At 43.8% G+C, this 72089-nt stretch overlaps 1 protein-coding gene across 4 annotated transcripts; it reads right to left on the reverse strand.

The window, feature by feature from the left end:
- Positions 1–22081: 22081 nt before the first annotated feature.
- OPA1 (OPA1 mitochondrial dynamin like GTPase) lies at positions 22082–52786 on the reverse strand. 4 transcript variants are annotated; one of them, XM_078607779.1, is made up of 30 exons: positions 52561–52786; positions 49210–49594; positions 48641–48737; positions 48050–48157; positions 46621–46674; positions 45684–45769; positions 43784–43894; positions 42407–42460; positions 41851–41955; positions 41642–41728; positions 40102–40215; positions 39729–39809; positions 39445–39519; positions 39048–39119; positions 38462–38561; positions 37612–37742; positions 36727–36799; positions 36525–36597; positions 35279–35394; positions 34659–34723; positions 33944–34020; positions 32875–33040; positions 31588–31740; positions 30305–30413; positions 29078–29157; positions 28000–28140; positions 26656–26772; positions 25636–25729; positions 24734–24844; positions 22082–24414 (listed from the first exon to the last, which is right to left on the reverse strand). In XM_078607779.1, the coding sequence occupies exons 1-30, from the start codon at positions 52590–52592 to the stop codon at positions 24350–24352; spliced, it is 3132 nt and encodes a 1043-aa protein (XP_078463905.1). In that variant the 5' UTR covers positions 52593–52786; the 3' UTR covers positions 22082–24349. The 4 variants fall into 4 exon arrangements, with proteins under 4 accessions (XP_078463905.1, XP_078463907.1, XP_078463906.1 ...); XM_078607781.1 differs by lacking the exon at positions 43784–43894; XM_078607780.1 differs by lacking the exon at positions 46621–46674 and having other exon boundaries at positions 52561–52745.
- Positions 52787–72089: the final 19303 nt, after the last annotated feature.

Genomic DNA, 72089 nt, shown 5'->3' on the forward strand with positions numbered 1-72089 from the left:
AAAAAGTGTCACGTTGACAAAAGACAAATAGTTCACTGCTTTAGCCCACCGGTGTGTTGAAGCGCGAAACCACAACATTTACAATTTTTGAGTAGCACGACGTTTCGCTGGTAATTGCATCCAGCATCATCGGGCAATTCGCCAGAATGGTGAGGCTCTGCTGTGTCTCCCGTTCTTATTGTGGTCGTGGGGCGAGTCAAAATAAAGGCATGGTTTGGGCTGAGCGTGAGCGGTAGTGCATAGGAAGACGTTTACAAGGAAAAATAAAAACCCGTATCAGAATAAACACTTTTAAAGAATGTAATAAAGTACACGACCAAAATTAATAGCTGGATGGACGAGGAGATGTGTATGCAGATAGGATTAAAGCTTTGCATGGAGATGGCTTTTTGAAGGGGAGATCTTGAACTTAATATCTCCCACATTTCCATTGTTTTTACTGCACAGTATTTTATATTGTGCAGCGTGCAAATACAATTTAAATAAATAAACTGTATTCTTGATTTATAATGTATTGCCTTTTTGCACAATGGGTTATATAACATAGACCTAGATATGTTTTTCTTTAATTTACTTGATTTGTGAAATAAAATCCATGAGATGAAAAACAATATCCCACGTGAATTATGTCTTTGGCAAACGTTAATAATGCTAGCGTCATGATAAAATTGTTAAACAAAACATAGATTAAATATGTACTATCCCAGTCGAATGTCTTTCTTAATAACGAACACCACACTGGCAAAACATGGCCTTATGTAAGTTAATTCTCTCTGGACGTACACTCCTTTTACATGTGTTTGTATCATTATCTAAAACGTATGTGTGTCAGCATGTATCTCCTTCCAGCATGTGTCTACCATATATTTGTTTTATGTACTCAACTGGCGAGCAGTTATTATCAGGCCACTGAAATTGTACCAGGAAGATAAAAGCATTTTTTGAGAAGGGTTTTTTATTTAAGTCTTTATCAGTACCAAATGGCCAATGATGGCGTGACTATAATATTATTATCATACTTATTTTTCCCAGGAAATCCCCACTGAGTCTCAAGGCTCTTATTCTAAGAGGGTCCTGTCAAATGTATGCAGTGGTGGGGGGGCAATGTTGGTGCCATGTGGAATTCCAGGAAGTTTTTAGGTATTGTGATGTTTTCGACAATACCTATTACGATATAGGGGTTTTGTTTTTTTGGAATCTACAGGAGGAAACTAGGCGAGAAAACGTACAAGCGTCACGCGGAAAGGTGCCCCGATCGGGAATCGAACGCACAGCTCTCTTTCTGTGAGCGACCAAGTGTCACCACGACACCACGTGGCTGCCCTGAATTGCTTTTGTGCAAATGTGAAAGTGTATATTTATTTTTAAAGTGAATTCAGAATTTAAGCGAGGCACTCAGTGGCGTTGTAAACTACATATTCAGCTTGGCGGGGTTGTGGCAATCGTTCACGTGGGAGCCCCCAATATTTGATTTACGCAATTTGCGTAATCTAAACGTTACTGCTCTAATTAAATTAAAATAAAACGTGGAACTGCAATGAAGGCATTTTTCATTTTAAAAATATTCAAACCGCGTTTTTTTGTTCTTTTACACTCCATAATAGAAGTTGTTGGGTTAGATCGCGTAAATACACTGTTGTTGAATACATATTTCATGGTGCTTGTCAAGGGGAGGCACACAACTCGTAGATTTGGCCACCAGTGGCGGGGGGGGGGGGAAGGCACCCCCTGCCCCCCCTGAGTGATGCTACTGAAGGCACGCCAACTGGCCGGAGAGCCGACCAACTACTTGGTGATCCCTGTCATCTCAGTGACCTGTCTCATCGGGCAGCTGGAGGTGACGAAATGCGATGGCAAGAAAAGCGCAAAGGACCGAGGAACGACGGAGGCGCGGCGTCGAATTCGCTTGGGCTTAACAAGGCAGCTCGTGCAAGCCGCAAATCAAGTGCTGGTGCGTTGCCTGGAAATGCTGGCCATTACCGCACCGTTCAGAGCTCAAAATAATTGTCAAGATGTTATTGCTCGGAGAACGGCATAAGCCTGCTAAACGCGCACAGCTTAAGCCAATCCCACCCATCACTGTCTGGGCTCCCCAGAAACCCGCACCCAAAGGAAATGATCGAATTTACTCCGAGCTTGTGTTTATTTTTATTTTTTTAATTGAAAAGTGAGAACATGCATCTACAGTATTTCAAACACCGCTGGATGTCTCTTTATATATAAAAAATTAGTTTTTTTCCCCGTTAGGGTTTTGGACAAGGGTCTTCATCACACCAGTATCCCAGTGGGGGGGGGACGTTTTCCTACGAACAAGTTGGCGAGAGAGTCCGTTAAGCGAGCCTCCGCTCTGGCAGGGCATTCAACGTCGCAGAGAAACGCGCTCGCGAGCGCGCAAACACTCGCAAACGCACACACAGAGGGACACACGCGTTAGGTACTGGCAGCAGCACAACGAGTTATATTAGACGATAACTAATTCACTTTTTGTCGGGTCCAAAATTCCCTCGTTGATCTCGAGCAGGAACGCTCCAAGGCTGGACATTGACTGTAAATTTCATGGTGAGTGGTTTACGAGCTTTGCAAAAGATAAAGGTGCAGCCCAGCAACTGCCTCCGTCACTGCTGGTGGAAGGGCCTCCACTTAGAGCCGTGCTCTTCACTGATTTTCAGAGGGGGTTGGAGGGGGGTGGGGGCGGTGCACTTTCCCTAATAAGACAGCATCAGTGTGAGAGCTGCCACACATTTAAAACCATTGGGGTTTAACAGCAGCATAAAGTGGGGCGTTTTCACACATTTGGATATTGCCTGAGGGGGGGGGGGGCGCATTAAAGGCCACCAGGGGCCGGGCCGTCAGTATCCCGAGGGCCTTGCAATGAAGAACGCTGGTTTAGAGGGAGTTGAAGAGGTCGCTTCTGGGAGATATAGTTGACCTTCTCTTGCACGCTGTTTCCCGCTTCAGCTTTATTTCGTTTGAACCAGTTGAGAACTCAGGACACCTGCGTGGAGTCTCATTTGCAAGAGTGACGACTGTCCAGACATCTTGGAGGGAGGTCGGCGTGCCCACACTTTAACCCACCACCCAACCACCTGCAGCTTCACACAACTACCTGTTTATGCTGGAACACGGACGGAGGCGGTGGGTTTATATTTATTTATGTATTAAACTTGCCCCATTCTTTAAACCGCCGCTCCGGCGAGATGGGAATCGAACCGGCGACACCGGATTGCAGGTCCAGTGAAGGAAACCATTACCACTAAATTAAAGTGTTTTCATTTTGCCACGTTAGGCCCACTGAGCTATATCGCTTTTTTTTTCAGAAGCGATCTGACCACAAATGCCCGTTGATTCTAATTGTGGAAGGAAAAACCGGAGGACCCAGGAAATAAATCCACGCAACCTCCAAATATACAGGCGTCACGGTCGGAATTGAACCCATGCACTGGTGGGGGGGGGTGGCACGTGCCCCCCCAGATCAAAATCCCGAATATCGATCGAATCAGTGGGGTTTATTAGTAATATATCGGCATTTTGCGACCCCCACTGCCACTGTGTAGCATATTATTACGTGCCAGGGACTCTGAGATGATAGGACAATAGTCCATAATTGGCAATAAGTAACGGCAAAGCAGTTATAAGTGACTCAGAATGGTGCGCAGTGGCGTATACAGTGCACGACTTCCCTGAAGTCAAACACCTTCAGCGAGCGCGATGCCGATCACACACGGTTCGAATTCGACCCTCGATCGATGGCTGTGCCATCGCCGCACACGCGTCGAATAAAAAGCAAGGGACAAGACCTAACTTACTAACAACTCCTCTATCATTTTTCATTGCTGGAGGTGTTGCCCCCCCCCCCTGTTTGAAAATCCTGGCTCCGCCATTGAACCCATGCACCTCCTGCATACGAGGCGAGGTAGTTAACATCTCGCCATCCGTGGCGCCCCTGTGGCAGGCATCAGGAGTCGTTTTTCTAGCTTCCCTGACGGAAACGTGAAGTCTGCTCGGACGGGGGGAAGCGAAGACGACTGAAGACGGACGTTGACGTTTCCTGCTCATATCAGTCAGTGTCCCATCATCTCCCCGTGGCTCGTGGCCTGGCTCCTGTGGCACACTGGCCGTTATCGGTTTCCGAGGAATGCGAAGGCAGAGATTTTGTTGCAAGTGAAGGCGTAGGCGAAAAGGGGGGGGGAGTGGGTAGGGGGGGTTAAGGCAATATGACAGGAATTCGCCAACGCACAGGGCAGCAGTTTGTTCTCCCTGACTCCGGATTGCCACGCAGCAGCCCGCTCTGTCAATGCAACTGTGGCAATGAACTTTCATTCCCGAGCACAGAATGCGAGGAAAACAACGTCGTTTCCCGGTGCCATTAAATGCGTACGCGCTGTCAGGTCGCGCGTCGCGATAAGTTGACGAGAAATAAGATCAGGAAACACACACACACGCACACACTCTCACATAGACAGAGAATTCCCCGTACAGCCCCCGTCGGTTTGTCGGGACAAGTGGTGTTTTTTTTGCGAGCACCGCTTAGTGACGGTGGCGTGAGCAGCAACCCACGCCCGTCCGCCGACGTCTCCCCCAGTGGCGCTGGTCACGAGTCGACGAAGGGGGCGAACCCGCCTTCTGGTTCGGATCGATGTCGCTGGCGTTCGTCGCGGAGCGGGAATTGAACTCGGGCGGGCAGGTTTGTGGCGAGGCGAGCTCGCCGCTGCGTTTCCGCTTCCTCGTCACTGACACGCGCGCGCGCGCGCACACGCCGGCGACACACTGGCACACATTTATAAAGACAAAAAAAACAAAGATCCCCCGTACAGCCTTCACATACCGTTGGGGCAAGTGTTGTTAGCGAGCACCCTATGAAGGCCAGAACGGCACACGAGGGGGGTGGGTGGCCAACACCACGCCCAGCCGCCAATGTTTTTACGCACCGCACCAGGTAGTCATTTGAGGCTGAGTCGACCTAGGGGAGGCCCAGGACCGGTTCAGATAATCGTCACTGATGTTGGCCGTGAGCGGGATGCGAACTAGCTTCGCCAGGTTCGTAGCGCAGCGTGCTAGCCGCTACACTACCACTCCACACTGTCACACACAGACACACACCAGCACACAGAACGACAAACACAAAGACAAATATCCCCATTAGCCTTAACAGGCTGTTGGGGCAAGTGTAATTATCACAAACACACACCAGCATATACACAGAGACACGTACACACAGACAAAAATAATAACACAGACCTCCCCCGTCGTGTTGTTCGCAAGCAGAGACACATACCAGTAACGCATTGCCACACAGATACACACGGACATTGGCAAAGAGCCCCCGTATAGCCTTTACTAGATTGTTGGGGCAAGTGCTGTTAGCGAGCACCTATGAAGCCCAGCACGGCACACGAGGGAGTGGGTGGCCAGCACCACGCCCGGACACAAAGACACACACACACACACGCGCACAGGTATTGGATGACTTTGGTATTTGCTACGAAATTTCTCGGCGCTGATCACGAGCTTTATGCTCGACATTAACGGTGGTTCCCGGCTGAGCAAATCTGCCAGTGTTTGCTGGCAAACACGGGGGGCTGTCTGGACAATGCGATCCCTTAATAGCAACCTTGCCCCAGGTGAGACATCTGGTTCCGTCGGGGAGGGCTCCTCTCTACCTCCCCAGACGGCATCCTCCACAGCCGGATGTGTTACTCAGCAGTACGATCATTTACACTCTCAAAAAATTCCAAAACCGGGGGGGTGGGTGGGTGGGTGGGGGAAGATGTTAAGCAGCCTTTTGTCTCGTTGGATGGTGAAGTGTGTTGTTCTTTGTCTTCATCCCCCCCGCCGCTCCACCACCACCATCCCCGCCTCGAGGTCTCCTTGCGGTGGTATGCCTCTCGTGCTCAGGTGTGCAGCTAGAGTCGAATTGCAAAATGCCTTCCTCCTTCTTTGGCCTCGGGAGAAACACTTGGCGGCGGGACAAGAATGAGGGGCTGTTTTTTGGGGTGGTTTTTTTTTTTGCGGTAGGAATCGTGTTTTCTCTGCGCCGCGCTGATGGGGGTACGGCTCTTCTTGTCTGGCTGCGAGGGATGCAGCTTGCGTCTTGGAATCTCTGTGCGTGGTTGATTATACACGTGCATTGAGATCTGTTTTGATGATTTTGCTGCGACAAATGTCCACGCGATGAGCCGCTTTGTTGAGCTATTATTTGTGATCGCCAGGTCGCTTCAGAAAGATACGTTAATACCTCAGTGCGCTTTACCCGGTAAGATAAAAAAAACATTATTTCGTTTTCGATTTAAAGCTTTCGTGACTGCAGGGATTCATCTTCTTGGTTCTTTCGGTAAAGTCACGTAGAAGGGAAGTAATAAAATAATACAAATAAAACATAATGAGAATTATTTTATTATGTTTTATTTTTATTATTTTATTACTTCCCTTCTATGTGACTTTACCGAAAGAACCAGGAAGAGTATTTCTTTTATTTGTACATTTAACTGATTTGTTCACTTTTCCTATATTGTGCACCCCTATCACGTGTTTGTATTGTTTGTTGTTGCAACGTTCTGACCCGTCCCTAACTGGACATCTGTGATAAAGAGTTTTATAGCTCATCGGATTCCTGCTGCAGTATAAATACATATTCTGATTCGGATTTTGAAAAAAAAGGAATGAATGAGCATTTTTCGATTTTCGATATATTTTGTCGTCTTTCCCCCACAATGTTGTTTGTTTAACACGCGATTAGGAATTCGCAGTCGATGTTACGATTCGTGATCGATTTTTTTCGGTTAGGCAACGGACGTCGTATGGTCTGGCACAAAACAAATATAGTTCAACCAAAATTCAACCACATCGTTTATGCGGTCTAGCCCAATACTTGAATACGTTTGACATCGATTGTACTATTGGTGTAGTTTTAAAAAAAGGTTAATGAACACAGCTGCAGCGCTAATGTTCCCCAGCTACCTGGCCACCTCGATAATTTGATTTAAATACGTAAAACAAATAAACATCATGTGTCTTCCAATATTCTCCAAATTGTAAGATTCCGTGAAAAGTAAAACACACACCCCCAAAAAAAAAAAATGGTGCTCGGTGTCAACAAAGTGATACAGATCTGGTCACAGACGCAGACACCGATTGGATGTTAAGATGCTCCCCCTAAACGTTGTCTTTATAACGCAGCAAGGGTGGGCAGGGAGGGGGAGACGTGATTCGTATAATCCAGATAATACAACAAATGGCGCGTGGGCATTATCGTTCGCAAATGTTGTTTTCTTTTGATTAAATAAACAGAGGTGTATCGATTGTATGGAGGGTCGATTCTTTTTGGCTTTGGGATCCAAAATATGTTTTGTCCCTGGGTGACATTTGTCATGGCTGACTTCAGTGGCTCCTCTTTTAAATTTTGTAATAAATAAAAACAACTACTTTCCACGGTGAAGAATGAAACCTGGTTTATGTCACAACCCCACAGAGGGAACAATGTTCGCTGGGTGGGCATGCAACAATGCGTGAGTTTATCGATTTCAATTTGATTTCTACTCTCGATAAGGTGCCACAATGTTGCATTGTGGCACCTTGTAGCGCTTAAAGTGGCTGCAAGGGGGTCGCGTGAAACTATTGCAAACAACGAGTACATTGAAAACATAATCGATTCCTACACCGTTCGATTTCTGAGGTGTACGTGAGCTTAGATACCATTTAGGAATCGATGCATCGTTGTATTCCACGGGTGTCTTTGTGTTTGACGTGTCCAAGGCGTAAGAGTATTCCCAGCCAAGAGGACGTCACTCATCGAGGACACATTCTGCACAACAGCACACAAAGCCCTTGAGGTGGCCACCAGCTCGCACTCGTCACTTTATAATGTTGTCATTCGGGCGGCACGAGCGCAACGAGGCAGGGTTTTTTTTAAATCTTCGTCAGGAATCATTAGCACGGTGTGGCAAGCGGAAAAAACCCCGTAGGCGACGTGTTTATCAATGTTCCAAAAACGATTTGTCTACCCTCTGCATGTTTTCTCGTGCCCACTATATCATCCATCCAAACATTTTAAATGGCATTGACGTGCGCTGCGATGTTTTGAAACTCCCATGGGCGCTTGTGTGTGTGTGTGTGGGACTCTTGAGCAAAGCCGTTACCGCAAGTTTAGCATTCACCGCAATGAATTACAGATGCTGACGCGTATTAGAAGCGGCGAGTGGAGGCGAAGCGTTAAGCGAAGCAGTGTGCCAGCTCCTCGCCTCGCTCTCCCATCCGTGGATTAGCGTTGAAGAATCCCGCGTGCCCTTCCCTAGCAGCGTGCGGGGGGGGGTGAGGAAGTGGGGTGGGAATGAGGGGGGTGGGCGAGAGAGGGGGGATGAGGGAGGGAGTGGACGAGGAAGGGGGGTGAGGACGAGGGGGGGGTGCTGAGGGAGGGGGGTGCGGTGAGGGAGGGGGTGGGGATGAGGGAGATGAGGAAGGGGGGTGGGGACGAGGGGGGGGACGAGGGGGGGGACGAGGGAGGGGGGGACGAGGGGGGGGCGTTGGGGGGGCGAGGGGGGGTGAGGGAGGGGGTGGGGATGAGGGAGATGAGGAAGGGGGGTGGGGACGAGAGGGGGGGACGAAAGGGGGGGACGAGGGAGGGGGGGGGGGCGAGGGGGGGTGCTGGTCTCCGACCAAAATCTCCTGGAATGTGCCCCATCCCGCTGGATTTTGGAAGCTCAGCAGGTTACGAGCCTGGCTATTGCTGGATATCGCCTATACAGACAGGTGCCTTCCAGCAGGCGTTGTGGGCAGTCAAAGCAAGAACAACAACAACAGTAATCGCAGCAATACAACGAAAAAGAACAACCCGATACTCCATGGCAAGTAATTGCTTAACATTGTGTGCGCTGAACACACACGCACCTTTGTGTGTGTGTGATGCCTTATCGCTCTCTGGAGATCTCTGCGTGAACGGCAGGGCTCGTCTGACTCAAGTTCCTTTCCCACCCTCTATGATATTGCACGGGGAAGGCGTGAAGCCTTCGGGGGATTTAAAATCAATTGTGCTTAAGGTAGTAGTTTTTTTTTTTATAAACCATTGAAGTGTAGAAGAAACTTCACCCCGTCCCCGTAGGACGGTCTGATTCCAATCTGCTAACCCCTACCTTGACCGAGTACGCAGCCGACCGCGCTAATCGGAGGCGCGGAGGGAAAGACAAGACGTATTCTTAGGTTTTTTCGGTAAAGTCACGTAGGTAAAAAAATAAAATTAATAAAAATAATTTTATTTTACACTATGGGAACCTCATTTGCCAGTAAAAAATATGATAATTGGTTCTTTACCCTTCTATCTGGCAACAAAACTGACACCTTTTTACAAGGAGTCATGTTTGCATAGACCGCAATACCTGCAGTCATAATACAAACAAAGAACATAACTCTGATAATGTGCACTGTCCTTAAAGTTGATTGAAGCTGTCTCGGGTGTGGATCAATCAACTTTAAGGACAGTGCACATTATCAGAGTTATGTTCTTTGTTTGTATTATGACTGCAGGTATTGCGGTCTATGCAAACATGACTCCTTGTAAAAAGGTGTCAGTTTTGTTGCCAGATAGAAGGGTAAAGAACCAATTATCATTTTTTTATTTATTTATTTTTTATTTCATTATTTTTTTACCTACGTGACTTTACCCAAAAAAAACCTAAGAATATGAATCCTTGCAGTCACGAAAGCTTCAAATCTAGAAAGACAAGACGCTCCAATGGCTTCCTAACATGGGAAGGGAAGAGCGTTCCAGACGGCCGCAGAAGCGCGTCTGAAAGCGCCGCGCGATGCGGTGACCGCCGTCTTTGCTCGGTGGCGAGCAGCCAAACGCCGCCGCTGCTGCTGCTGCTGCTGAGACCACTATCGGAGATCGCGCGATGATTTACGTTCCTTGACGAGGTCAGCAAGGTAATCGCCAGCTCACACCCTGCTCTTCTTGATTTGCCTCGGAGTTGACTCTTGATAAAAGTTTCCCACCACCGTCTCCAATCTTGAGTTTCGTGTTAATTGCATCGTACGACGGGACCTGCTGCTTTCTTGAAGTCACCACGCAGCTTCCTGTAGTTCTACTTCGTGGCAATTTCCCCCAACATCCATCCTTGTGTAGCAAGCCCTCATCCCTCTGACAATATGCCCACGACAGATCTCTCCCTGCATTCTCTGAATTAGTCCAATTAGACGTCTCTCCTTGTCAACCCACTCTATATTCCGTCCACTCTGTATTCTCTCCTCGTGAACCCACTCCATATTCTTTGAACTTTCCTCATTCTCTTTTTTTTACGATCAGAGGAAACAAGAATATGCTCGGTGTAGTCGACACTTCGCTTCGTTCATCATTTCGTTTTTTTTATGCTTTGCTTTATGTAAACCCCCCCCCCCCCTTCTTTTTAAATGAATGATTTCACGAAAGATTTCACGCTCTGCTCTCCTTAGCCCTTCCCTCTCTCTCTACCCCCCCTCTCTCTCTACCCCCTCTCTCCCTACTCCATGTCTATGTTCCCGCTATGTTTTCTATGTAATATTTGTAATATTAATATTCTCTAATACGTTCTGTCCACTTGGTTTTCTCCATTGTTGTTGACTCCGTGCCCACGTCTCGACTATTTTCAGTCTTCTCTTCATTTCTGAGCATCCACGTCTCCGCCGATTTGTAAAACTCTACCAGGCTCCACTCCGGGGCCTTTACGAGTATTCTTATGAATTCCCCGCTTGTCTGCCTTATTGGGGGGCTGTCCTGCTTGCGGAGTGTGTGCGTGTTTGCATTTTTTTGCGCGTGTGACTGATGCGCATGCATATACGATATATCTGAGTGTGTGTGTGTGCAATGCGAGGGAGTGTGTGCGTGTGTATGTGTGTATGTTTGAACGTATGTGTATGTACGTGGAGAGCGGTAGTGTAGCGGTTAGCGAGCCGCGCTACGAATCCGGCGAACCAAGGTCGATTCCCGCTCACGGACAACACCCAGTGACGATTATTTGAATCGGTCCTGGGCCTCCTCTAGGTCGACTCAATTGAGTACGCGGTGTGGTGTGTAAACATCACCACTGGGGAGACAAAGGCGGCCGGGCGTGGTGTTGGCCAGCCACCCTCTCGTGTGCTGTTCCGGCCATCATAGGTGCTCGCTAACAGCACTTGCCCCAAACGTATGTGAATGCTATATGGAGGATATTCTTAGGGTTTTTCGGTAAAGTCACGTAGGTAAAAAATTTAAATTAATAAAAGTATTTTACTTTTCTTAAATTTTGTTTTTATTTAAATTAATAAAAGTATTTTACTTTTATTAATTTAACATTTTTACCTACGTGACATTAATAAAAGTAAAATACTTTTATTAATTTAAAATACTTTTAAATTAATAAAAGTCAAATACTTTTATTAATTTATTTTTTTTACCTACGTGACTTTACCGAAAAAACCTAAGAATATGAATCCTTGCAGTCGCGAAAGCTTCAAATCTAGAATTATATGGAGGATATTTGTCTGTGCATATGAATGGCCGTGGTTCTGGCCACATACTCCCCCCGCCCCCCCCCCCCTGTGTCCCGCGCCGGCCGTAATGAATGTTTGCTCACCGAACTTGCCCCGACATTCTGTTGAAGGCTAAGTAGGCAGGGATGTGGGGGGGGGGGTCTTTGCCTTTGTATGTGGGAATGCCACTTCCCCCCAGAGCAATCCTGATCTGCTTTCAGCAATCTGCCCTCCTCTGTCAGAATACCCCACATATGATTGATTCCTCTCACCTGCTTTAGCTGTTGGCTATTCAGATTTTTTTTATCTGCTTCCACCTCTGCTCGTGATGATCGCGACTTGCATTGTTTTATCTTTGCGTGTTAAAGCACTGCAGGAGCAATTCGTTTCTCTTAGCCGCTATGAATCGGGGGAGGGGGGGAGAACCGATTTCACGGATTTCTAAATATTCCGCGAGATTTATCCGCGAATTTATTTCACTCATCCGTGGGAGCAATTCGCGACAATCGCGGATAATTGGAGAAGTTTGCCTGCTCCACTCCAAATCGCTCGCAAACTAAAAATCACGTGGCCAGGTGGAAGCCGTTCCGGATTGATTTATGGGATAAGTCGCGGGTGACGGTGGATAAGTGGAACTTTAGGGCCGCAGTTAAAACGAATTTTCACGGATCCTAAAGGTCTGACAGATAAAAGAGGTCGGAGGGGGGGTAATAGGATAATGAAAAATAATACTAATACTTTCCTTTTAGAAAGCGTCATTCATGCCAATAACATACCATAACTCTGTAAATGAATTATACATACGGAATAAATCCTGTATACAGCCACTACCAAGCAAATTAAAACCCTGCTATCAAGCAAAATCTAAAATGAATACACACCTTCTATGGCACCAAAACAAAAAGGCACGTGCAACAAAACAAGTTATAACAATAACAAAAAACAAACAAAAAAAATCCATTGGATAGGAGGAGTTGCGTATGGAACATTCGCGACAAATGTTGGGTTGTGGAGAAGGGAACGGTGTGGTTGGCAAATCGGTCATTTGTTTAACCGGTGGAACAATTTCCCAAGATGCCGTCAGCCACGTTGGAGGCTTCGCACGTGACACTCCGTCACGGAACAGATAAACCCACGTTTAGTTTTTTTTGCGCGGCATTATCGGAACAGGCTGGCGCATTTCATTTCAGACTGCCAGACGCGGCCGCTTGCGTACACTCGGTCACTACACGACTAACCCCCTTCCCTCCCCACTACGCACATCACAGGTCCTGCAGTGTGTCTTGATGTGCACCGGGGGATGAAAAGAACAGTGGAATGTCAGTGCAAAAGATGAGTGTGTGCAGCATTGAAAGAGTACAGGTAGGATGAGCCTTTTTGCAATGGTCATCATTTTCAGCCCGTTCTGGAGCAGTTATTTTTGTACTGATATATTTATATATTTGATTCGTTGCTCTGTCGTAACATCGGTCTCTTGAGTTCTCGGTCGAACAAAATAAGCGTGGAAACTTACGACAAGCGGGCGGAATAACACTTCTGACGCCACTGAAGCGGCCGGTTTTTCGGCGAGCGATTTCTAGATTTCTATCTTCTTCTGCCGTACGGCACGCTATTGCCGCGGGGGCTCTAAAGGACACCCTAGGAGCGAGAGTTGAAAAATTCCAGAAAATTACTACGCGAAATAATACACAGATGAACGTCGGTCTCCACGTGCCCTGCAGGTCCTGGGGGTTTATGCGGGCAACATGCTTCCCCATGGCGGTCAGCGAGCGTGCTTGAGGAGGGTCATGGGACCAGTTAACATATCACGTTCGTTGTTTGGACCTGAACCAGGGGCTGTTGGCGTGAGTTGTTGTTTTGTTGAGCTGGAGACCGGGAGATCGATGAACGATCGATGTTTGGTCGCCGCGTTGATGGCATTCGTCGTTTTGAAGCTTTCGTGACTGCAGGGATTCATCTTCTTGGTTCTTTCGGTAAAGTCACGTAGAATGGAAATAATAAAATAATAAAAATAAAACATATTTTATTATTTCCATTCTACGTAAAGTCACGTAGAATGGAAATAATAAAATAATAAAAATAAAACATATTTTATCGTTTTATTTTTATAATAAAAATAAAACATATTTTATAATGTTTTATTTTTATTATTTTATTATTTCCATTCTACGTGACTTTACCGAAAGAACCAAGAAGAGACATTCGTCGTGTTTTCCTCGACCTCAGAGAGTGGGAAGGCTGCCGTCATATTCCGCACTCCGCTGTTGCTGGCTTGAGCACCCGAATGTGTCATCGTAGCTGTTGCTCTGAATCTCCGTCAACCGTACGACAGAGGGAGATATCAATTGCCATCGATGGTCAGAACTGCTGTTTGTGTTTAGTTTGTTGTATTTCCCCCACACCTCCTCATCGCACGGTTGGCTACTTACGGTGCGAAACAGTTCACCCATACATGGCATGGGGGGTCCTTCGCCCATTAGCGAATTGACAAAGGGCAGTAAAGTATGATCATTACTACTACTGTATTTAAAAAGTGAAAATAATATTAGTGTTATTATTCATATTTTCTATTCTTATTTGAAGGCTATATAATTGTCTATTATCATCAACATTAAACAAAATATTTGTTGATTCTGCACTGATCGTTGTGCACAAAGTACAGCCAATACATTCGTCAATAACACTTTGGCATTAATAGACCCTTGCGATATGATATGAAGAAGAGCAATTGCTGAAAACAACGCTATTTTTATATTGTTTTCTTTTAAGTCCACAGTGTTCTTGACGAATGTGTTCAGATTTTTTATTATTATCACAAACATGTCGTTATAAAACGCCGTTGTTAGAGCACTGGGTATTCACATTTGTGGCGCGTGCTTTAGTCCAGCAGGGCCAATGTAATGGGATGCAATCCGCCTTTCCCAACAGAGTAAAACTTTCTGCTGCAACTTCACATTTGTTGACAGTTTGTTGGCTTTCGCGAGCGGATGGTCCCTTCTTAATCCGCGTGCGCTTGCATGGCCCGTCAAACTCCCACCCGCCCGCCCGCCCCTTGCTTCTTCTCCCTGGAGTTTATTCAGTCTGCCATCGCTCCGGTTCCACGGAAAATATTTTTTTTTTTTAATCCACAAGCAAGTGGCGAGCGTCCTTAAAAGATCCACACGCGCGCGCGGGATGCAGCGTGGGGAGTTCGCGTACGCATTTGTGCGTGCGAGCGAGCGGTGTGTGTGTGTTGGACTTTTTCGCACCGTACGCAAAGCTCAATCGTGCTAATCGGATGTGCGGAGCTCGGCTAGCCCACCTCATTTGCCTCGTGCTCCCCATTGCCCCCCCCCCCCCCCCCACTGGAACATGAGACCTTCTAGAATTCCTAACTTCCAAGCGCCATCATCATCACCACCGCCAGAGATCGTGCAGTGCCGTGATGGTCGGCAACGGTGGAGTTCGCAATCCCAGAAGTCGCCGGCTCGATTCGATCTCGACTCTAAGGAAACAGCGGTGCCACGTTTCTTAAACCCCCTCGCTGCCAGCTCTATCCACCCCAGCAGAGTAACGTCCAGGGCACGGCTAGGAGTTGAGGCAGATCTCGTGTGGGGCTACCTGCTACGTCGATGGGCAATATTGTCTCCCCCCACACACATCACCTATCATATATTATTGTGTTCTTTGGAGGCCGCCAGTGTTATTGAGGAATACGTGTTTGTGTGTGTGTGCGTGTTACCGGCAATATATTTTCATCGGTTGCGTAACGCTGTGTGGAAGCTACCTGGTCTGTCGCTCCGCACAAAGCTTCAGGTCTTCTCAGACACGGTCATTCCCTCCCTTCTCTACGCTTGCGAAACGTGGACCCCCCCCCTAATGGAGCATCTTCGCCGGTTGGAAACATTTAGGCTGGCCTGCCTACGATCCATCTTGGGTTTAACCAGGCTGGATTGTGTGAGGAGGAGCGACGCTCACAACAACGAGGGGAGCGCTGGGTGGCTAAAGCACAGCAAGTTGGTACAGTAGGGGGCACAGGTGGTGCATCAGTCAGTCATCTCGGTCAGTCGACCCGTGGCAACTGGGTCTGCCCCATGACCTCCTGCCAGCGGGCGTTCGACACTTCACGTGGCCTCAAGGTGCACGTAGCCTGGCACAAGCGTTGTGGTGACGTCAACCGCCACTTAATGGCGAATGGCGGTTGTTGTTGTTGTGTTACCTACGCTTGTGCAACACTGCCAGACTCAGTATCGCCGAATAATTTGCACGAATTGGTGCTCGCTACTAAAAGCATGTGCGTCCTTTGAATAAAAAAAGCTTAGATCGTGATAATTGTTTTTTTACCCTTCTATCTGGCAACAAAACTGACACCTTTTTTACAAGGAGTCATGTTTGCATAGACCACAATACCTGCAGTCATAATACAAACAAAAGACATAACTCTGATAATGTGCACTGTCCTTGAAGTTGATTGGTCCACACCCGAGACAGCTTTCCTTAGAGCCTAGTCTCACATGGGGTGGACCAGATGACGCCAAAAGGCGCACAACTCAAAGACAATGCACCATCAGAGTATGAGAGCTCGGGCAAATGAGGTTCCAATGGTGTAAAAGCTTAGATATGTTTAGGCATGTAAGCACACGTAGTTTACTGCAACGTAACACCAGGCTCGCTCGCTCTCTGTCTCTCTGCCGTTGAGTCCTTTACTTCTCTTGTTCATGCTGCAGTCGCCCTGCTCGATCTGAGACACTGCTTGAAATATTCAACTTGCCCCGTCGTCATAGACGCTGCAGTGTGCACGGATCCCGTAAATGACCGCTACAATGCGGTGCATCATGGGACCTTTTTTTTGCCAGTATCAAAGTATGACGAACAAGGATAGGTTCTTACCATTTCTGGGCAATAAAACAGGGAGGTGTGAAGATGTTCAAACAGCAAATGGATACCTTTTGCAAGGCATCAAGTCTGCGTTAACCACACGTACTTGTGAACATGCAAATAAACATGGTACGATCATATATGGCATTGTCTTTGAAACTGATTGGCCTGCACCAGGGACGGTCTTCTTTATGGCCTAGTCTCACCAGTGTCAGAAGAGAGAATGCCAGAATGCGACCAGTACAAGTGCAATGCACGCATCAGAACAATTATAGCTCAGGGTGAGCAGCAAAATAAGTTTCGATGTATGAAAACTACGAATAAGTTTTACCCTTTCTGGAAATACATGCGGTGCAGCTTGAAGGGGGGACAGCCAGCATTTGAGTCTCAGTCTGCGGTCTGGTTGACACCAACCCGTGTAGTTTTAGTTAAGTCTGCAGATTTAATTTCGTCCATTCTCCTAGTTTAGAAGGCAACGGAACATTTACAAGATTTAGTCGACCCTTACATATTCAATATTTATGTGAGGTGCATGTAATTCCCCCCCCCCCCACCCCTCAAATATTTAACAGGTCAACAAATCAGTGATCTCAGTAAATATGTTGACATACATATTTAGCTATTAGATTTGGTCTTCCAATGGCGTAGGGGCACTGCAGTCGCGAATAACACGACTACACCATCTTAAATTTCGATTTAAAGCTTTCGTGACTGCAGGGATTCATCTTCTTGGTTCTTTCGGTAAAGTCACGTAGAATGGAAATAATAAAATAATACAAATAAAACATAATAAAATAATTCTCACGACGTTTCGGCCACAACGCAGGCAGCCGTCCTCAGGTGAAGAACAGGTCTGTCGATAAGACAGAGTCTGAATGACACGTCCTGGGCTTGGAGCGTCTATTTAAGCTGGGAGGGAGGAGGGAGAGCGCCTTGACAAAAGAATTTGCATATCAAGAAGAATTTTAGCATATTTATGTAATATTACACTATGTATTATTCTACCCACCCTACTGCACACCACACTGCTGCATATTCACCATACAACTACGAATTTTTACACCATCTTTTTACACCATCTTAGTCTGCATCTTCATTCAGTCATACCTTGGCATCGTTATGCTTAAGTCTTCGCTGGGTAAGTTATAATCGATCTTATTTAGTGTATTCTTTCTCCCTCTTCCCTAATGTTCAAGCTTGCGTAATTGACCACGCGTCGCCGCACTCATTGTCATGTTAATTTTTTCTCTAACCCCTCCCTCTCTCCGCCCCCGCCCCCCCTCTGTTTATTTAAGGCCTCGCCACAGAGACGATCTCCCTGTCTGTGCCTGTGTTACTCTCTCTCTGTGTATCTTGGTGATATCTGTCTGCTTATATGTCTGTCTATAGTTTTCTGGTTAGATTTTTGTTGCTATTTCATTTATACCTGATGATGATTGCTTGTGTTGCAATCGAAACGTCGTATGCTATTATTTAATTTATTATTTTATCTTTATACGTGACTTTACCGAAAGAACCAAAGAGTAAGTTATAATCGTGACGATTCGTGATTATCATGCACTCATAGCCATCGTTGACTTATAAAAAAAAATGTTTAACCCACTTGCCTTGGATAATTCCGTAAACAACAATAAATGTTGGCTGGTGGTCAGGTTTTCTCGCTCAAGGATTCCTCGCCGAGGGTGACCGTGAGCATTCGGTGCAATAATGCTGTAAATTATTTAACCGCTCAAGGCCACTCCATCTATGAATGCCATTCTGTTTCCTCCAAAGCCGATGCCCTCATCAGACGAACTCACTCATTCGCTGAATGTCTCCATGCCAAGAATGATCATTTTTGCACAACAGACAAAAATAACGTTGCAAGCCAGCGTCAATCTTCATACTGCACTTAACATTCACAAAACCTCCTGGAGTACAGATACAATTACAATGCATTTGAATGTGCGTAAATTCATATTGTTGTATTGCCTGTGTAAATGCAATTAGCTCACATAATTGTTGGCACGACCTCTGTGGGAAAAAAAACATGCTGACAACTAATATGAATACTGACCACGTGTGTATGTTGCATTTCTTTCGCACCTTACTTACGAAAGTGTGGGAAATATTAGAGTGGTCTAGATTTGAAGCTTTCGTGACTGCAGGGATTCATACTCTTAGCTTTTTCGGTAAAGTCACGTAGGTAAAAAAATGAAATTAAAATTAATAATAATAAAATAATAATAAATCACGACGTTTCGGAGGCAACACAAGTCTCCGTCATCAGGTGGGACCGTCACAGCCAGATGCAGCAAAAGATACAGCAAATCTGGCTGTGACGGTCCCACCTGATGACGGAGACTTGTGTTGCCTCCGAAACGTCGTGATTTAATATTATTTTATTTTTATTAATTTTAATTTAGTTTTTAGCTACGTGACTTTACCGAAAAAACTAAGAGCATAGTATTAGAGTGATCTTGTGGTGATTAGCGCACTGGACTGTGCATTTGACGACCCGAAGTCGATTTCTAGCCGTGGCTAAACACAGTGCCAAGTGATAACTGAGCCATTCCTTGATATTTTCGCCTTCGCAAACCCACACTGACCAGCGTGGTGAAGTATAGCGGAACAAGCCACATGTCACGGTATGGGGAAGCCTTCAGCCTGCAATGGATTGCCAAAGGGCTGAAAATAATCAGTTCTGAATCAATACATTGATATTGTTACTCGTGATATTTGCATACAATCATGACTAAATTTCTGCAAGTGTTACGCAAATGTTATGACAATTCTAGCTTCAGCTAATGGAGCTTAAGCAGACTGTGTAAAGTAGATGAGACAGAACACAACTGTAATAAAAAAAACGATTGTAGAATAGAATTGCAACCCCAAAATTGTAACATACCAAATGTGTGGGCGTTGGAGATGGGGAAGTGAGTAAATCATTACAGTACATACTTAGTATTTATTATATCATAATACCATGCAATTGTTTCCAAAATATCCATGAACACTGCAGTGCTAATATATATTCGATTGGCCTTGAGTTAATTCATTATCACGAGCATTTATAACCCGTTTCAATGAATCCGAATACACATATACTATTTTAATGCCCTTTTTGCAAAGAAAGAGATGGATGGAGATGATAAAACAAGTATATTGGTGCAAAGGTTTAACAAGATGATCGTTTGTTGCATGGCTAATTTTCAACTCAGAGGTCGATTTGATTGCAGTATGCCCTAGCTATGGCTAGAGCCATCGGAATTTCCATCTCGATCGTGAACAGACGTTAATCCAATTTATAATAAACTTTTGGATTAGATCGCGTTATTTATAAATGTGTCGTAATCCTCCACCACCCGACACGGCCAATCAGCAAAAAAGTGTCACGTTGACAAAAGACAAATAGTTCAAGTGTCAAAGTGACACTTTTTTGCTGATTGGCCGTGTCGGGTGGTGGAGGGTTACGACACATTTATAAATAACGCGATCTAACCCAAAAACGTTTATTATGAATAATTCTGGTCGCGAAAGCCTACGTGTTAAACCAATTGTACAGCATTATCGGCTCGAAATTAAGTTAGAAGCTAAGGTACTTTTTCGCAAGGTGCCATTGCACCCTCTCTCTTTCTCTCTATCTCATAACAACGCTCAGGAGGGCCTCCTTTGGGTGCTGGAGAGTTGTGCCACTGTGGGAACCCGGGCCGGCTCTTTTGTTTGCACCGCAAACAACCACCGTGAAGAGTGGGGTGGAGGAAGGGATATCACTGTTACCCAAACAAGTCATTAGTAACCGGAGCAACATGCCCCACTGCCAGCATTGGATCCTATGTATCGCTTTTTTCCGCAAAGTTGAACGGAATTACGCAAATTTGTAAAACAAAAAAAAGCGTGCGTGTTGTGAAACGTGTCCGTCACGGGAGACGACATGAATATTCTGTGCTCTTTGGTTCTTTCGGTAAAGTGACGTAGATTTAAAATTAATAGATCACGACGTTTCGATCGCAACACAAGCAACCGTCAGCGGTTCTCCTGCTGTTTGTCTCACCTGATGACGGTTGCTTGTGTTGCGATCGAAACGTCGTGATCGATTACTTTTCTATCTACGTGACTTTATCGAAAGGACCAAAGAGTATGGATTCCTGCAGTCACGAAAGCTTCAAATCAAGAATAAATATTCTGTTTAACACCATAGGCTTTCGCTACCGTTATCATACATAGTTGTTTTTTTGGTAAGATCGCATAAATGTGTCGTTAAAACCCGCCACCACCCGACACAGCCAACTAGTAAGGGTTGTTACGTAAACAGAACGTGCAAATTCGTCACTAGAACAGCACTAACCGGTGTGTTGGAGAGCCAAGCCACAACATTTACAATCTGAGTACGACGTTTCGCCAGTAATTACAACTAGCTTCATCATGCGACAGCCAGATTTGTGGCTCTATTATGGATGAAAATTCTTGATAGGACCCTTTTTTATCGCCAGTATCAAAGTATGCAAAAATAAGAATAGGTTGTACCTTGTCTGGCAATGAAACAGGTGTTAAGATGTTCCAACACCAAATATATATCTTTGCAAGGCATCAAAGACAATGCTTATATTATAATCAGAGCATGATTCCTTGTTTAGCCACGATTACGTGTGGCTAATGCAGACTTAATGCCTTGCAAAAAAGGTTTGTATTGATTTTAAGCTGTCGTGTCTGCAGGGATTCATCTTCTTGGTTCTTTCGGTAAAGTCACGTAAAAGGGAAATAATAAAAATAAAACAATAAAATACAATTCTCACGACGTTTCGGCTACAACGCAAGCAGCCGTCCTCAGGTGAAGAACAGGTCTGTCGGAAAGACAGCATTATTCAGACGCTGTCTTTCAGACGCTGTCTTTCCGACAGACCTGTTCATTCAGACGCTGTCTTTCCGACAGACCTGTTCTTCACCTGAGGGCGGCTGCTTGCGTTGTGGCCGAAACGTCGTGAGAATTGTATTTTGTTTGATTTTTATTATTGTATTATTTCCCTTCTACGTGACTTCACCGAAAGAAACAAGAAGATGAACCAAGAAAAGGTTTATATTGGGTGTTTGAACATCTTCACACCTTCTGTTTCATTGCCAGAAAGGGTACAACCGTTTTCTTATTTTTTCCGAAATATTCTGGTTCCATCCGTGAGGTTTGTGGTGAAACATCCACCAGAATGGACGTCTGTGAAAAAATAGCTTCATAGCTCATCGGATTCCTCCAGTATAAATATTATGCTGATTCCGATATCCTTTCATGTCTAGGGGGGGAAACAAAAAATGTTGTAAAGTAGTTGTTGCCAAACGTTATTGGCCTTGCTAAAGGCAGCGGGCGAGTGTTGCCGTATCTGTGAATGCCATCACAATCGGGAGCCTGGCACCGCCGTGTCAAACCCGTTAGTAGAAGTTGCCTGCCGGTACAAGAATTTGGCACACTGCAAAGTGGAAATGTGCCCTGTGGGTTACTCTTACTGATTTGAGACCACAGAAGAAGAATACAACTCCTACTCGCTGAATAAATTCAAAGGAGTGCATGAACGTGGAAAACCACGCACTTATCTAGACTATGCAAGAAATGCGTGTTTTTGTACCAAGGCGCTATAAATTACGTCGGGCGAAAGGGGGAAGGAATTTATTGGACGTGTTCGCTGTGCCTCAAATTGTGCGGTGTTGGGTTTGTTTCGGCAATTACGTCTTTGTAGATCTGCAAAGCATTAACTGAAGATAAACACGTTCAAAAGTAGTATAAATTAGTATGTATTTTTTTTATTCCATTACATACCTGTCGAGCAATAAGCAAACTCCACACTCCCACACAATGTACAGCTTTCAGGAGTTAGTTAACATTACAACCAAGATAACGTATACTTTATGCAGCACTTAAAAGCTTAAAGGTGTTCAAAGTTAAGTTTAAGCCCGTGTCATGAACCCCATACAAAATTAGTTGGACATGTTTGAAATTGGAGGACTCGGACTGAGTTTCAATCACAAATAGTTAGAGTGAACATCTTCTTGGTTCTTTCGATAAAGTCACGTAGAAGGAAAATAATAAAATAATAAAACATAATAAAATAATTCTCACGTTTCGGCCACAACGCAAGCAGCCGTCCTCAGGTGAAGAATGAAACACCACCAAGCTTGCTTCATTCTTCACCTGAGGACGGCTGCTTGCGTTGTGGCTGAAACGTCGTGAGAATTATTTTGTTTTATTTCTATTATTTTCCTTCTACGTGACTTTACCGAAAGAACCAAGAAGGTGAATCCGTGCAGTCACGAAAGCTTTAAATCGAAAGTTAGAGTGAACTTCAATTGAAGGTAAAGCATTGTATATTTGAGCATTTTTAGTGGAGGCACCATGTAGATTTGTAAGTGTACCTATGGAGACAACACTAGTGGTTAAAACCCCAGACGAGACGGGACACATACGCCGTGTACGATCCCATGAGAATGCGTACGGATCCAGATCGCTGCTCAGTTAATACATTAAAGAGACACCGTTACACGTGAATACGTGTAAAATGTTACGCAAGGAAAACACGGGCAACTTCCACACGTGCGCGCGTGGCGTGTTCCCGCAGCGCAGTAGGTATTACTGAACTTTTCAAAGAACTCTATCTATTACCGTGCTCCCCGCTGAGAACAAGAGAAGCGCCACCCTAGAATGGCCCCGCTCAAGCTACAAGAACGTCTATCTGTTGCCTCTATAAACAGTGTCTCTAAGGTTTGTTCCACGACCGCATTCCGCAATTTTGATAATAATAAAAATATTTCAAGATTGCGAAAGCGCAGCAACAGGTGTCAAAACAAGAGTTGTACTGCTGCTGCTGCTGCCCCGATTCTGCAAGTCGAGTGGCCCAACTAATGCGGCCAATGCAAAATAAATTACAGAGCGTAAAATAAATACCGGACTGCACTGCGTGATAATAAATCCCCCGTGGTTTCAAACCCGTTGTTTGAAACACGCGCGGCCGTTGCTTGGGTTTTAATGTTAAAAATTACACACGAAAGAACATTCGTGCAAAGGGATGCCAGACTTTAAGGAAAAGTCAGAAACTTCAGCGCGCTTATATTTTAAAACATGCTAGAATGGCCGTCAATAATCGTGATATGATTGTCGTTTCATTAAATTGTCGTTTAAATGAAACCCAAAATGTTGACAAAATGTGTTTTATACCAAATGTGGCCCATCAATGTTACAAAGGTTGAGGTCGTTGAACTCTGTTTTAACTCACTGAGTAGACAGAATTCAAAAGCAAATTCCTGTTAGTACTCATCTTTAAATGAAAGTGTTAGCAAGTGTTTCGATGTGTATGGTTTTGGCCTATGGGGACCCCAAGACCAGTGGCTCTCGGGTTAACCGGACGTCGGTGCGTGCTGTACTACTGCCACCTACTGGCACACTGCAGTAAATGCTATTTTTTTTTCTTATACCAGAGTAGTAAAGCCGTACTCATGGCAGCAAAAGCTGCGATAATACAGCAGCACACGCTGCAGTCGAAACTAAATGAGGTCATCACCCTTGTAGCTATTTAAAAAATAGACAAGTGCTTGTTCGCAACTGCAACACAAAGTAAGTGCAATCAACTCTGAAGGCAGCGTTTAGGACGTTAACACTTTTATTGCACAAAGTATGGTACATCTACCGAGACCGGGGCGGTTATCGTGCTTCAAGTGCATTCTGTGAATGCACCGTCCTCAGTGCTATCGCTACATCTCCCCAATTCATTGCCATTCACGATGCGAGTCCATACACGTGCGCGAGCATGTGTTGGGAGGTGGACGGGACAGGGATGGGGGGGGGGGGAGATGTTTTTTTGGAAGGGCCACATATGTACATATGAATCGGCTGCGTTACAGACGACAACAAAATGAAGTGAAGCTGTCGGGCAGTTGCCCGAAGGAGTGGTGGGAAACATGATTGACCCGTGTTGATCTTCATCTGACACAGATCCCTCAACGGTGGGCCACGAGCGAGAAGCTTCCCGAACCGAACAGGATTCACGCGCGTGGGGTATTATTTTTCATTGCGCAGAGCCTCGATGAAGGCCTCCAGCTTCTCTTGGATTTCTCGTACTCGTTCTGTAATTGCATCGGAAACGAGCGTCACAGACAGCCAAGCCAGCTCATCATAGCCAATGTCATCATCACCATCACTTAGACCAATTTCATTATCAACATCACCTCCACCAATATCATCATCACCACCACCACCACCACCAAAGTCATTATCACCATCATCTCCACCAATTTCATTATCACCATCATCTCCAACAATGTCATCATCACCATCATCATTACCACCACCACCAATGTCAACATCACCATCAGTCATGGTGAAAAGGTAAATTGGTTATCAGTGTGTGACAATGAGTGCTTTTGCATCAATGGGGAAACTCACTGAGCTCCTCAGCCAACTGAACCCGACGCCCAGTCAGAAGTCTGATCTTCTTGCTGTTGTCTTCTGCAAAGTCCTCCAGCACCTCCTTCACATTCTTCTCCAGCCTCCGAGCTGCACAAATATTAAGTTACAATCTCTGCACAAGTAGAGGCGGTTCTGTCTCTTCTGCTGCTTCTCTCACGTATCTAACAGAACTCCCCCTGCTGACCAATTGCAACTGTTTCTTCTCAGCTTCGTCCAAAAACATCTAGCTGACACAAGGTACTTTTTTAACTTTTGATTATTAAAACCCCTTACACTCTGAAAATTGGACAAATTAGTCCAGGTAACTGCTGAAGCGAGAAATTACACACACACAAGTCAACACTTCGGACTCTGCTCATGGGACCCAGAAGGTTGAACTGGTCAAGAGTTTGCATGCTTGAACACATGCTGATAACACAAGTCTGAAAGGTCAATATTCCGAGAGAGAAAAAAATTCTAATTTTTATTAAAGTGGAAGTACAGAACGTATGTTTATTTCATTAACGAGAATCTCTTCTGCAGTGCTCCGGGAGATTTCATCATCAATCATCACGTCTCCCCAAGGCACCACCATCCCCGACAATCCCACGATGCAACAATTCACTCAGCACCTATACACGTACTGACTTTCTTCAACCAAACTATTTTTTATTTTACCAGGCAAGGCCCACGAGCTATTATCTCGTTTTCAGAAACGACCTGGCCACAAACGTTAGCTCAACAAAGTGGCTTATCACGTGTGGAAATTTATAACAGCCAAATACTCAATCTCCCCCAGGTGTATGTCATCCCGGACGTTTTCCATTCATTCTCGAAACACAGTGGTTCAATTGTGTTTCTATTCCCTCCAGTACCAAGCCTGATCCCGTGCCGCTGACCTTCAGTGTTGGTGAGCTGCTGCCTTAGTGTGTTGGCCGTGATTGACAGCATGCGCTGGATCCTCCAGAACAGCACGACGTCGTTGCACTCCAACTACAGGGCGCACAGGGCACAGCCGAGGGTTCAATCGCTGCACAGCCAATGGGCTTGCAAAGCCATAACACCCGAACATGCAAGTGACATCTGCATTGCGATCCTTTCATTTAACGTGTGACGCGAAGATGGGAAAACGGTAATGTCAGGCTCCAGCGGCAGTTTACCAACCACCGATTCTCACGACCCCATCGCACTCCGCCTGTCCATGTTAACGCACGTTCTCCGTCCAAATACAAATTAAGCTTCGATTTAAAGCTTTCGTGACTGCAGGGATTCATCTTCTTGGTTCTTTTGGTAAAGTCACGTAAAAGGGAAATAATAAAATAATAAAAATAAAACAGAATTAAACAATTCTCACGACGTTTCGGCCACAACGCAAGCAGAGGAAGAACAGGTCTGTCTTCAGACGCTGTCTTCCGTCCTCAGGTGAAGAACAGGTCTGCCTTCAGACGCTGTCTTCCCGACAGACCTGTTCTTCACCTGAGTACGGCTGCTTGCGTTGTGGCCGAAACGTCGTGAGAATTATTTAATGTTTATTTTTATTATTTTATTATTTCCCTTCTACGTGACTTTACCGAAAGAACCAAGAAGACAAATTAAGCTGTTACACGCTGCACGCGCATGAAGATTGCTAAACATAGCCCGCATGACCCAGAGTGTGCGTCTAAACTTGAATCGCCACACTCCACGTCACACGGGACACTCACGCACGGCGTCTTGTATTGGAATCGGCCGCTAGCTACGTCACATCGCAAGTGTTTGCCAATCATCAGGCTGGTGCAGCATGCAACAACCTCATCTGTAGTTGACCGAATGAGAGTGGCGATTACGAAAAGGCGTACCGAGTTGGCTCGTGAGGACTGGAGCATGGGAAGCCCTTCTCTAGAGAAACAGGGCTAATGAGCGTTAAGTGTGGCGCTTGCCTCCGAGTCCACGAAGTTCTTCTGGTAGTAGTAGAATCCTCGCCGGCACAGATTGCAGTGGTCCAGGGCTTTTTTGAGGAAGCTGCGTCTGTAAACCTGGTGCCACGTGTCTTTGATCTGACGCACAACGATGTGAACACAACACAGTGTGACGATTTCAATGATACATCACAACGAACGGTTAAGGGTGCAATCATTTTCAGGATAAAAAAAAAATAATGAATGCATTTCAGATGGTTGGAGTATTAAAGCTACCTAACTCAATAACACGAATGTATGACCAAAATCACCCGGATTGTGCCCAGTATCTAAGCAGATGTAAATTAAACTATTTTTTATTTTACCAGGTAAGGCCCACTAAGCTATATAACCCTTTTTGAGAAGCGACCGGACCACAAACGATAGCTCAACGAAGTGGCTTATCACCATGTGGAAATGTATAGCAGTCAAATACTCTAAATGCATCATGGGACCTCCTTTGCCAGTACCACAATATGAGAATAGGTTTTCCACTTTTTTCTGTAAACAAAACAGGTGTTATGTTAAAACACCAAACTGAGACATTTTACAAGGAATCATGTCTGCATTAACCACAAGACTTGTGGTCAGAATGCAAACAAAAAAGTACTCTGATAAAATATGCATTGTCCTTGAAACCGATTTGTTCACACCAGAGACAGCTTTTCCCTCTCGTGCCTATATAAAGCCACAACATATATGATCAGAGTAAGTTTTTTGTTTGCATTCCGACCACAAGTCTTGTGGTTAATGCAGACATGATTCCTTGTAAAAAGGTTTCAGTTTGGTGTTTTAACATAACACCTGTTTTGTTTCCAGAAAAAAGGGGAAGACCTATTCTCACTCTAAATGCATGTTGATTCTAAATGTGGAGGGAAAAACTGCAGGACATGGAGAAAAATCCACACAGCAGGCGTCAAGGTTAGGATAGAACCCACAACCTCCTGTATACCAGGCAAGGTCGCGCTTGGATGGGCAACTACCATGCACAAAGCTGATGTTGTAGGCTCCTATGTTATCAGCAGATGGTAATACGGCGAAATCCATGTTTACAGTGTACTATGCTCAAATGTATCTGGCCTTGACAATCATCCAATCCACACTGACCAGCATAGTGAAGGATGGTGAAATAACCCCCAAGACGCGCGCGAAGCGGGAAGACCCTCATCCAGCAGCGGTTTTACAATATGGCTCTACGTGTATACATGCGTAACTCACTCTGTGTGCTAATTCTTTCATGTTTTTAACGAGAATTCAACTGGGAACCCTGTCAGTATGTTGTGTGTCGTGTGCGCATCTTCAATTGGTTAAAGAGGGGGGGCGTACCAAGCCAGCGTCCACCTCCACGCCGCGGGACTCCAGGTTCTTGCGCACGGTGGTGATCTCATCGCTGGCCAGGTACGCCGTGTGCTCGCCATCCACCTTCAGCAGCCGCTCCAGCTCAGACTTGGTCTCGTTCCGGACGCTCTGTAACCATGGGGGGGGGGGGGTTAAAGGGGCCAAAGGGTTAAAAGATCATTTTTAGTTTTTAAATTGCCATATTCTCTACAAATATTCGGCATGTATTGATTAAACAGTGATTCCAGGATTGTCATGATGCAAGGTTGTGATTTCATTCAAGAATATATTCCATATTGACTCGATTTTACAATCTCGTTTGTACTGTTTTCTTCCGTCTCATTTCCACACAGCGTTGTTTGCTCCAAAATGTTGATGCATGTATTGCGAGTGTAAGGGCCCAATTGAATCAAAGACTCGATGCATCATCACCTGCCAAAAATGGAGGCCACCATTCCATGTATATTCCACAAAACTGCAATAAATGATATCATTTATTTCATTTACCAACCAAGGTAAGGCTATGTGGCTTGCAACCTGAAGGCTTTGAGTGTATATTAGTCAGGCACTGACACAGCAAACAAATAATTAGGACATTGTCAGAAGTCAACAGTGGTCGTAAGTATGGACTCTTCCCTGCCATACCAATGTGGAATTTCCACCACAGTCGAAGAGCTGTAGACAGGAGAGAAACACCACACAACGCTCGTTTGTGTGGAAAACCCACTTAGACCTATGGCTTGTTCATTTACAATTTCGGGAATCTCTAAAGCAGTGGTGTAGGTATCAAGTGTGCCGATGGTGCAAGCTGCACCGGGACCCACAGGTTGGAGAGACCCAGGTACAAGGCTACGAAGATGGGAAATTGTATAGGAGAGGGCCCACTTCATTCCTAGCACCAGGGTCTGTGGCAACCACACTACGCCACTGCTCTAAAAAGGTGTGCCAAGTCCATTCTCTTACTCATATGCCACAACCATGAAAATGTTTGCACCCTTGGTAAAGGCAAAACGCACGATTTATGCAACTACGTATAAGAGATGTGTTTCGGTGAAAATGTAAAGACCTGCTCTGGGGTGCGGTTGGTCCATTGAATCCAACGTTCCCTCCACTCTGGGCCAACCATGTCCCTGATGACATTATCAGCTGGAAAATACACGGACATATTTACAAGCACAATGAAGAATAATAATGTTATTGGTGGGGTATATATAATAAAACTGCATAGATCCTGCTAAAGTGCATACACTTTTCATTTGGAGGATGTTGCACACCCAAAACATGTCATAGCATGGAGATTGTAGTGAGGATTTGGTTATAATCTTGATTTGAAGCTTTCGTGACTGCAGGAATCCATACTATTTGGTTCTTTCGGTAAAGTCACGTAGGTAGAAAAAATAATAGATCACGGCGTTTCGATGGCACTGCAAGCAATCATCATCAGGCGGAAGATTGCTTGCGCCTGATGACGATTGCTTGCGTTGCGATCGAAACGTCGTTTTATACCTACGTGACTTTACTGAAAGAACCAAAGAGATTTGATTATACTCTATCCTACATACATCATAACAGTAGTGTCAACAAATATAGACTTTAATGATCATCTAGACTGATCATTACAAAATTAAAACCATGTATAGACAGACTATGTTGATGCATCAAATAAGAAAAGATGAAGTTTATACAATTTGTGTGTGTGTGGAATCGTGGCGCAGCAGTTAACGCATTCCGTTACAAACGCAACGTCCCCGGTTTGATTTCTGGGCATAGACAACATCAGTGGAAGGTGGCATGTGAGATTATTCTGGGCTTCCCCTGGGTCAACTAAGATTTAAATGAGTCATTGGTGCTGTGTGTGAATATCAGAACTTAGGGATATAAAGGTGGCTGGGCCATGGTATGGACCACCTCACCCCATCATTAATAGTTATTTGCTAACAGCACTTATCCCAACAGCCTGTATGGCCATACGGTGAAGTCTTTGTATAGTGTGTGTAGATTTAATAACACTCAAAGATGTGCATCGTATGCATTACTCTTTTATTAGGAAGCCACTGGAGCTATGCACTTTCAAATCTAGATTGAAAATTCATTTATTTAGAACTGATGTTTGTGTTTAGTTTGTTATCCTTCCCCCGCACCGGCGATTAGTACGGTTGGCTACGTACGAAGGGAAAGAAGTTCAATGTACGTACATACACGCACGTTTGAAAAGCTCTCGGCATTATATTCAGACCACCAGCTACAAATAATTTAATGTGTGATAACAGGGGTGCGTGTGTGTTTATCGTACTGTCACGTAGCCGAGCCTGTAGTGTGTCCTCCATGAACTTGATGGCAGCATCCCACTGCTGCTTGTCGGAGATGGAGCGGTCCTCCAGCGCGTTGTGCTGGATCACCCTCTGGACACGCGGAGTACACGAGAACGGCAAGGAGGGCATAGTGCAAAGGAATAGGGAAACTGTCCATCCGTTTCAAAATCAGGCTGCCAGTAACAACAACGTGCAGTTGATTCATCCTGTAATTCGTTCTGCTAAGCACACATTTTTAACATGACGATAAAACCCACATTCTTATATAGTCGTAGCCAATATTGCTCAAGACCTATACAGGACTGAGAAGTGGTAGAGGCAATGTGAGCGCTAAGTTTAATTATTGCTGGCTTCGAGGGTTTTGTTGTTTTTTTGTGAAAGCATGTGAAGAGTCCTCGGACAGACGGTCAAACGAATGTATATAATACTCGTGGGCCGTTCCGTTCAATAGAGGGGGTGACGTAACACTCACCTGACTCTCGTCGGACATTCACCACTTGCCAGTCATCAACTCACACGGCCTCTTTCCACTCACCAGTTTATACAATAAAGTGGGAAGCCCATTAAGATTCAATGGCGCCCCTGCCCCCCGCCACACACACCGTTCCCCAGTGGCACACACCTTATCCATTGAACGATTTTGAACCAGGGCTCGTATCGCATGCTGGGCTTTCGTTTTGAATTGGTAGAGTGAATATTTTAAAACTACTACTAAACTATGTTTATTTTACCAGGTAATTGCAACTGAGCTTCTAGTTCAGTTTCAGAAACGACCTGGCCACGAATGACAGCTCAATGAAGTGGCTTATTACATGGAAATTTACAGCAGCCAAATACCATTCACGCACATCGATTCTAAACGTGGAGGGAAAAACCGGAGGACCCGGAGAAAAATCCACGCGACCACGGGCAGAGACATGCAAACTCCAACTGTACAGGTGTCAGGGTTGGGATGGAACCCACAACCTCCTTCATACCAGACGAGGTAATTAGCATCACGCCACAAGTGGGTCGGCTTCGTATATGAAATATCACCACCGGGAGGTAAAGTGTGTGCGCTATATTCTTAGGTTTTTTCGGTAAAGTCACGTAGGTAAAAAATTAAAATTAATAAAAGTAAAATAAAATAAAAATCACGACGGAAGCTTGTGTTGCCTCTGAAACGTCGTGATTTTTATTTTATATTTATTTTATAAATTTTAATTTTTTACCTACGTGACTTTACCGAAAAAACCTAAGAATATGAATCCTGTGTGCGCTGTACCAGGCTGTCCTCGGCCTGCTCGTTCCAGTGGTGCCGCTTGATGCCCTCATCCTTGACCGCCTCCTTGAGCTTGTCGAAGATGTCGTCCGCCTCCTGCTCCTTCTGGTCGGCCATGAATCGGGAGAACTCCTCCTGCAGCGTCTCCCACGCCACCTGGGTGCAGGAAGGCACGCGCGCGGTTGTCGTAGGCCCGAATCGCAGAGCGACGCCGGACAAATTATCCCGTGAATAAGGCAGCGCTTGGGCAATGATGGCGATACTGTGCTGATGATAAAGCCTGCAACAAAAAGGATTAAACTAGTATGCAACGGTCTTGTTGTCCCGCTGCTGTTGAGAGAAACGTGGCAAGAATTTTTACTCTGAGGTGGCAGTCTAAAATGAAAGGCAGTGTGCATTATACACGGTGTGGCGATGTAATGTGGCATGCCTCGGCATGACGGAAGGACCGATGGTAGCAGTCACGATTGCGACTTTTGCCAACTCGAAAATCACCTTTTGTGTGGTTTATTAGTCTTGTCTGTTTCCAACCTGCTACGCAGTCTCATCACACGATGTCGATTCAGGAAATTACTAATTACTGGGAGATAAATAAATAAAAAGCTAAAAGCTCCAACTGCTTTAATACACATTGAGATGTATGAAAAGTAGGTTGTAGCTAGAAAAAGTAGACGTGGTAAAGGCAGCGGCGTAACGACATTATCAGCTCAGGGGGTGCGGCAATCGGTCCGGTGGGACCCCAATATCTGATTTGCGCAATTTGCAGAAGCCAAACTTAACCGCTCCAATTAAATTAGAATAAAAAGTGAAATGGAACTTAAATAATTTTCATAAAAAATAAATGTAAACCGGATTTTAAATAAGTTTTTTGTTCCTTTTTGCTGTTGTTGAAAAACATCTGATGATGGTTGTCAAGGAGTCCCAACTCGCAGCTTTGGCCACCAGGGGGAGGCCAAGGCACTCCCCTGCCCCCACACTCGTTCCGCTTATGGGTAAAGGAGCTTGGAGCAATTTCGATTTAAAGCTTTCGTGACTGCAGGGATTCATATTCTTGGTTATTTAGGTAAAGTCATATAGAAGGGAAACAATAAAATAATAAAAATATAAACAAAAATTCTCACTTTTTCAAAATTTCTTGCTGTGGATTTCACACCTGATGATGATTGCTTGTGTTGCAGTCGAAACGTCGTGATAATTTTATTGTTTTATATTTTTATTATTTTATTGTTTCCCTTATACGTGACTTTACCGAAAGAACCAAGAATATGAGCTTGGAGCAACTATAGTCACCTCGATGGCCTTGTTGGGCAGCTGCTTCTCGGCCCACTGCTTGAGCCTGATGTCCACCGTCGTGTTGAAAGTGCCCGAGTCGGTCGACTGTGCAGCGGGGAGGTAGATGTTCTCAATGACGTGCATGGACACTCGCTCCCACAGCTTCTTCTGCAGGATGTCCTCCCTGCAGGGTCAAAGCAAGAGCAATTCGTCGTCACCTCCGTCATTCTCGTCATCAATCCACTGCTCGATGAGAGCGTTTCCATGCCATGAGTATCAATGACGGTTGTTTGCCTTCACCAAATTGGTCAGTGTGGGTTGGCGAAAGCAGCATAGATCGAGCATCGTACATTACAATTGATGTTGTTGTACTGGCCTCTGCTGACAATGCAGCCCCGCAGAAGCCAACATCACTATCCAGGTTCAACCATGCTTAGCTTCTGAGATCTGATGCATTTGGGTAGTTTGGTCATAGACTACCACTGCTATCATAGTTATACATGGAACAATTTATCATTCGTAATTGACTCTTGATCGATTATTTTGCATTCATGAAAACTGTGCCAATGTCAAATTTAAACCAATGGCAAGAACAAAACTCTACGAATGAGACGAAACATTTTGAAGCAACGAGGTCAAAATAACACGAAGGAGAATTGATTCTTGAACGGAAACACGAGCACAAGCCGTTGACACTTTCTCAAACTACTGGCGCTGTGAAACTTTACATGCCTAATCACCATCATCATGTACATGGTAGTGCACATGCCGTAGTGCACATGTTAAATAATTGGGGGTGTCGTAATCGTCAAACGAGGAGCAATTTGGAATAAACCACATGAAACAAAGAGTTATTATTTTGAGAATTCGTCATGAAGGGAATTGGCCAAAACTAACTGTTTTATTTGGTCATAGTGTCGTAAGATGCACGTAATAATTAATCAAATGCATGAAGGCGGACAGACATGGAAATTTGGCGTCACATATCCAAATTAATAAGGTTGTTTTCTTAGCACTGCCAAGATATAACATGGTCATATTTATTCAACATGATTTTCTGCCCAGCTTGAGAATGACTGCATCTTACCAGTGCTTGGGAGTGACCTGTGAGAGGCTGATGACTTCATCCAAAATCTCATTCTTGGCTTTTTCAAAGAGTTCATTCTAGACCACACACGTAATATACATTTTAGCAAAACAACACGATGTAAGTTTTCGTGGCTGTGCTGTATAGACAGCCCTTTGATGCATTTATTTTTGGACTGCATGTTGCGTACAATGAGAAAACACATACTTCCCCCCCCCCACCCTCCCAGTCCCTGCCACATTTAGATAAGCTTGCCGAGGTATATCAGCTATACCTTCCCTTCTAGCCCCGCCCACCTCCCCCTTTTAGCCCCGCCCACCTTCCATTCTAGCCCCGCCCACTTGGCCCCCATCCTCCCAGTGCCTGACTGCCACACTTAGATAAGCTCCTCCCCGCTCCCCTTAACCAGTATTCAAGATCTTGTCTCCTGAATTTCTCTTCACTTGATACAGTAAATGTGGCTGTGACGGTCCCACCTGAAGACGGAGACTTGTGTTGCCTCCGAAACGTCGTGATTTAATTTAGTTATTTTCATTTATTTTTATTTTATTATTTTTTACCTACGTGACTTTACCGAAAAAACCTAAAAGTATGAATCCTTGCATTCACGAAAACTTCAAATCTAGAAGCTTCAAATCTAGAATACATACAGATGCATATCTCAAGGTTGTAATGGGATGCTAGAAAGGTATATTGTGTGATGGGTTGCACTCACCCGATCCAGCTCTCTCAACCTTGGGTAATTATTTTTCCATTCGGTCTCCAGGTTAAATCTCGTAGCTGCATCCCACACAAACGTTACCCTATTCAATACTTTGCAAGCAGCAACAGCAATCAATTATGAATTTAAAACGCACAAAAAGCACGACTGAACACGACACTTTACTAAGACCTCACTTTGAGGTGTTAGTGGCACAGAGAGCAGAGCGCTGAAGGCACCGTTGAGACCCTGGGATTTGAATTCAGACAACAGCTTGCAAATTAAACCGAGTTCTCGAGCCGACCGAGTTGACTGTCGCAACCCGGTCACCAACGACTGGGAAAGAGATACCCCCCCCCATACTGTGTGGGGATCTGCGATATCGCTTCTCTCGACTGTTCTCCTAACACTGTGTGTTGCACTGCTCTGCTAAAGACATGGATGACTACTTCATCTCATGATGCGATGCGCCTTCGTTTCATTTTGGACTGGAGAACAAACAAGGGTGCAAATACTCGCGGCGTTCTTCTTTCTTTCGTACGGCTGACGTAGACGCAGAGCGACAACTACAATTATTTCACATTCAGGTGGTCAAGCATCGGAGTGTATCGGCGTTGATCGATGGCAACGCTAACCTTTGAATGCGTCTGCCTGCTGCTCCACAGACTCGCGCACCATCTTCCAGAAGCAGTCGGACACAGCCAGGCTCAGGTTTTTCGTCGTAACCTGATGCGCCTTGAGCATCCCCGACCTGCATCGAGCAACGTCGCAGGGCGAGTACACAAACACAAGTCGAGTACATTTTATTTTTGCTTAAAACACGTAACGCCTTTAATGGCACAAAAGCTGCCACTCAAAGCACCATCATATGAATACTCAAAACATAAAAATAGAAAATTCCATGCAATGATGATATATATATCCATATACTGTCTATAGTTAAACCAAACTTAACTTTTTATTTTACCATGAAAGGCCCAGAGCTTTACAATTTTCAGAAACGACCTGGCCACAAATGACAGCTCAACGAAGTAGCTTATCACGTGGAAATTTATAGCAGCCAAATACTCTAAAAGGGATGTTTCTAAATGTGGAATGAAAAACCGGACCCGGAGAAAAATCTACATGGCCACAGGGAGAACATGCAAACATTAAATATACAAGCATCAGGGTCAGGATCGAACCCGCGACCTCCTGCACGCTAGGCGAGGTAGTTAACATCCAGCCACCACGGCACCCCCAGTTGTTGCAGAGGATTGTGAGTATGTGTCATTCATGCGTCCATTGCCAAAGATGATAAATACGACTGAACAGCAACAGTTCCATGAGCCTATTATTGCACGCATATACAAATTGTCCATGAAGATCATGGACAGAATGACAACATACTTAATAGGCTAACATACCGCAGAGCCGAGCAAGGTTAAAGAAAGTTTTGTACACGCATTTTTAACTTTCATTAATCATACGGGGAATCATTTGGACAAGGTTTGACGTCACCTACTTTTACATGCGAATAGAGTGATTGTTTCAATCGTGTAATCACATTTAATACATTTATTTACGTAGTTTAGTTTCCCAAATAAATATTGTGATTGTCCCCCCAAGGTATATATTCATCTGGTATACATTCCGCTGATACACCGATATTGCACATGTACTTATATCTAAATCAAGTCCTAATGAAATACATCCATGGCCTTCATTCTATTTCAATAAATGTCCCCCAGAGCAGATAAGCAACTGTTTTACATTTTGTTAAGGTTACACAAGCATGCCCTTATCTAGAACTACTACTCCTACAATTACTAGAAATGTAATGAAGGCATAATGTAAAAAGCATGATGTTCTACCTGAATAAAATACAACATTATTAAGCACCTGCAGAGTTTGGACTTCTGGAAGAACTCTTCTTCATAGTCTTTGATTGATTCGATGCTTTCGTCTCTATTTCCTAAAACAAATACAAAAAACATGAAGTGGATTTTTTTGTTAAAAATCAACACAAAGTTGCTTTAATAACTACACGTGAGTGCAATGATATTGGCTGTTTGTGTGCAATCGCCAGCGTGGACACGCTTGCCTTTGCCGGTCACAACTGCGAAGTAACCCAGGGCTTTCATTGGGAAGAGCTTTCCATCCAAGATTTGCTGGATCTGTGGGGGGAAAAAAATGTACAGCGGATGCCATTTCCCAAAAAAACGACACACGTAGGAATGTAACTTGGGTTTCAAACTTGTGGGGGAAAAAATAAGCACACGTGCCAATGTCTGCAAGGGTTGGCATGTAACATGTCAGTAGACGCACATTGCACATGAGCAAACATAACGAACCCGACTAGAAATATTATTTCACATATTACATACCTCTCAACCCCTTAATAGTGCCTACCTTATTACAGACCCCGTGCACTTATACATCTCAACGTTCATCCATCAAAGTACCATCACAAGAGAGAAACACAAACAAATAGGCACTTTTTTTTACTATTGGTATGAGCAATGCTTTGGTGTAAGTCAAGCTTAGGGAATTAGTGGTGGTGCAGTGGTTAGCGTGCTGTGCTATGAACCAGACAACCTTAGTTTGATTCCTGGCCACGGCTAACATCAAAGGCAACTGGTGTCTGATACAAGTCCAGGTCATCATCTCAACTTTCACCAACCGTGCCCTCACCAGCATGATTAATTGTGATGTAACAACCCCCCTAACCAAGACGACCTGGAAAGGCCTTCATTCAGCAGTGGATTTACAAAGAGCAATTATTATTACAACTCAAACATCAAAGACTTGCAGAAAATGTTCTCCTTGTACTGATGCCCACAACAGGTTGCCTTGACGGCAATGTTTGGACACGCATTTACACGGGAGGCGTGGCATCAAACTGTGCGAGGGTGGCCTGTTGCCCGGTTCGTGTTAATTTTTTAACATTTACTGGACGAAACGCAGCTGCAGTCATGCTCTGACTCACTCTGTTCGGGCTGGCCAGGTTCTTTTCTGCCAGGTCCACTTTGGTGAGGACAAAGATTGTCCTCCTGCCCTGCGGGTCCATGTTGCTCACGAGGTCGGTCACTATGCTTCTCTCTGCATCCACAGAGCCGTCTGTAAAGTGGTCATGGGTTACTTAAACATCCCCTCCTACCCGCTGTGTTGGCGCAAGCACACATCACTGCCCTGCATTATAGCTGTGTACAATATTGACTCCAATGATAATTTTGTGTGATGCATTACATAGATGTGTCAAATGAGGACACATATCCAAATAAAGGGTTATTGCCTATAAACATATGGCAGTTCACCTAGCAAGCCTGACTCTGCTGACAAGACAATACATGTCTAAACAGGTCCAGAGTTTTCTTGTATTAAACAAATGCTGCTGAAATTATGCACTCCCAAAAGTGGCCAAAGTGATGGCTTTAGGATGTGTTCTAGACTAGGGTCATAGACATGCAAGACAATTTTATTGATTTTGATTTTCAGTCAGTGTTGTATTAGGTATTTTTTTGGGGCTTGTTTGTCGTCTCTCAGTTGTAACGTCTTTCTCGTATGTTATCTTGTTCGAGCCATACACCTAAAGGTAAATGCTGCACATAGCTTGTGCCAAATATAAAAGAAGTGTTTCAAAAACACATGCGTGTATCATTAAGTGAAATAAAATATTTGAATCGAAAAACTGGTACATTGCTAATATTTACTTAGCAGCAGTGGTTCCAATGTTCTAATTAGGTACTTTATTTGTATCTGTTCTTTCTACTCGTGGACAAATTATATTGTGGGATTTTGGGATGGATGCTATGAATTGGGACAGGGTTTGAACTTGCCTTGTATACACAGGATGATTGCATTTGGATTCTGCATGTAGCCTTTGCTCATCGCGAATATCGCATCTTTGGTGTCTGGAGCCATTCCGGAAGTCATGGTCTGCAGAAATATAAACATTGCCAAGTGTTGAGCAAAGCAATATCAGCACGCAATTATTGGTTCTCATGTAACTTTTTTGAGTGATATTTGTTTCAAATCTCTTGAAAATTTCCGATATCAGTATTTTTGCCCCAACAATGTACATGTCCTTTCAACTAACCAATGCTATTTGTCAACATGATAAACTGTACATATCCCTTTTACTTTGTTACACAAACATATTGTGGATGCAGTGAATTGGTTTTGAAGTCAAAATAAGCTTCAAAAGATATCTGATCCAATTCCAGATGGTAAAAATTAAGACACTACTGTATAATCTCTATACAATACACTGCCAACATCAGCTGTTCAAGAGAAACAATTACGTGTTCTGAAAAGTGGTAAGTTACTATACTTAAACGAATAGATTTTTATTAGAATAACTATTTTTAAGGGGAAAAAATTGTCACCTACTGAGAAATAACACTTTACCAACTAGACACTTACACTGATGACACCTGGTAAATCCACCAGCACCATCCTCTGGAGACCAGGTCCTTTTACACTCAGAGATATCGTCTGCGGATAAGAGAGAAGGGAAAGAAAACAGTCAGTCTCCTATAGACTTTTTCCAGCCAGGCTCCACCGTTGTGGAATTCCCTTCCACACTCCCATTGGCGAATCCGTTACACTTTTTAAATCACGTCCTAAAACTCGCCCATTTGTACAGGCTTTCTCCACAACTTAACATTTCATGTAAAGCACTTTGAGGCATTGTGGGAATTGCACTCTAGAAAACCGAGTTATTATAGTTGTGCGTGGAGACAGGCATCGTGTTTGCCTATCCAAACGGTGCAATGCTTTGCTCCAGCGATGTTGCCTCGTGCAAAGTGCTGATCCTTGCCTCTGCGCTGACGGTGTGCCCTTCCTTTACGCTCTTCTTCATTCGTATTTCGATTTCTTTGCGGAGAGCTGCGAGCTGGACGGCAAATGAGACATCAAATGAAAGATTTCAACACGAGCGTGTGCGCTAGAAGGATAAGAAGTTAACATTTAAACGGAAAACACACGCACACTAGGAAGGCAGTAAAAAAGCAAGGCGTTTAAACAGTCAAGCTTTGCTGTCTGACATTCTACGTGTATTACACGCTTCTCTAGCTCGGTCAGCAGATGCTGCTAAAGACTCACGTCGTCTTCCTTGGTCAGGTCGAACTCGCGCGAGCTGTCCTTGAAAATCGCCACGTGATGCGGACCTTCACTGAGCGTCACCTGGAAACAACAAAACACTCAATGAGTGGCATCTAAACCACTCGCTGCTTTTTTGGCTAGCCATCGAACAAAGGTGGTCACTGCATCGCGCGCTTTCAAATGCGCTTCTGCATCCGTCTGGAACGCTCTTCCTTCTGATATTAGGAAGCCACTGGAAATATGCACCTTTAAATCTCGATTGAAAACGTATTTCTGAACTGATTTTTGCGTTTAGTTTGGCTTCCCCCGCACCTTCTATTAGCACAGATGTCAACATACATACAACGCAGTTTCGAAGTGCGCAGCAACGTACCTTGACAGGTGAACGGGTCATCATTTCTCCAGAGCCACGTGGAAATATGCGAGCTTGAGCGATCATTTCCAGTACGCTGGTCTTACCCGAGCTCTGGTCTCCAACCACTACCACCTGTCAACAATTTAACAAATGAATACATTTTTCCAACAATGCATAGTAATGAATATTCTTTCTGCTAAAGTTCTGTTTATTTGAAATGCTGCTTTTTGTTCCATGCATAATTTGTCACCACAATAAAATAGTGATATTTTTGTGTACATCTTTGCCATGTCGGGTGGTGGAGGGTTACGACACATTTATAAATAACGCGATCTAAACCCAAAAACGTTGATTATGAATAATATTGGTCGCGAAAGCCTACGTGTTAAACCCCTTTTCAATATAATTCATTTTTGTGTACGAATTATCATTCATGAAATTTCGGGACAAGTTTAAGCATGTTTGTGCGAAACTCAATAAAAAAATGAGCATACTACATTATGAAAAAGTTTTGATGGCTAGCTGGCGCACAAGTGTACATTCGTGGTGGTGCCGTCACCCGCACATTTGCACGATGGTGTCACCCGCACATTTGCGCGATGGCGTCACCCGCGCACATTTGCGCGATGACATCACTCGCACATTTGCGCGATGTTGTTACCCGCACATTTGCGCGATGACGTCACCTGCACATTTTTGTGCGATGACGTCACCCGCATCGCACAGCCTTAAGCCGTCCGTATTCACACTTCGCCCACCCTCAATTCAGGCCGTCTATCCCGTGCAAATGCGTGGGCAATGCCAGTATAAACGAAAATGTAAAAATACAAAACACATTTGTAGGGACCCAATAAACCTGGGAGTCAGTGGTTGGGAAATGTGGTTGTTCATAATAATAATAATAGGGTTTTTCCCCTTTTTTCTGGCAACAAAACTGAAACCTTTTTACGAGGATTCATGTCTGCATTAACCACAATACTTGCAGTCAAATGCAAACAAAAACACACTGATAATATATCCATTGTCCTTGAAACTGATTGGTCCACACCAAGGGACGGCTTTCTTTTGAGCCTCGACCCAATTGGTGCTCGACCAAAGGACGCCAAAAGGCGTACAGCTCAAAGACAATGCCGCACTATCAAAGTAATGAGGGCTCGGGGTGAGCATCTACATCATTAGACCTCCTTTGCCAGTACCAAAATATAATAATAGGGTTTTTCCCCTTTTTTCTGGCAACAAAACTGAAACCTTTTACAACGATTCATGTCAGCATTAACCACAATACTTGCAGTCAAATTATCATAGTGTGTTTTTTGTTTGCATTTGACTGCAAGTATTGTGGTTAATGCAGACATGAATCCTTGTAAAAAGGTTTCAGTTTTGTTGCCAGAAAAAAGGGGAAAAACCCTATTATATTTTGGTACTGGCAAAGGAGGTCTAATGATGAGGTTGGTCATGTTTCATGCAGAATTCTTTTGGAAAACATCTCAAGAAGGTGTTTACTTTCCGAAACAATTCACCAACGCCAGTATTCACAAATAATCTGAGATTGTCTCACCCTTGGCAACTGATCCTGCGTGTTGTAGTTGGCATCATAGTCCGAAAGTATGTCCAGAACTTCTGAGTACATTTCAATCAACGACTTCTGTTTCATCGGGAAGAAAGAAAGCAGAGCTGTGTTAGGATCACGATTCTACGCCAGCGGTCATTGTTCAAATTGATGTAAACAAAGTCACTCGCATGTGGCCACTCCTCTGAATATATCACCTTGACCTTCCTCTGATGGATACCCTTGTCGTCCTTCTGCAGAAGCTGCTTTCTCAACTCCTTGTTCTCCTTCTCAAGCTGCTCCAGAATCCGCTGGTACTTCATCTGCACAAGCGGCACACTGAAAATTATCACTGCCGCCAACTGATTGCTCATATAATAATGAAACAATGTTACATGCGTACTTCTGGAATATTTTTTTTATCAGAACCATGGTTAATTTAGATATGACTGTAATAAACCAAATAATACAATTTTGAGTTACATAACATATCAAAGATGCTATACAGAATCAGTGGGCATATTTATATCAAGAGGCAGTTAGACACAGGCAAAGTTAAAAAGGAAGGTCTTGAGTCTGGACTTGAATAGATGCAGGGTGTTGACAGCACGATGACTGGCTGGGCAGAGTAAGTTGAAAATATTCATAGCCTACAAAAGCATACTCTAAAGTGCTTTGTTGACCCTTCTATTTCCTTGATGAAGCAATCCATATTGATGGTTACGTTCATAATCAGGGGATGGATCTGTTGCAGTGATACTCGGTGTTGGCTACCTGAGTCTTAAGCAGCTCCTCCTGCAGTTGGTCAGATCTGTCCTTGTCCGAGATCTGTATAGGAAGAGTTGGAGCAAGATCACTGCCGGGATCCACTCGGCAATCAGCGAGTCAGTGAACAAAACAATGGCTGTAGCTACAATAGGCATAATTGTATAATAAAAAAGCAACTTATAATTAGCAGAAGCAATGGCGAGGTGTAGTGGCATCACTGACCATTATGAATTTCACTCTTAAATTTTTAACTGATACCATATGTTAAGCTGTAAAATTCAGTATCGGTTGCATAACATATCAGCATTCATGTAACGTGAGTTCGACTTCAGTAAGTTACACTAGCGCTTCCCACTGTCATGAACACACATCCTGTTAAATTGATGTTTGAATAGTTATCAGTCTCTTCAGCACCCTACTTCATTAACCAATGAGGGTTTATAATGTAAGTGATCCCAACCCATGTATTCATCATACAGATAAAACCTAAACGTGCAAACAGACACTGAAAAATACACTACTTTACGACCATGCTACCTACAATTATTGCAATGGCGTTGAGTAGCTGCAGAAAAACTACATACTTGCAGATGCCCTAATTAAAGTGGGACAAGTCATAATTAATATTTTTTTCATTATGCTCTGAGAATGCAGGGCTGAGCCGGATTAGTACTCGGATAGCTGACCACAAAGGTCTTGCCAGGAATTATAAGTGAGATATTGATTGGGCCGGGAGGTGGCAGTGTTGAATATTATCCACTCTTATATACATGGGTTTTCTATGGGTACTTAAATTTTCTCCCATATTAATGGAACTGGTCAAACATCCCAATGCAGGACCTTCCCTAAATACAATCTTTAGACTGTGGGATTTGTTGGGTAAGTAAACTTGGCATCATCAATAATTGGCATCATTATCCTGTCGAGGTAATGTTTTCACAAACTGACATGGCAATTCACACCATTGGAACCTCATTTGCCAGTAAAAAATATAATTGTTTTTTTACCCTTCCATCTGGCAACAAAACTGACACCTTTTTTACAAGGAGTCATGTTTTCCTTAGAGCCTAGCTTTCCTTAGAGCCTGGTCCAACCCATGTGAGACTAGGCTCTAAGGAAAGCTGTCTCGGGTGTGGGCCAATCAACTTCAAGGACAGTGCACATTATCAGAGTTATGTTTTTTGTTTGCATTATGACTGCAGGTATTGTGGTCTATGCAAACATGACTCCTTGTAAAAAAGGTGTCAGTTTTGTTGCCAGATGGAAGGGTAAAAAACCAATTATCTGACATGGCAATTGTTCAACGCTGCCTGGATGGCCAGCTAGGCCAAGCAAGGTCAAGCCAGGTCATGGCATCGGCAGGTGGCTGGCTGGCACGCACACCTTGGGCCTGTACTGGGGCGTGGTGGGGAAGGTCTGTGCCGCCGAGCGCCGGGCCTCCTCCTCGTGCTGCTGGATCTGCTGCTGGATCAGGATGAGCTCTCCAAGGAGACCCTGGTCACCGATAGTGGTGACCAGAGGAAGGGGCCACACCCCAGTGGTTTATTGGTATGTGCAGGCAGGTTGGGAGGAGGTTGGGTGAGGGTTTAGGGCAATTAGGCAGGGGCAGGGTAGCAGTAATTGGTGGGCAAAGCCAGGGAAATGACACAACACAGACAGGACAGACATGCAACAATGGGAAAAATAATGTTATCGGTAATTTCTTTTGTTCTTTAGCGAAGTGACAATACCCTTTATTATTGTTACCCCTATCCCCTCCCTTTGATGCTGCTAATCCTGCATAATGCACGGGCATAATGACTTTAAACCCCCCGCCAAACCTCCTACGCATTTCACAAGTAGTACTAATCGCATATCTGCATTTCCCATAAATATGCTAAATTCCTCTTGATATGCAAATGATTTTGTCAAGGCGCTCTTCCCCCCTCCATCCCAGCTTAAATAGATGCTCCAAGCCTGGGGTATGTCATTCAGACTCTGTCTTCTCGACAGACCTGTTATCCACCTGGGGACGGCTGCTTGAGTTGCGGCCGAAACGTCGTGAGAATGATTTTATGTTTAATTTTTATTATTTTATTATTTCCATTCTACGTGACTTTACCGAAAGAACCAAGAAGATGAATACCCATTGAGCTTCATCCATCTTTTTGCAGAGGAGACCTGGTTAGAGCGAGTTACGACGAGGGGATAGAATTTTGCTCGGTCCCTTGCAGGTATTTTTTTTTCGTTATCGTGGATTCAGGCTGTGACAAACAGGTCTCAAAGAGTATTTAACATGAGCAAATTGGTGATTGTGTCCACAGAATTGATTGGGAATCTCTGGGAAATACCCATTGTGCACACTGGCTTTGTGGCTGGAATCCTAATAGGCTATCCAGCCACAAAATATGTAGTGTTTTTAATAAGACAATGTAACAAAAATAAATATACAAATAAAAGCAACTAAAATGAAAAATCATGAACGTGGCTTTAACACAACAGGGCAAGGGCACAGGACAACTTCAGCAAAGACTACAGGCAGGATGTGAAGAAAGGAGAATGGAAATGAGTTTTTAAAACCTCCCAATGCTATATCTACTTCATTTTATTGTAATTGTGTACCATATAAAAAATGAATACGCCTGCACATGCTTTTAGCTTTCAGTGAGTCCTTATACCAAATGGAGTGGGATCAGTTTACATTGTAGCAGTCACTTATCCAATTAATATGATGTATTTTGTCATTCAGAAACACATACAGTACTGCCCTTGGGAAGCGCTAGTTTTGTATATTTGACATTTATAGAAAAAAAAGACGAGTCCTGTTATTAAATAGAGACCTAGCAGATATTTACAAAATATTAACTAAATTACAGTTATTTATTTTATGCGTACTAAACTAAGCTATTATTTATACTGAATTTTAAATGAATACACAATGGCCAAGCAATGAATTTCCTTGTAAGAGGAAAAATATAAATAAAAATAAAACACGCATCGGTTGCAATGCTTTGTGAATTGAGTTTATGCAAGAATATTGGAAAAACAGTTGACAGGTATTAGAATTATTATTTGCAATACCAGACAATCAACAATTTAGATCACCGGGACACTCTCCAACTGGAACTTTACACTAACACAGGTCAACAAAACTATAATTTTAATGCCGGTGTGAGGTTCCTTTTGAAGAATGAGATTTTGTTCAACAGCCAAATTGGCACTGAAAGGGTCAGGATATTTTAAGCCAAACAAGTATATAAGAGTAAAACTCAGCTAACCAAGCAAATGCCGCAGTATGCTCTACCTTTTTGTATTTCTTTTCCCCATCTGCGGGCGTGCTGAAACCCAGGCCCCCATCAGATGCATTCATGCTTGTGGATGCAGCTGGCTCTGAAAAAAAAGGTAAATGTGGAGAAGCACAACCAATGTGGGGAAGCACAACCAAATGCGTACGCGAGCCCCATTTGCAAAGCCCAACATGCGTATAAAACTGTCCTTTTTAATTCAGCCAAGGCGAGATTAGTAGATGAAGGGACACCTTATGAAGCTGAATTGATGTTGGAAATGTGTGAAGACATTACAATTGAGGTGATGCCTTTTGATAAATATCATTAAAAATTGCATTTTATACATAAGTAGATCTTACACACAAACGATGAGGCCACTGGCAATATGGCCAAAATATGTAGGTATGTTTTTTTACATTCGCTTATAGAATGAAGTCTCTGTTTTTAAGGTCAACAGACGGCAGTCAAGCAAAACCATTGTGGTACTGTATTTGGCTCCAACGTCAATGCTCCCTGCCTTCACCAACTCGCACTGACCAGCGTGGCAAAAGATGTTAAAATAACCCCCCTGACATACATTCGGCAGTGACGTGACACAAGGGCTCTAAATGTACATATATATAAACAGTTGACATTATATTCGTTATTTTATAAGCTTAGGAACACATAGAAAAGGATATAAACACACAAAATGCGACGACCGGCTCACCCTAACCTCTCATTGTGGTTTTGTCGAGATGAGAAGGTGTACCTATTGAATATCCACATAACCCCATCGCAATCAACCGACAGCTCGGCACACTCAAAATGCAACAAAATTCACCGCTTGCTCAACTAGCTGTAGCCAACGCAGAAATGAATGGGACACACAGCTTGCCTGTAGTTCATAATACCTATGCTGCTCTCTGCGGGCTGAAGAAAAACAATCAGAGAGGGGAGAAGAGCATTACACACCTAACAAGTGAAGTGGACCTGCAGCTCCTTTGATATCTCTAAACAAACTCTCACCTGCAAAAACCAGCAAAAGCAACAACAGAAATAAAACAAACAATGAAAAAAAATAACAAAACCAGTTGCCGAGTGTGTAATGCATCTGTATGACCAGTGCAGAAAAGCAGGTTTAAATGAAAAGGTCATGATGATTAGAAAAAGTTTATCTTTCTCAATGCGCTGTAAAATAAAAATGTTCACGGTGCGCATTTAGCAAGATTAATCAAATTGAAATGTATCTGTACAATTGGAATGCTATAACTCATATAAAAACCTTCATTGTAAAATTTAAATGCAAAAAATACAAATACTTCCTAACTTGAATAATTGAACTAAAAGTACGGATGGAATGTAAATTGGAATTTACGTGTAATGCAAAAACTAAACAAAAGCATTGGCCAGTTGAAAAAAATGCTTACATACCAATAAATCGCACACACAACTCGACTGCCATAGACCAAGGATTCTCAATAATAATGACCAATTGAGCCTGATTTAAATGATATTCACTGGTAGTGTTATTTACAAATCAACGTGAATGCAAGGTCTTGGATGTCAATTCGAGGGTAAAAAGCACTTTTGACAAAATCATAATACAGCCAAGGCACTGTTTACTCACCAGCTGTGATTTCATGTAAATTCTATTTCTGCTTATAGCAATATGTTCAGGAAATAAATGCCAATTTTGAGGTCTGCTCGCTACGAAAGGGCTTCAGGAGAATTATTATGTAGTTTTGCGACTCTTCAATGGAAGGAGCGCAGACAGCGGCTTACTATGTAGTCATTAGTACATTTCCAAACTAAACAATGCTTTTTTATTTCATCAGTTAAAGCCCACTGAGCTATATACAGTAAATCCTTGGTTTGCGAGTAACTTGGTCTGCGAGTGTTTTACAAGACGAGCACATTTTTTTAATACATATTAATTTGATAAACGAGCAAGGTCTTGCAATACGAGTAGTACGTATACGCTTTGTCTGCCGAGCGTCACGTGATCACAACTGATATACGAGTGCTTTGAAATACGAGTGCTATGGATTACAAACACGTTTCCGGAACGAATTATGCTCGCAATCCAAGGTTTTACTGTAGCTCTTTTTCAGAAGCTACCTGGCTACAGATGATAGCTCAATGAAGTGACCTTTCACGTGAAATTTAAATCAGCCAAATACTCTAAATGCATGTCTCTCGATGTGGAGGGAAAAAATGGAGGACCCAGAGAAAAATCTACGTAAACCACAGGGAGAACATACATACTCCAAATATGCAGGTGTTGGGATCGAACCATAAACCTTCTGCATACCAAGCGAGGTAGTTAACATCTCGCCACCATGGCACCACAAGTAAGGCATCCACACTGCTAATATATTATCACATGAAGGATCTGAATTACCTGATGCCAAGGAGTCGCGTAGCCGCTGAAGGAACTCTGTCACCTTGTCAGGATTCGGCAGGAACTTGGCCAGGTCCTCCCTGTCTGGAAGATTCTGTGAAATCTTGTCTGTAAGCAAACCACAAACAGCGAATACATTAGTAACCACGGGTGGAGAGGCAGTGTAAAGACATCCTGCAGCAAAACTCTGCTCGTATTTAAAAAAAATGTACGTCATTTGGAGCATAAGTTTGATAATATACACAAACATTTATTCGTTTACTTTTCTGTTTTGAAGGTTTGTTAATTACACACCAAAGTAACTATAAACATATTTTCAAATGTTCTTAAGATTATAAAACTTATAAACATAATCTATACTGCTCTGCTTTGAGTTTCTCTTCTTAAGAAATATTAGTGAGATATAACAATTTTTTATACTTGTTACAAACACATTTATGCATACAGTATTACAAATCCAACACAATTGACTGAGGTTAGAATAAAGTACGAAAAAACATTATATGTCAGTCTCATAATGATTACTAGGTAGTCATGTCACACCCAGGCAGAATATGGTAAATGTGCGCATATAGAAGTGGATAAGCTTACCAAAGTCGATGTATTTGTCCAGTTCCCAAACAAATTCTGGAATCACCCATGAGTACTCTGTCAAGTCTGGCAGCATATCCTTCCATTCATCATATTTCTGAAACATTATTCACAGACCCACACACAACCCATGAGACCTATCCAAATAACAATAAAATATGAAGTAAAAAAATACTCCACAAACCACTTCACAGTTTAATTATTAAACGACAGCAGCCACAATCATAATTCTGCTGACCAAAGAGATAAAATAATTTAGATAGTAAAAATTACGTACTAGAGCAGTTTCAGGAAGAGATGCATCTTATCATGAAATAAACAAGAAAAGACAAAATACGTTTACTGAGCAAATTATCTTACAAGCTTGATGTTCTGCAAGGATGTTGTAAAAAAAGAACAAGAAGTTGAAAGAGAACTAAGCAGTTTGATGACTTGAAGGAACAGGAGCAATACAAGAAAATAACGAGGCTCAAGATGGGAGAAGATAGGAGTTTGAGCCAAGAACCCACCATTGGGCAGAGAATTAAAGAGTGAGTCACAAGCGGTATCAAATTGAGGTGCACACATACCTGCTTGGCAGTATAGCTTCCTCCGACTGCTGTACCAAGCACAAGGTACCTCAGCCGCAAGAGCCGAGCTGCAACTCGTACCAGAATAAAAGTCCGGGCATGTGTCCGACCTCCTCCTGCGTAGCCACCTCCTTGTCCAAACCGGTGGTAATTATAACCACGTCCACGTGTGAACGCAGAGTAGTGTCGTGCAAGTGCGCGGCGGTATCGCACGTGGTGGATATGATGTTGCTGTTGTGCGCTTGCATCCTGAGGTATGTAGCGTCGGGCTTGGCAGAGAGAAGGTGGCAGCAGGCAGCGAAAGTGGGAGGCGCGGCGAGCACCAGCCATCAGGCCCACAGGCCCATCAGACAGGACAAGCCATCCCTTCTGCTGTGATGACAGCCTAGGAAAGACATTGGTGTGTCAAAACAAAGTATAATAATAAACAATTTATAACTGCATGCATATTTCGCAAGTCGGACGCAATGTTCGATCAAGAACTCCAAGGCACAGAGATAGAGTTCAAGGTGCCTCGTGTGCCCGCCAGAACAAATGAGAGCCTTGAGCTGCTGCTTGAAGGTAGATGCTGATTGGATGCTGCGTGCGTGCAGTGGGAGAGAGTTCCAGATGTCTGGTGCAGCTATGGAGAAATGCTGCTCGGCCAAGGCAGTCTTGGGTACAATGCGCAGGTTGTTAGACCCCGAAGGACCCAGCGGTTTGCTGTGATCAGTGGAGTGAGAAGGGACAAGAGGTATGGCGGGCGACCTTGAGAAAGAGCTCGGTGGCACAGGATAACGATTTTGTACTCCATCCTTGATTTTACGGGGAGCCAGTTACAAGGTTTTTAGCATAGCCATGGAAGCCATATGGCCGTGCCTAATACCAAGGACAGTACGTGACAGGTTGTTTTGAGGATGCTGTAGTCTGATATGGTGTTTTTGTTGAAGTTTGAGTAAGGATGGCGTTGCAATAATCAAGGTAGGTGCCAACAATGTTACAAGAGTATATGCAGGGGACTTTAGCAAACATTGGGAGGATGTGCCATATTTCTTTGATATGCTAATTGCATATCTTTATCATGTTGAGCATGTGATTGTTAAGTGAGAATGAAAACTCAAGGTGATAGCGAAGATATTCATATGATTCGAGGGACCAAAGATGGAGCCAGAAATGAGTAGATTTTGAGATAACAATACTGGTGAGCCATTGCCTGGTGCATAGACTTCATGGGTTATTTTACCAAAAACCAGTGCTAAGGCAGAGGTGCAATTAGTAAAGTTCAGTGGGCCCTGGTCGGAGGTTAGAGTGAAATACTGTATAATTAAGTGTCATCATCGTAGGTATGAGTTTGTGGTAACTATGGACGTGGCGGCTGATTGGGGAGAAACAGACTGAGAAAAGTAAAGGACCCAGAATGGATTCCTTCAGGACACCTGCGGTCGATGCGATGCCTGGGGATGAGGACTTCCAACTTTGATGTAGAACCTTCTGTCTGAGAGATAACCATGTGAGCCACTGAAGAGCTGTGCCAAGTCAGATTCTAGGCCTTCAATCAAAATATTGTGATTTAAAGTGTAAAAGGTGGCAGATATGTCACGGCTGACAAAACCAACGGTGGAAGAGAAATCAATGAAAGCTAGAATGTCGCCGATAATCTTGATAAGTGCAGTCTTGGTGAAGTGGGCTGGGCAGTAGGCGGACAAGATAAAGGGACGAGGTGATGTAATCTTTGATCCTGACAAGTGTAAGGTGCTCACGAAGTTTGGAGATGACTGATAAGTTGGTGAACATCGTGGTGTAAGGTGGATACAGGCATGCTGTTGTTGCACTCATTTTATAAAACCTCAGAGATGAAATCCATTTCCAAGATTATTTACAGTATCTACACTTCACACATCTTCCACACTACTTTGCTATTCACATCCACCCAGGCACTGAATTCATCTACTGACAACACATATGCTCACTATGAACTGTGTACAGATGTAAACATTATATTTGAACGAGCCATGCTTTGAGGCTTGGCAATCGGGAATGTGTATTCTCTATGCTGAAATCAGACATTAAAAACAGAGAAGATGCAACCTTGTTCCTAGAAAACATCTATGATGGTGAAAAGTTGATTCAATGGCAGATACGTATCCAAAGATGTAATGGGTTAATGAAATGTCAATGTCAACCACAAGGCATGGACCAGGACCAATGGTGATTTGAAATATGTCAATGAACAGTCTTTTCTGAGTACATTTATAGGATGCCATTCTAAGGTGTGTAACAACATGACACTTCGGCAGTTATGAGAGGTCATTTATCTGTCTGGCTAATTTATCTCGTTTAGTCAAGTTAAATCAGGCTCAAACCCAGGACCTCAGTGGTGTCTCATTAACACGAACTTTACGTGGCCATTATGAACTCCGACAATTCCATGGCCTAAACCCAGAACATCAACAGTGCTTGCTCAGTGAAATCTGATATCGCACATTGAAAACCCCCCTTAGAGAGACATCAGTTGTGCCGATCCAGTGCTTTAACTTGGCAACTGCGCTCGCCCTGAAAGTTCCCGAAAGGGTTAAAATCCTGGATCTCAGAGGACTTGTCTGACAGCCATAACACGTGTGACACAGCCATCACAAACCGACGGCGTGACAGACGTCCTTCGGGAGCTCGACGCTTTAAGCCAGGACCTCTGTGGTGCTGGAGGAGTATCAGACATTGCTACGGGTGTCTCGTGAGTGGCAGAGCCAGACACATATCACACAGTGCACTTAATACTGAAGGGCCAATGGTGCCGCCTCTGCATCTAACCGAAACCACCACAAACGTGAAGTCGTTAAAAAAGCACCTGACGCAACCATTGAGAAACAGAGCACCGGGCTCAAGATTCAAAACTCATTTCTTTAGAACTGCATTTTATTTTGTCCCCCCGCCCGCACCTACGATTAGCGCGGCTGGCAAACGTACGGCGCGAAAGAAGTTCAACGTGCGTGCATTGCATACAACTGGAATCTCCCGACTTGGTGCATCAATTAAAACCATCGTGAACGTGACGTGGCCATGACAAACACGCCGAGACAGACACACATCGCCACAAGGTTCTCCAAACCACCAACCCATAACCTCGTGAGCGACGGTAAAAATGTTTACGACAGATCCATGACGAACGCCTTCCCGAGCCACCAGGCCCACCGCCTGGCTCAACAAACGCTACGAAGGCACGGGGCAACAGCCTCGGTCTCGCCTGGTGTCAGTCGCACCGTCCCCCCCGCCTTACGCGGCGGAGCGTTCTAGGCCACGGCGGTACAGGCCCAAAAGCGCGGCCTTTAACACTCTCCCCGAGCACGGGCGGGAGCACGGGCACTGGGCGCTTACCGAGCCAATGTGGTGGAGGAGGCGCGCAGCATTGTTCCGCGCGCGGGCGTTTGTTAAAGCTTAGCAGAGCGAGTTAGCGGAGCGAGTTTGGGAGCGAGCGAGCGAGCGCCACACGGGGGGAGAAACGCCGCGCGCGACGCCCTCATCGGCGGCCGGGCTGTCAGGCCGCAAGGGCAGGGAGGGTTGAGGGGTGGGGGGGGTCCAAGCAAAGCCGCGCATGCGCACTGGGGGTGTGTTGGTGGGGGGGTGAAGGTGAGTGAGGAGTCGAATCGATTGTTTGTTGGTTTGAATTTCGATTTAAAGCTTTCGTGACTGCAGGGATTCATCTTCTTGGTTCTTTCGGTAAAGTCACGTAGAATGGAAATAATAAAATAATAAAAATGAAACATATTTTATTATGTTTTATTTTTATAATAATAATAAAAATAAAACATATTTTATTATGTTAATTTTTTATTATTTTATTATTTCCATTCTACGTGACTTCACCGAAAGAACCAAGAATATGTGGGTTTGAACTTAAACAAAATAAAAGAGAGTCGATTTTGAAGTCAAAGACTGCGTACCGCGGTGCTGTGTGTTGGAATCGAATCGGTGGTTTATGTGTGGAATCGATATATGGATACGTAGAGGTTCCCACCAAAGACAAAGATCCCCCGTGTAGCCGTAACAGACTGTTGGGGCAAGTGTTGTTGGCGAGCACCTACAAAGGCCGGCACGGCACACGAGAGGGGGTGGGTGGCCAACACCACGCCCGGCCGCCTTTGTCTCCCCAGTGGCGATGTTTACACACCGCACCAGGTACTCATTTGAGGCTGAGTCGACATAGAGGAAGCCCAGGGATCGGTTCAGATAATCGTCACTGGGTGTAGGTGGCCGTAAGCGGGAATCCAACTCGTGTTGCCAGGTTCGTAGCGCAGCTACACATCGAAAAGCCCCCTTCATTAATAATCATGAGCAGGTGACGTCCTCCAAATGGACACGCCCCCCTACCATTCATAATAATTAGCGACTGACGTCACTCGACATGGGGGGGCGAGGCGCCTCCTCCCCCCTCCTCGGCGTCAACTCACAACCCTCACTACAAAGGCAGAGCCCTCGCGTCATCACGTGGTCTCCGTCACGCTGTTGAGACATCAAAGTAAAAAGGACGTCGTGATGAACAAGGGATTATAACCTTTAAATGAAATAGTGTCACTGCGCCCTTACAAATTGCACACGCATTGATGCGATGAATATATCACTTCGCGGTCTGATTTTCGCTTGCAAGTTTCAGATTTACTGCAATACACCCGTCCTTTGACGGGCAAAAGGCTAGTAGTTTTGAATAATGTTGGTCGCGAAAATTCTAGATTTGAAGCTTTCGTGACTGCAAGGATTCATACTCTTAGGTTTTTTCGGTAAAGTCACGTAGGTAAAAATAAACGTCGTGATTTAATTTAGTTATTTTCATTTATTATTATTTTATTTGGTCGCGAAAGCCTATGTTTTAAACTGAGGTTTCACAACATTGATGTGATTCACCAACCCTCGTTGCCTCCACAGTGCTGGGTTACAGGCCACTTTCTCACAACTCAATGGGCCCTACCTGTTGTTGCGATATTCGTTTCATATATATATAACTGGTTGTGTGCTTTGATGTGCTTTTAGTAGGAATAAAGATGACTTTACTTAAACGTCATTCGGTTGCATTTCACTCAATATGCGCTTTGTTGGTATAGCTCTTGAAATTATAATCATCGTCACTTTGCAATCTACAACGCTTACAAGAAGAACACTGAACACCTAAACACATTCGTTAACACTGCCTTAAGAAGAGTACACTGTGTAATAGGCGACGTTTCGAGCAATCGCCCTTTCACAGCTCATAAGCCACAGGGGCAGAGGTTTTAGAGTGCGCTGTGAAGAAGATCCATTTGCCCACAATGTCCCCTGTTAGATATCTTTTATTTTTAAGACCACAGTGTTATTATTGAAGCATGTGTTGAGTTTTTGTTTGCGATTTGTGGTTTTGCAACACGGCCCACGCAGTATCATAAAACACATTCCTGCGGAGGGAGCTGGTGTAGGAACGTTGGGTTGCTCCGTCAATGGCCAGGGTCAACGGCGGCGTGGTGTATTCCGCAAATACTGTTTGCCCGACTGTGAGGGCGGGCACAAGCCGGCGTGAGTAGGTTAAACGTTGATTTTTATAAGGGCACCACAGGGTGACCAGCCCCTCCCCACCCAGCCCCACCCTCCCCACCCAGCCCCTACCCACCCTCCCCACTCAGCCCCTCCCCACCCTCCCCTCCCCACCCAGCCCCTCCCCACCCTCCCCTCCCCACCCAGCCCCTCCCTCCCCACCCAGCCCCTCCCTGCACGACGGACGGACACAATAATCCCCTGTGAGCTGGTTGAACCAGTGGGTTCCTACCAGTAAAAATGTAGGTACAGCACTTGACGATTGTTCCAACAGAGGGCTCTGTGAACACAACTCAACCATGTGAAAGAGTGCTTTTTTGGGGGTATTTTATAAAGCGCAGCAGTTGCATACAAAATGAAAGTTCGTGATGGCAATACGATCTCATAATATCTGGTTTCTCCGTGGCAGTGTTAGATGAAGACGTAAAATATCGGTTCTTTAAAATAATTAACTCAGAATTATTCACTCACCTCATTTTGGGGTCGATGATAACATTTCTTGGAATGTGCCTCATCACAGAAACTAAGCAGGTTGAGCCTGCATGGTCCAATTGGATGGAAGATTTTTTATACATATAAGTCGCAGGGCTACGTAGTGGCCAGCAGAGGGCAGTGCAGCACATCCCATTGCCGCACGATACGATGCACCCACGTCTATGCTCCCCGCGTTCACCAACCCATACTGACCAGTGTGGTGAAGCATGGTCAAACAATGTCCACGACCTACACGATATGGGGAGGCCTTCAGCCACCAGTAGATTGACAAGGTGATGCACACATGTACAGCATCATGATGAATTTTATTTTTATTGCAACATCCAGGGAATACAACGGTCGAGTGAAATGACATTTTACAAACACCAATTCTAAGAATATGAAAATGTTCAAAATCTCTTAGAAACCCAATGAACCTCGTTGTGACTTAAGCAAGACGATGATTTTATTTGCACAAGAGTCCAGAGTTGAACTATCAAAAAGACTACCAAGTAAATTAAATTAATTCTGGGAATCGAGAGTAAGAAAAGCAAGTGTATTAGCTCTCCGATTGGCTTCAGTGTAACATTGAGGATAACCGGTGAGGCAATGACAGCTTGTACTAATTCGCATCACCCCCCCCCCCCCCCCGTTGACATTTCGATGAATTGTCAATTGCTTGGGCTCATTAAAACATTGCAGCCGCCCCCACATCCTGCCTTCCGAAGGAGGGAAACCCCCCTGCAAGCAACGTCGAGTGGGACCCGACTGATGATGCCAATGCCTACGCTAAGCCTCACCCATTACCTCCCATTCGAATGTCACACGTGGGAACGGAGGTGTTATTTTTCATGAAACGTTTCGTCTGATATAAATACTTGTGTAATCGATAACGAGTAATTGATCAGAAATCCTGAGTCTGGTCAATACTAATGTCACCTTCCATTTACATGTAATTAATATATACTCATACACGTACTTACAAACATATATTGACTTAAAACATTCGAATCTAATGCCTCTGCAACAACAACAAAAAACCACAAAGACGTAGCAATGTGCCCCTTGGTGCTTCATTTCTTAAACAACCTTTTCCTTCTGGCAACGAGATAAATGCACGCCAGTGAAGGGGTGCTCATCATTGCGTTACAAATCCCAAATTCCAGCGCTAGCAGCGTTCGGGAACTTGTGATTGCGAGGTTCAACCAGCTGCAGAGGTCAGTGCGAAAGCACCAATCCACCCCCCCCCCCCTGCCCCCCTGGGAGAATTTTCGACCGGAGGATAAGTGAGGCAAAAAACTCCTCCACATTTAATGCATTCTTGCATTGTGAGGTTGCGTCCAGTATTTTATGATTTGCGTATGTTTTAACGCGTAAGGTTCGCAGTTGGAAATGCTGTAAAATGTTTTCTAATATACTTTCTTGGCAATGTGCCCAACTGTTAACATGAACATGTTTAGTGCCGAAAAATAAGTTGGCTTTGTTTTTTGCCACTCAGAATAATCTTGTTTATGCGTGTTATTTTGTCATATCTCGTTTCATTGGTATTTTATGAATAAATAAATACGTATATATTCATCAAGATACAAACGACTTCAAGCAGGTCCCTTGGTCTATCAGATTTTTGCAAGTAATTTCGTGATAGGCAAAGTTAACAGGCAATGTATGTGGAATCATGTGGAATGGTATTCTTAAGTGAGCACTTGTTTTGTTGCTCACTTTTTCTATTCTATTTTACACACATTACTTCTCAATATTTTTATGAATTGTGTGAATTAAAAAAAATGTGTCTATCTGGCATCGCAAATTCTCCCACAATTCACTTTTGATTTTTTTCTATGAATTGGAACTGTGCATTCTGGCCTAGGACATTGATTGCAAATTGTACGTACCATTGTGGTAATGCGACTATAGACGGACGATCATTCACTTTTACCAAAACAAACACTTTTCAGCTTAAACCATTAAACTGCGAGCAGAAAACAACACGTTGCGTTTTTTTTTGTACCACTAAGCTGGTAATTGCACCGGCGTGCCGGATAGGAGGGATTTGGTGAATTATATCCTCTTCATGAAAACATATACCATGCTCCTTTCGACTACCTGTCATCAAGCCCGGCTGAAAACACGCATTGGCTGAATACTTTCAGGTTCCAGGCTGTTTTGTGCAAGCTTGCAACATTCCTCAAACGTAATTCCCAAACACCCAAAAATGTCCAAGCCCCTCCACACTGTCCAGCTGAGTGTCACTTTCGTACTTGCCCCCTTTTTTGTTTGTTCGCTCCGCTGTGCAAAACATTGCCAAGTTATTTTTAAAGTTATGCCTGCTTGCTCTCTAAGACAGATGGGAAAATTAGGGAGTTTATTAGCCATCAGAATCCAGGACATTCCATGCTCTGCATACGGTTAATGAGTTACCAGATTCTTTAAAAAGCTAATGATGGCAAAAGCCATGAGAGAGTTGAGAGGGTAGCATGTGATTTGCGAAATTCAGCCCTGTGTTCTGTGCCTTTGCGTGATATACCGTAGCTGTTCGTGTTCAAAATAAACATTGTGTCTAAGGCCGCACTGGTCAAGAGTCACACCATGTGTTCGCTGAAGAATTATTTCATTGTAAAGGCCCGCAATAAACTAAGAGAGTCCCATTTATGCCTGCCCGGTTGTCATGATTGATTATCTAATTGACCTTTAACCCTTTGTCAATCCACTGCTAGATGAAGGCCCTCGCCATGCCGTGATGATCATCAAGTTTGTTTGGCCATGTTTCACCACACTGGTCAGTGCGTGTTGGCGTAGGGGAGACGGTGGGCAGCTAGGATAGTTCAGAAGTCACTCACCACTGTTCTATTCTTGCCCATGGCAAAATGGTAAGGAGCTAAATGTCAACGTCGAGGCCTGCCAAGAGGGCTCCAGGAGAGAGTTTGTGTACTTTTGCTTTTCCTCCGTTGAAGGAGTGCAGACTACAATGGTTTACTACATGGTCCATAGTTTGGGTTGCATGGCAACAGTCGCACTGTTGTTTGTCTTTCATTTCCCATTCGTGAAGGAGACGTGCGCATTGGCATGTTGGTGTTGTTCTGCTGCAGCTGATGGTCACACGATTGTCTTCGAGGAATGTCTAAGCCGGGAGGTGCGCTGTTTGGGTCTCCAATGAAGTGTTTATTCTGGACGTCTGCATTGGTCCACTCTGTTCACACGCGTGGACAGAGTGAGATTCTAGGGCGAGATTCAAGGACAGTGACAGAACGATCCCAGAAGGGGGGGGGGCGGTCGAGATTTTTAGACAATAGCCAGGGACATTGTTGAGGTCTTTGTTGATGGGTCGGTGGTTGTCGTTGGCAAGAAAACGTGGAAACTCCCTTGCAGTTTGCGTGTCTCTGGTGGCCCGCTGTTCACCAGAACAGGGAGCAAGGGGGTTGGTGTTGGTTACTTACCAACTGATATTAGCCATCGCCAGGAATCTAACCCAGGTCACGCGGTTCATAGCGGAGTGCGCAAACCACTGCACGACCGCTTCCAAACCACCCTGCACTGTTGTGGCGGTCCAGAATTTTGCTGATGTAGAACAGGTGTGCTTATGTTTGCTGATAACAATCGATACATTTCAAAAAAGAAACAAAAAACAAAAATCCTAACAGGTGTCACATACCAAGTCTATCTTTACATCTGGGCAGTTTCTGGTGGCCAATAAATAAAATACCTACATCGACCTTGTGAATACTTTGCCGGTAACGGTATACGTTAACAAAATAACGCTCGCTCTAAACATTCGCAACTATGAGAGTTTTCAAAAGGGCTGTCGTTTGTTATTCTTAACATGGAATGATGGGCGGCATCCAAATAACAGCAGCCTTGAGTTTGCGTCACTGAAGGCATTTTCTTTAGAATTAACCTTTGTAAAGTTCATCCATCTAGAGACACTGTGCCCTGAGAAATGTAAATATTACGTTTGTGTATGTTGTCAGATATGCAAAAGGTTAAAGGTTCTTCTTAATGATGTAACTGTCTTGGAGACACAGTCCATGCATTGGTTCTGAGTTCAATTTTTCTGTATTTTATCATCATCACTGGCCATGATGTATCCACTGCTAGATGAAGGCTTCTGTAAGCAGCCACCGTCTCTCACGGTGTCACAATGTAACGTTCCATCGACCTTCTTCATGCAAACTGATTTCTACACTCCTTCGTCACGCTTTGTCTCCTATTGGGCTGCTACTCCACTGTTTTACATACAATTATTATACTACATGAATATGCTTGGTTCTTGTTGACAACTACAATTATTTTGGTTCTGACTTTGATATTCTTTTTACAACGACCATCATCTAGCCATAGCTTAAGTATAGTATTGCCAATTAAAGCTTGGGGTGACAGTATGTTTTGTAAAAAAAATAGATCATCATCAGCCATTGTCTATCCTCTTCTCGTTTATGGTTAATGTTGATTTAGAGTTGCAGTTATAATTTTACATTGAGGTTTGGAGTAGTGGAGTGTATCGTGGCAGTGATGATGCCTCCTTCGTATTTGTGAACCTGGCATTGAGTCGTTTTGCGTCCCGTGGTCTGTTCTGGATTACCACAGTCGCACACAGGAGAGACGTTTATTATTAAATGGGAAATTAAAGAAGACGCATGAAGACCTCCTCCCCACACCGCCGTCGCCAGCTCTAGTCTTCCTGCGATGCCACAATCCATTAACACTTCTGGACAATGAATATACGATTGCTGATGATGATAACCCGAAGATAATACGTTTTGTACAAGCTCCCATACCCGTCAACCACAGCATGGACGAGCATGCATGACCGGTATGAAGTCACCCATTCGGCTCATATGTTCAAATGAATAATGTCGCTCTCCAAATTCTAGGAAAGGGTCCTGCAGATTAATTGTTTTCTGTTTTAGACATTATTTAATAATAATGATAAAAACCCTGCAAAAATTGGACGAAGAATGTAGTTCAGACTGCATTGCCTTTATACCAATTGAGTGTCAGTGTGCTGGTCTGGATTTAATTGTTTTTCAGAAATGCAGTTTTGTTTGGAGGAATTCCAAGCAACAGGGGTTCGGACTAACCCCCATAGCATTGTTAAATTGGTTTTCTGAGCTCTGAAAACATTTGGACAAGTGCCCCCCCCCCCCCCAAGATATGCATGTTCTTATAGCAACTTTAACTGCTCGAATGTGCATTGGGATGCCATGTGAAATAATACCGGCTCTGTCATCGGTCCTTCTGTTCAAAACCATATCGTGTGAATGGACGATAAACTGTCGTTGTCAGTGCTACTAACAATGTGTTTTCTTGCATAATGTTGGGTTGTTCCGAGCTAAGAGACACACTGTGTGGTCCTAGCGCGTAATGCAAGTAGGGCTCCCGTAAATCCAACGATGATGTCGCGGACGATGAACTTTGTGGATCCCACGCGTGGTTGTGGATTATACGAAGAATATGGGCACAGATTATTATAGGAGTTTCCTCAGATCCTAAACCTCTGGCGGATAATAATAATAATAATAGTCATGAATTATAGGGCCATGGATGACACTCTCTGTAGACGACTGTAGGTTATAACATGAATTCAAATATATTTTCTCCTCCACTTTTATACTTTATTTAAATGTATTACTTTTATATATTACGTTGTCCCACAGAGCTGCACAAATTCAGAGCTTGCATAACGCATCATTGGTTTACAGCCTTCGGTCAATCTACTGCTGTACGACGGTCCCTTCCCACGCAATGTCAGCCACGGTGGTTGTTTGGCCGCGTGCTTCACCATGCCGGTCTGTGCGGTTTGGTGAGGATTTAGTTTAGATGTCACTGCCCACTGATGTTAGCCGTTGCCATAAACCAAATTCAGACCTCTAGGTTCATGGCACAGGGTCAACGCTGTGGCGTCACAATTGTTTGAAGTGACTATACAATGGGTTTACCATGGCTGATGATGATGCTGATGATGATACGACTTTAGAAGGATGGCTAAGCTTTCCGCGGGAGGCTCAGTCCCTTCCACCCCCCGCTCCCTCGATAGTACGGGGATGCACAGTGCGCTAACCATTGTGCCACCACAGCGATTCTTAACATCATTCGGTGATTTCGATTTAAAGCGTTCGTGACTGCAGGGATTCATCTTCTTGGTTCTTTCGATAAAGTCACATAGAAGGAAAATAATAAAATAATAAAAATAAAACATAATAAAATAATTCTAACGACGTTTCGGCCACAACGCAAGCAGCCGTCTCCAGGTGGAGAACAGGTTGTGGCCGAAACGTCGTGAGAATTATTTTATGATGTTTTATTTTTATTATTTTATTATTTTCCTTCTACGTGACTTTACCGAAAGAACCAAGAAGATCATTTGATGATACTAAACACGCGGCGCAGTTGTTCTACCCGCATGCGGTAGTAAGTCACTTTCTTAGAAATACACAAAGACTGCTTGGTATGCCAGTATCTTACGTGCGCAGCGGCCGTCACTTATAACTTTAACACATTGCTTCAGTGAGAGTTGACAAATAATGGTCAGCTTTTAAGTCGGGGTCACTTGCAATGCAGGGTTGACGTAAAGAGTGGATCACGCCGTCGGAGAGTGGTGACAAGCAATGTTTGCAATGCCCCCACAACTCGCAACATTGCACAGACACACCCTGGGGTCATGGGTCATTACCAGAATCCAAACTCGCCAACAAACACCTCGTTGTGAAGGACCCAACGCAGAAGATCCCTCGGTTTGATGTTCCACGAAGCTCATGGTCCACCCTAAATCGCAATCCACTGCACAGACCATGGCAGTAGATGCGGATTACCTGATGCACAAACGGAACATTAAAAACTCTCCTGTAGTAGTGTGCGACTGTGGTGATCTAGAACAGCCCGTACGACGTGTAGCGACGCAATACCCGACCCACAAATACGAAGGAGACACCGTGGCGAGACACTCCGCTGCTCCTGATGTGGTTATCTGGGAGCGGTAGTGTAGCGGTTAGCGCGCTGCGCTATGAACCTGGCGACCAGGGTTCGATTCCCGCTCACGGCTAACACCGGTGACGATTATCTGAACCGGTCTTGGGCCTCCCCTAGGTCGACTCAGCCTTAAATGAGTACCTGGTGCGGTGTGTAAGCATCGCCACTGGGGAGACAAAGGCGGTCGGGCGTGGTGCTGGCCACCCACCCCCTCGTGTACCGTTCCGGCCTTCTTAGGTGCTCGCTAACAGCACTTGCCCCTAAAGTCTGTTAAGGCTACACGGGAGATTTTTTATCTGGCTTGACGACCTGAATGTGAAATTGTAGTCGTTGCTCTGTCGATCCATGATGAAGAAAAAGACCAGAATCCAAAACCCACCACTGACCTGGCATGCATTTTTATATTGTCATTGCCTGCATATACATTTATGATATGCCATTAGTTTTTCTTTGTATATATATACTCGGAATTTTTTCCATTTAAAGCTTCCGTAACTGCAGGGATTCATCTTCTTGGTTCTTTCGGTAAAGTTACGTAGAATGGAAATAATAAAATAATAAAAATAAAACATAATAAAATAATTCTCACGACGTTTCGGCCACAACGCAAGCAGCCGTCCTCAGGTGAAGAACAGGTCTGTCGAGAGAATTATTTTATTATATTTAACTTTAATTACTTTATTATTTCCATTCTACGTGACTTTACCGAAAGAACCAAGAAGATACTCGGCATTGTTCAAGGGACAACCTGCTCCTTTACCCCTGTAGCACGTGGTATATTGATTATGTACGGATACGTGTACAGCCCATGTGTCATTCCTCTGCTGTATGAGGGCCTCCCGTGCCTGCGTGGATCGTGAGGGTTCTTTGACCATACTCTTTGGTTTTTTCGGTAAAGTCACGTAGGTAAAAAATAAAATAAATGAAAACAGCTAAATTAAATCACGACGTTTCGTGCGCAACCCAAGCGTCCGTCATCAGGTGGGAAAGCATGGCCTACTGCTGATGCATACTATTAATTTAGTTGTTTTCATTTATTTTATTTTATTTTTTACCTACGTGACTTTACCGAAAAAACAAAAGAGTATGAATCTTTGCAGTCACGAAAGCGTCAAATCTTTGACCATACTTCGCCAGTGTCAGTTGGCGAAGGCAGGGAGTACAAAACGTGGATTTTCCTTAACTGCCCTCTGCTGCCCACCACAGAAACGTTGTGTGCCAGGTGGTCATTCATTTCAGATCCAGGCTCAAAGACGTCTTAGCTTCTGGGATCTCATGAGATGTGGCACATTCCGCATAAATTTGTCGTAGGCCATCTCGTGCAACAACGTACCACTGATGCCCTGTAATATATTGATCAGTGAATAGCTTGTCTCTATAATCGCCCGACGACATCTGTTGTGTCGGTTCTCTATTCATCACATCTGGCCACACGGCGCAGCTCAGAGACAGCGCGCACTACGCAACTCAACGAGCGGCGGTCGTGTATAGGGCGGCAATTAAGAGCGTCGAACAGAGTTTCTTAGATCATCTGGCTCTCCGTGTCCTCCAAGAAAGGGAATAACCAAGTATGCCCTATTTACTAAACATATCGATGGAAAATAGCGGCAGCTGGAGCTTCGTAATGAGGGGTTCTGGCGTATTGTGCAGTGGTCCCTCGGTCCATCCATCAGCAGTGTCATGCTCAGCAATTACCGGTGTGGGCTGCTATCCGCTATTAAGATATCGGGTGACCAACTTGACAAGTTTTCTATTTTTGCTGACTCGGGCAAATAAGCGTACGGTCCTCTGCCTTCTTTCAGGCCGGGGTTTAAGGATGCACGGTGGGTTCAACTGTGTTAGGTCAACTGCGCTTGTAAAAAAAAATGTGTGCATCAAAAGCTTCGGCGATCCTCTCTCAAAAGATAAATGACGGGAGAAGAACGTTTAACCTTTTGCTGACCGCAAACGCGAGTCAACTTTACCGCATGCCTCGTGCTGTGCAGTAAAATTGCAACGTTTCTCGTTTGTTTTTGACCTCATGTTAAGGTTTAAAACTATTAGATGGACAACATTAGAACGTGGGGAAATCGTATTATTTACGCGTAATAAAAGTCCACTGTGCGCATACTGTAAATACGATCTGCAAGTAAAAAAAACAGCGTAAAACACATGCAATAGCTTAAGTCAACGTAGCATAGGCCTAACCATAATTAGTGGAACCGTTTGCGAGCGTGCGCTGATATCATACATCTCCCGTTGTTCAGCTTGTGCAGAAGAGAAGGCCAAATGAAGTAAATTGATGCATTAAGCCTCACGGGTTTCCATGAGCCGAGAACACCGTTGATTGCTCTTCATATAGCGATGCCCAATGTTCAACAATCAGAAAACCGCAAAAGCAACGGTCATCTGACGTCTCGCAATTATCGCTCAATGAAATGTGTGTTTTTTGTGTTCGTTCGTTAAGTAGGGTTGCGTGAGCTCGCATTGCATACGCAAGATCAGCTAATGTTCCAAGGCCCTAACATAATTCATCATTTCTTGTTTTGTTACACACGAACACTCAGCATTAATTACCAAGTACTGTACAGTAAAACTTGCATGCCAGGAATTACACCCAGAGACAGAAAGTTGAACACGACGTGAATTGGAGACCGTAGTTAGGCTTAATGATGTCCGAATCAGAATACGTATTTATACTGGAGGAATCCGATGCGCTATAAAGCTCTTTTTCACAGATGTCTAGTAGGGGCACGGGGTAAGAATGTTACAGCAACAACAGTTACGAAAACACGATAGGAGTGCAAAGTATAACAATTGCTTGCGTTGCGATCGAAACGTCGTGATCTATTATTTTTTCTACCCACGTGACTTTACCGAAAGAACCAAAGAGTATGGATTCCTGCAGTCACGAAAGCTTCAAATCAAGATTAGTATAAGAAAGGTAAATACATCACCCAAACACGTACAAATACAACTAAACCATGCCCTTCCTACTAGGCAAAGCCCACTGAGGTATTATGAACTCATTTTTCAGAAGCGATCTGGCCACAAATGATAGCTCAAAAAAGTGGCCCATCATCTGGACATTTATAGCACCAAAATAATAAAAATAATCTCAATGCATGTTTTCAAATGTGGAGGGGAAAACCGGAGGACCTGGAGAAAAAAAAAATCACACGACCACGGGGAGAACATGCAAACTCCAAATATACAGCAGGCGTCACGGTCGTGATCGAATCCACGAATTCCCGCATATCAGGCGAGGAAGATGACATCTCACCATAACTGTCCAGAAAAGTAAATGGACTTGTGCAGGACATACAAACTAAATGTGATACTGCATTTACAGTGGTGCCCAAGCACAGATAACAATATCTGTGCACATTGAAAACGAATTACTTAAATTGAAAATAATTTTCTTGACAACTACTTTTTGTGTTGATTTCTTGTCCATTCCACGCACCTCCGATGAGCATGGTTGGATACGTACGGTGCGAAAAAGTCCAACATACATTCATCAACAACACTTCCCCCGATAGGAAAACATATCTAATGGTCGACGTTCTGGGCAAAGGTCCTTCTTTCCAGCACAGAGATGGACACTTCGCTCGAAGCTGTTATGTCTAGAAGATAATATGACCAAGAATAAAAGCGGAATTCTCCCCCGCACCTCCGATTAGCATGGTTGGCTACGTACGGTGCAAAAGAAGTTCAACATACATACCAAGGCGTCCGAGAGGACGTGCACCGTGGAGATGGAGTGATGGAATTAGTGTGTGCGCATGTGCTGGGTGGATTTACGGATTACAGGATTGTGAGATTGGTGGATTGGGGAGGCCATCATCCAGCAGTGGATTGACCATGGCTGATGTTGATTACGATGATGATTACAGTGAAACCAGCCTGATAAATTTGAGAGAAAAGTTGGTGTGGATTCTAAATAATTTTCGGGAGAAAAAAAAAACTAAAAGACACCCTGGTGACCACTGTGCCCAAAGACTCCTCGCTTTGTTTAACAAAGAATAGTTGCAATTGTTATTACAGATATTTTTTTTCTCGTTCATGCTCTTACGAGGGGGGTGAATGTTAGACGGCACATCCCTCTTGCCCTGTTAGCCTTGCTCACTATTCCCCCTTTAGGGATGATTGGATTTCAGCAAAAAGGTAATGTGTCCACTCAGCAAGTCGGCCTCTTAAATTTTGTAACAAAATTCCACTCAGAAAGGAAGAAAAAAATTAACCTTGTTTCTGGAATTTCCGATTTGGTTATCACGCGAGCCACGGATTACTCATCGACCAAGATTTGTAATCGACTACTTTTTTATTTATCATTGTTGATTCCTCGAGCTCCATTAATAAAGTTAGCTGCCTCCCGAAGGCAGGAAACCCCGAGGAGTCACGCCCAGCGTACTGTGTGGCTGATGATGCGATGACGTCACAGAGCCCCGCCAATCATCTCCCGTCCAGAGGCACACGTGGCAACAAAGGTGTGACTTTTTTTTCTCTAAAAAATGTTTCCGTCTTATCCGATGAGCCGAGCAATTTCACTGATAATCGGGAGAGAATTTCATTATTTAATTGATTTGGAGAGCCCGGCTCTATTGTAAAGACTTAACCAATAATCTGTAAGGTAATCAAATACTTGACTAATTTGATAACGCAGCTCTAGTTATCACTCTGGAAATACTCACGTATGTAAAATGTATTTGAAAACATCGAATTATATATTTGCAATATAGGCCAGTTGAAATGGATTGAGGGCTTTGCAACATTGCCTATGCATATACTCAGCCGGTTCAGTTTTCACATTACGGTACCATATAATTTCATTCCCTCATTGATATAATGCCTGACTGTGTGTTTGGGACGTTAAAAGAACGGCTTACAAACCCCCGTAGCATTAGGCTGATGGAACACTTTGAAGAGGTTATGTTCTCAGCAACATTTTGAACATTAGTGCGGTGTGCGCATGCAATGGAATTTGATATGAGATTCAATTTGAGCAATATTTCGCAACTTGCAATGCTGAAAAGAAATGTGTTTACTATATAGTGTTCATTTAATAATGTGTTTTTTTCATATCAAGCTTACATATCGGTGTCTCCTGAACTTAATGTGCTTATACAATCATTATAAACAAATGTTGTTCAAGTAACTGTTGCCAGGATTAGTTTTAAACAATGCAGTTACATATTCCGCACGTGATAAACATATGGCAATGATCAATTTACAACGGGCTATTGAATTGAGTCACCTGTGTACGTGATTAATACAGATGACTCAGTAAATACCGTTTTGAAAATATATTTTTCATGCGTGACAGAACATTTTTTTCAAAGCAGCTATCGGCACTGCAAAAATACAACCAGAACCATAAAACGCTGAAATGTTGGTAAATATTTCGCTGTTGTAGCAACAGAAACCTGTGTAAAAAAATAGAAAAATATAAAAGGAATGCACGGTGCTGATTATTAATGAACCAAATCTCAGGGTATTGTGATGTCATGTTGTGAACAGAAGCGTATAAAACAATAAATCAAACCGAAACTTCCTACTCTGAAATAAAAAAAAACAACACTCCGTGAATAATACCTGGGCGAAAACGGTGAGTCTTAAGATTTTATGTTGTATTAATGCATGTTGAACTTATTTCGCACCGTACTGAGCCAACCGTGATAATCGGGGATGCGGGGTAAGGACAACACAACGGAGGATTGGTGGATTGTTATCTCGCGGCTTCGAAAGTTTCCATCGAGCAGTGGATCGACCATAGCTGATGATGATGATGACGATGATGAAATCATTGGCCACTAGACTTGATATATGATATATGAAGCAGACCTGAAATAGTAATTTTCATGGTGCCAGTATATTGGGGCCAGTTGAAGGTTCAGTGACATCATATACTTTCCAGCACACAGCAGTCTACACAACGAGCGGACATGCTCATATCATGTCTTGGGAGGGAGTGTATTAAGACGCATGCATGCGTTGGTTGCACACACAAGTATATAACCCTGACAAACACGATTGTGTGATAAGCACATTTTCTGAGAATGCGTCCGTATTCAAGGGCAATTTAATGACATTCTCCAGGTCATTTTTCTACAATCAGATATGGGTGTGTTTTTTCTTTCTCTCACATGGGCTAGGGTTTCTAAATAACATTGTTGATTGTGCGCAATTATATGCGGGGACGTTGCTTTTATTGCCGCTGGGCAGAATGGCATTGCATGGTTCCTATATGGGCATGCAACATACACCGGATCGAAAACAATTGTGATTATGTGAAATGAGAAACAAACACTGAAGCATATATATATATAAACAACATGTACACAATACATGTTAGAAAGTCAGTAAATGAAAGACATTGTGAAATGGTTAAGTAATTGTTATATTTTTTATTTAAATCTTTCGTGACTGCAGTGATTCATATTCTTGGTTCTTTCGGTAAAGTCACGTAGAAGGGAAACAATAAAATAATACAAATATAATATATATCACACCTGATGATGATTGCTTGTGTTGCAGTCGAAACGTCGTGAGAATTTCATTGTTTTATATTTTTATTATTTTATTGTTTCCCTTCTACGTGACTTTACCAAAAGAACCAAGAATATAACTGTTATTTCTTTACGGAATAATGTCAGACAATTGCTGCTGTGCCTTGTTCAACGTTCTGATTGCATTTTGACCACGCGAGGAAAACTGCATGCTCACGTACTGCACTTCTCAACGGGTGGAGTGGTGGTGGTGCCATGAGTGAGTTTGATTCCCAGCCTTGGCTTATAACAGTGAAAAGTAATAATGCTGAATTGGTCCCGGCTCTCCCGCTTTTCACTAATTTGTCCTAAACTGCAACGAAAAAAAACCCTTGTTTTATATATATAAACACATGTAATCTAAACTATTTGTATTTTACCAGCTCATTCCCACTCTGCTATACAGCTCTTTTTTCATTAGCGATGTGGCCACAAATGATAGCTCAATTGAGTGGCTTGTCATGTGTAAATGTACAGAGCCAAATACTCTAACCGCATGTTTCTAAATGTGGAGGGAAAAACCTAAACAAATCCACGCGACCACGAGGAGAACATGCAAACTCCAAATATACAAGCGTCAGGGTCTGGATCCAACCCACAACCTTCTGCATACCAGGCGAGGGAGTTAACATCTCGCCACCGTGGCAGTTCAGCATGATGAAATGCTGGCCCAGTAAAATACTGACCCAGCATGGTGACGTATGGTCAAACGACGACCATGACCGATACAGCAAGCAGATAGGCCTTATTCTTGGGTTTTTTTTCGGTAAAGTCACGTAGGTAAAAATTAAAAATTAATAAAAGTAAAATTAAAATAAAATATTTGATACAGCAAGCGTGCTGTGACGGTTCCACCTGAAGACGGAAGCTTGTGTTGCCTCCGAAACGTCGTGATTTTTTTTATTTTATTTTTATTTTACTTTTATTAATTTTAATTTTAATTTTTTACCTACGTGACTTTTACCGAAAAAACCCAAGAATATGAATCATTGCAGTCACGAAAGCTTCAAATCTAGAACAGATAGGCCTTTGTACAGAATTGGATTGACGAAGGGCTGCAAATATATATACACAATATGAAACAATGTAAAAACATCTTCACACTTTGATCAAGTGAAAACTGATTGAAAACAAATTCTGCAGGCCTTCTGCATAGCATTACGTTTTTGTGCAATGGCAAATATCTGACATCATGTAAATGTATTCATGTTGATGAGTTTTTCCCATATTCTCACTGATAGACTAATAGACCTCGTGTGTTGCATCTAGAACATCAATTCATATCACATATAAGCACGTGGCTATGCATTTATAGAATGTACTGTTACATTTATGTTGTTATCACGTCTTATTTTTCGTTAACATTTTGACAAAGCTTCGTTTGACAGGTTTTTTTTTTTAATCCTCCTCTTCCTGAAGTGACGGTTGCGGTAGTTAGCGCCCTGCACTGTGAACCCGGTGACCTGGGTTTAACTCCTAGCCGCAACTAACATCGGTGGTGAGTGATATTGAAAAGTGGATTGGGCCCCTGGCTTCATCGGCTCGCACTGACCAGCATGGCGAAGTATGGTCAAATTACCCACGTGACCGACATCACGTGGGGTTGGGAGGCCTTGATCCAGCAGTGGTTTTGACAAAGGGCTGTTTGTGTATCATTATCTTTTCACGTCCTCTCTTACAAATGAAAAAAAGATACGTTCCATCTGCGAGTCCCTTCACGTCCAGCAGTGGATGAACAAAAGGCTGTTATTGTCACTGAACTGTAATGATATAATGAGGCTAACAAACATACGTATTGGCCTTTTAGCATGGATTTTACATTTGCTCATTATTAATTGCAAAGCAGTCTGACGTATTCGCCGGAAGAATACGCTTTCACGAAAGAATGTGAGCTTCTTTAAGCGGAATTCAGCTCTTGCCAGGTAGGAAGCAGTCCTAATCAGCCAGCCTGGGCTGATGAAAATTGGATCAAACCGCGTTTAATTATCTCGCTGAAATGTGTACGCGCGCTTAAAAAAAAATGTGCTTAGATTGAGACCAGCTGTCGGTCGGGGTGTCTCGCCGGGCCCTAAGTTTTTTTTTGTGTGCCACGTTCACCGAAAATAATTCCAGCCCTCCAAAAAAAAAAGCCGAGACCTTCAGGCGTTCAATTAATTGCAGCCAGCCTGTCGTTGACAATTCTACCTCGCGATAACATATTTGTTCGGAATTATCTTCTTTTAACGAGAGACATTTAAAAAAAAAAGTTCAGAGTGATGATGAAAAGCGGAGAAACGTTTCAAGACATCTGTTAAAATATTTGGCGGAGAGAATCGGAATTCAATGGAGATATCAGGCTTTTCATCTGACATAAATGCTTGCGTTTTTTTTAAAGTGTTCATTAAGTGAACGATAATTGCATTAAAAAAACTCAATGTGTAATATGTGTGTTATCTTGTGACAGTTTTAAATTCACAGTTTCTCGAAATTTCGAACGTAATGAGTATCAGTGTGTTAATGCGCACACCACGTTCCAGCCGAACAGCGTGCGTGCATTTTTTGACCAGTTCCGATTTTCTACGGATAAACGATAAATATTCTCTAGTTTGTGCGCATTGTTCAACCTCAGTAGACGTTTTGCGATGCGGAACACATCTTCCGTCGAAGGGCACATCAATCAAGTCTTGTTTGTGTTCAAGTCTGCGTGCAGCGTGACTTTAATTCCGCGCGACATTATAACTCCGCGTAATTGATACAACGGTGGATGTGTGCGGTGCACCGATACGCTAATAAAATACACAACCCAGTTCTCCCGAGTCTGAAACAAAACTGCTATCGTTCCCGCAACTCGTTGCAAAATGCCACAATCTGCGAGCACGCAGTGGGCTAACTCGCGCCCAGCATCGCGATGTCAAGATCCGATGTCGTGCCATTCATCAAGCAACACGCGTCACTGCATTTCGTGATGTCACCGCGTGGGCCACCCATCCGTTCACGTTACCGGCTGATACTCCCGATGACGTCACGCGCGCCGTGACCGATGGTCTCAACGAAACGTGGGCTGCGTTCGCTGCGCTCTATTTCATTGCACATTTTAATTTGGTACTGGCACGTCCTGTAACCTTTTTTAAATCCTTTATATTAAGTTCACTTGCTTGCTTGCGCGTTTACGACCGTGTAAATCTTTCGGTCGTTTTTTTTAACCCACTTCCCGTGATCCAATCGAGCTGACATTTTGCACACAGACTCGTTGTGCTTGACATTTTATTTTCGTGAAAATTTTTTCCAAAATTTGACACTTTTTAGGAATTTTTTTTTTCTATTTAATTACCAATTGCTTAATGGTGGCAGGCAATCATCTGACCCATAGGTGGCAGCCATCTCAAGCCAGAGGACGAGAGG

The sequence above is a fragment of the Lampetra planeri genome, chromosome 28 (assembly GCF_965212315.1).
Source record: "Lampetra planeri chromosome 28, kcLamPlan1.2.h2, whole genome shotgun sequence".
Classification (NCBI taxonomy): domain Eukaryota; kingdom Metazoa; phylum Chordata; class Hyperoartia; order Petromyzontiformes; family Petromyzontidae; genus Lampetra; species Lampetra planeri.

Bases quoted from the DNA above. Each gene is read 5' to 3' on its own strand.
- OPA1 (XM_078607779.1), bottom strand. From the start codon at position 52,592: ATGCTGCGCGCCTCCTCCACCACATTGGCTCG. The intron at 41,729-41,850 runs GTGATATATTCA...CCGATGAAACAG, and splicing joins TCCATCAGAGGAAGGTCAAG to AAGTCGTTGATTGAAATGTA. The intron at 34,724-35,278 runs GTTAGCGTTGCC...TGTGGGATGCAG, and splicing joins GCAGGCAGACGCATTCAAAG to CTACGAGATTTAACCTGGAG.